The sequence below is a fragment of the Vanessa tameamea genome, chromosome 11, assembly GCF_037043105.1.
Source record: "Vanessa tameamea isolate UH-Manoa-2023 chromosome 11, ilVanTame1 primary haplotype, whole genome shotgun sequence".
NCBI classification, from domain to species: Eukaryota; Metazoa; Arthropoda; class Insecta; order Lepidoptera; family Nymphalidae; genus Vanessa; species Vanessa tameamea.
This window is the reverse complement of record NC_087319.1, coordinates 4,972,053-5,044,141: the sequence shown is the minus strand read 5'-3', so window position 1 is coordinate 5,044,141 and position 72,089 is coordinate 4,972,053. Positions and strand designations below refer to the sequence as shown.

Sequence of the window (72,089 nt, the reverse complement as noted above, 5' to 3'; positions counted from 1 at the left end):
ACTTTGTATAGTTGTGTTCCGGTTTGAAAGGAGAGTGAGCCAGAGCCACTACAGGCACAAGCAACGTCTTCGCATATTAGTGTTCAAGGTTGGTGGCACATTGGCGATGTAAGTAATTTTTAATGTTTCTTACAGTGCCAGTGTCTATTGGTAGCCAGTTTACTCTGTGTAAGCCAACTTAACAACAGGCAGAAGAGACATAACATTTCAGTTTCCAAGGTTGGCGCATTGGTTATATAAGAAGTGGTTAAAAAAACATACAGGTACAATGTCTCCGGGTACTCGTAATCGTTTATCATCAGGTGGCCTATTTGTTCGTCCGCATACCACTGCCAAAAAAAAGTTATAAAAGAAATAACGCTGTTACATTTTATTGTCTTATATCATATTCATTATATATATTTATATAATACAAGTGGTAGTCTCCCGCAAAACTTTGCGTTTATGCAAAATATTTATTTAATATCATTTACTTTTGGCGTCAAAATGACGAAACCTTTTTTAAATAAAAATTTTAATATCAAATAGTAGTGGCTGCGTTAGTTTAGTTTTCTGCTCTCTAAAAGTAATTCTTTTGTTAAATCATCACAATTCAATAAATTAAGAATACTCTTTAATTTTCTGCACATCTACGGCTGGAGCTTTTCAAAATGAGACCATAACCGATTTTTTTATATGCAGCTATATTCCCATAATCACTGGGACAAAAATCGGCTTACGCTATTAATATATAAAATTTAAATACTTTAATTCTAAACATTTAAAGGAATTACATAATTTTGATATCAGCTTTAAACGAAAGATAGAAATTGGATATTTAATTAGATACGGCGCACTTATATTAAGAGTATGCCTGTGGACGCGGGTGTGTAACCATTTCCTCTTGGTGATTACAATTTATTGCAACAACATTTTATTTAATACTAATAGTTTGTAATGTTGCTATTAGATGGCCCATAAACATGTAAATGGTTACCTATGTGCAATATCCAACAGATGCTATTGTCAATAACATGCCGCCTAAAATACTTCCAATATACAAACATTTAAATGAAATTGTTATAAACGACAACGATTGTTACAAACGTATCGCATATGTTACAACAACGTAATTAAGTCGCTTTGAAATATTGTACGCGATCGCTACATAAATAAAAGGAAAAAATGTACGTGAAAAAATGTGTCAATTGTTTTCAACAACAATGTCCCTGTTCATGGTGGTGACGTGCTCCGAATGAAACAAAGGATTTCGTGTAAAATGCATTACTGGGACGGCTGTTTATCTATTTGTAAATTATAAAGCTGCAGTCATATAATTGGTAAGTTTGTTGCAACTGCCTCGTTGGTCTAGTGGCTTGTTTCGTTGTGGGTTATGAGGTCCCTGGTGTTATCCTGGTATATTATGTAATACATAGAAATTGATAGTTATTGAAAAAATTGTAGTGTCATTTATGCAGCAGGATTCAAGATTTATCTACAGGGAATATGTTCCATTATTTATAGTATATTTATATACATGAAAATAATCCTTCAAATATGTTTTTAATTTTTATTAAATAAAAATATAGAAGACTTAAGTATAAATTTTGATACTCGACGGTGAGGCAAATCTGCACGTGTCAAACGAAATACTATCATTTGTATCCATAAATCCTTATTGGAGTTGTGTGGTAGAATACGCTCCAAACCGTCTCTTCGCGAGGAGAGGAGGCCTTCTTGCAGCTGCTGGATATTTTCAAGCTGTTGCTATTTTAAACTAGAGCTCTGATTACATTTATTATTCATTTGTTGATAATGAGATAGATAACCTCATGAGGATGATGCTACTAATTTTATTTAGTAGTAGGGCTTTGTGCAAAATCATCTGTGTTGACGACCGCTTATAATATATTCTAATACCAAGCAATAACACTTAGTAAGGTTGTGTTTCGGTTTGAAGATGAGTAAGACAGAGTAACTACAGGTCCAAGAGACATATTACTTCCCATAGTTGGTGGCACATTAGCGATGTAAGAAATGGTTAAAATTTTTACGGCGCCAATATCTATGGGCAATTGAGACCACTTACCATCTAGTCCAGGTAGCCCACTTGCAAGACGAAAGCCAAATATTAAAATAAAAAAAATCTTTTAATCCTGTATTATGACGTCATGATAGAGACGTGCCTTGTTTGGTTGGAGTCTTTTTAAAGTAATTTATATTTTCATTTTCATTTTGATATTATCCTTACAAATAAATTAACCGGTACTTTACCTAATAATAGCCTACTGGGTTTACTATATATGTGTATTTAGATATTGTACATAATATATACAAATTATAATTAATACCGACATCAGCCTTCTTAGATCATATTCCACTGCATTGTATTTACCAACCCTTCGACTGAAGCAAAATATGTTTATACAGGCAGAAAGTGGATTGCTTGCTCCTAATTACTAAATTACATATCAAGCTAAACAGGCATGTTCCTACTGAAACGGAACTATCTCCTAAATAAACATAGACAATATAAACAAGTCTCGATTCATTCAATTAACGTTGCCAAGCAACGGATCGACTCGCGAAGGTGTTCATTTACTTTAAACGTATGGGTTACATGGCAATTCATTAGCCGTTTGTAGAGAAAGTTGGCTGCGCGCTTTGGGCACAGTATTTAAGGTCTTTGTACAATGCTGTGGATACTTGCTAAACTACTGCTAATAAAATATACTTTGGTTCATTAGAGTCACTTTATATATTTATGAAAGTGTAAAAAAAAACAGCATGTGTATTCCAATACTTATAAGGATCTTTGAAAGATTTTTTATTCAAGTCCCTGTATTTATTACTATTATTTATACCAGTATTGGCTTCAATTCTAACGATAGTTGGGGTGGATACTATCAATGATTATATACTCTACAGTTGATTTTTTTTTTCTGTGGACCTTTTATTTTAAGGTTTATTGAGACAGTGCTACCAGCATTTCAAATATGCAATAAGTAATAAATGTTTAGTGTGTGCTATTTTCTATGGATAAAGCACCACCTAAAACAAAGTGGCCCATATTCTGGTCTGAAGTATTTGTCGATTTGCCCAAGCATTCATAAACAGCTTGATTTTCAAAATATTATGAAAAAAATGAAGTTTATGTTTGCTTACAAAAATAAATCGTCAACCAACATACGAACAAAAACGTTCTTAAATTCAATAATAATATGAACACGAAATCCAGACAAGCTAACATACAGATCTTGTTTTTTAATAAGGAAATTAAATATAAATTTAAAACTCTTTAGAATGAGTATTTTTCATAAATTATTATAACACATTTTATTCAGAATATAAGTGTTATATGTAACGAATAAACCACAAATAACCAGTTTAAACTAGTTAAAAGCGTATTTAGAACAATATCTACGGAATATTGTATCCTTTGCAATATTCCTCTTAATTATCAAAGCCTCAGTATTAGGTGCAGTATACATGACCAGTGCAATTAATGTGACAATCAAGTGGGCATTTAAATGCATGTGTGCTAGCCTTTGTAAATTTATTGCATTAACCGTCCAAAGTTAAATTTCATCATATACGTAATTAATTTCGAAAGTGAAACACCTTTCTATAAAGTCGCATATTAAATTAGACTATTTGAGACACGGTAGCTCAAAATTATATTTAAAAAATAGCTTATATTATGCTTCGTAAAAATAATAATATTTAGCTACCCATCCCGAAATCCAACCAGTTGAATTATTTCATCGCAGTATATTTTTTTGTTAATTTTGATGTAGGTAGTTGTTATCAAAATATTTTATGTAGTATATTAAATGAGAGTATCGACTGCAGCGATAAATTTACTAAATTTTCGTGTATTTTATGTTTATTTAAATTTTGTAGTATATGTATTTAAAATGACTGATCCAGTAACAAACTGTAAGCGTTATTAATTTCAATTTGTTGATTATTTATAAAATTTGAAATCATTCAACGTTGGTTATACAGTATAAGCTCTCCAGCGTTGATTTTATACAAATATATACTGTAGTTTATAAGTCGGTTTTAGTCTAATCGGATACTTGCACACGGTGCGGGCAAATCTAATTTCCGTACTCCCTCACGCGCATACTACAGGCGCTGATAATAATTGATCATGATGGAATGCAGCAGATATACATATTCTAGTGATCAATTTGTTTTATAAGATTAAAAAGCAAGCGAAAATTTGATTGGAATGAATCGTCCATTGAAACGGACACTGCAACTTGGTAAGGAAGAGGCTTTGCACAAACCTGTTTGGGTAAGTACAACCTATTCAACATATATTTCACTGCCTAGCAGCAATTAAAGAGCCGAGATGGTCGATTGGTTAGAACGCGTGCATCTTAACCGATGATTGCGGGTTCAAGCCCAGGCAAGCACCACTGAATTTTCATGTGCTTAATTTGTATTTATAATTCATCTCGTGCTCGGCGGCGAAATTCTGCCACATGTGAATCCACCAACGTGCATTGGAGCAGCGTGGTGGAATATCCAAACCTCCTCCCCAAAGGTAGAGGAGTTCTTAGCCCAGCAGTGGGAAATTTACAGGCTGGTAATGTATGTATGTTATTGTAGCAGCAAAACTTATTAGGTATTATTGTGCTCCGTTTAAAGGGTGAGTGAGTCTGTGTAACTACAGATACATATCATCTTAGTTAGCACGGGACGGGACGTGGCGCTTTGCCGATGTAAGGTAATTAACGATGATAATTTTTTTATACGGCACAAATATCAATGGCCAAATATGGTAACTAGTCATTAACATAACCCGTTTGTCTATCTATACTACATTTTTTATATTGTATTATCGCTGGCAGTATAATATATGTGGTATCTATCCATAAGGTAATTAACGCATTAATCGTAATATTTTAAGAACATGAATTTAAGTGCTAGATAAAATTCATTGTTATTTTGTAGATAAAGCTGTTGCGATAATTTGCTTACATTTCATGGCAATAAACAAACTATATTGTTCATAGCACGTTCTGAACCTAGAAAATTTCCCCACGGACAGTACTGGACAGTGAATATAAATTCTAATCCCAACAAATGAGCGGTACACACAATTTTAATTCTTATACCTAATGCAATTCAGATCATTATAAGTTGAAAATATTTTGAGTATAACATCTCTGAGCTTAGTTGTACAAATCTTGTTGACGTTGGTGCATTTTGTTATTTCGTTACTTTGTCTACATTTTTATTAAAATATATGTAGCAGTATTCGTTCGTATCAAAGAAAGATTCAATGCAATGTTTAAAAAAAGTTAATTAACAGCTATACCAACCAACAGCTATACCATAAACTCAGAGTTTCTTGCTAGGTCTCGTTGCGTTCGAAGTTTAAAAGATTCTTAACAGATAATCCCAAATACTTTTTATCGGCCTTATCTGGAATTCGAACCCAAGAGATCGGTGCTATCAGCTAGGCACTTTAATAATGAGGCAGTTTCATCAAATATTTTCGAAACAAAAGTTTCAATGATATTATGTGCGATTCTTTTATTCAGAAAATTTTACTCACGGGACATCTAACTTCATTTTCATATATAAATTTCTTGCTAACGAGTTCGCTTTCATAGCATTTTTAATATTTTCAAATAGAAACAAACATATTCAATCATCTTTTGTCAAAGCAAATGAAAATATGTACATAATAATCGAGACTGTATTTGATCAAAACACATTACCATAAGAGCTTGTCGGTTTCGGGAGTAATTTGCATGAAAAATTTTCAACGTATTCACAGAAGACAATGAACTGCGGAGCTATTCCGTAAGAATTGTTTTTGAATACGATCCTAAAACTGATATGCAATATTGACTACAATAAATATAATATTAAAAGTACATACGCATCAAAATAGCATATCAATGTCGGTCGGCTTATAACATTTTGTGATATGATCAGGAATCGAATGTTTGTTTCATACATAAGTATAATCAGTTTATAAATCAGCAACATTTGTTTCATCTGATACCTATTTATATTAATAATAATCAGGAGCTGAATCAGTGATAAAGTTTGTGTGTAATTATTTTGATTTAATTTACTTAGTGCTAGGGCACAAAGGAGCAAGCTCGTCTAGATACCAGCCACTCATCATATACTCTAAGTTTCGGTTTAAAGCGTGACTCACTCACGCTTTAAACTACCAGTGTAAATATTGACAAGAGTGATAACATCCTAATCCCCAACGTTGGCGGCGCATTGGTGTTGTAAAGATTTGTTAATATTTCTTGCGGTGCTAATGTCTATGGACTACGGTGAACACTTAACATCAGGTAAGCACCGTCCGTCTACTTATTTAAAAAAAGAAGACAAATGAAGTCTAAAATACAATATGACATAAATATCATAATAATTCCGTAATTTATCATTGTCTCCAAACCAAAAAAAAGTACTTTTTCATTATACAATTGAAAATATGAATCATAAAGTGTATAGTTGTAGTGACAATAAGACTATTGACTTATTTCAAAAGATCTAGTTCTTACTAATAATTGTAAAAGTGATTCATTTTACATTGAGAAAGTGTTTTGTTTGAAAGTTTTAGCAATTCTATAACCACGCTACTCGATGATAAGTGTAATGTCGTATACTTTCTGACAATTTTATTATGTAAGTGATTTACATAAACTTCGTGCAATTAAATAAATAAATATTAGACAACATCACATACATTACTCTGATCCCAATGTAAGTAGCTAAAGCATTTGTGTTATGGAAAATCAGAAGTAAGGACGGTACCACATACACCCAGACCCAAGACAACATAATAAACTCTTTCTACATCGACTCGACCGGGAATCGAACCTGGAACCTCAGGGTGGCGTACCCATGTAAACCGGTGTACACACTACTCGATCACGGAGGTCGTCGAATTAATTTCTTTCTCGCCTAATCGCTTTTAAATCGTAACAAAGCTTAGCGATTCAGTGTCTGTAGGCCTACATATATTTCTAAGTGCTTTGTTACCAGCATGTCTGTAACCACATTCCCCTTCAAAACTTTTAAATGCTTTGTCCCTTTAAAGGTGTGGTGTGATTATAGTTACAAATTACACAATATACAGGGTTATTGGTAATTCGACGTATTCCCGTTAGGAGGTGATAGGGGTGACTATTTGCGATTATTTTAACCCCCATATGCATGATGCAAAAGTGAAACATTTTTGAGTTATCGCGTTTTTTAGATTTTTTCAAAATAAGTCAAAAATGCAACTGATACTGATGATACACTAGTTACACTGGTCGTTGTGTTCGGATTTGATGAATGAGTCAATACTCATACTAAGTATTGCTTTTTGGAGAATTATGAGTGGTTGGCACCCAGACTTGCACAAAACCCTATCACCTAGTTTAAAACTTTCTACTAAAATTAAAAAAAAACAATTATAATTATAAAGTTTATGTTTTAATAATAAATTGTGAAATACGATACGTACTAAACTGAAATTGTACACGTCATGGCTCTCCTTTCTTGTAGGCATGATATTTTACGGTTCGATAAAAACACTGAGCACGTTTCCGCCTTTCATTAATATGTATGTAATTCAGACCGTATTGAACTTGACTTAGATGCTGGTAGTGAGAATTTTAAAGCAGACTCTTTTCATGTTGTGGTAATGAACTTTATTTCTAGAACTTTCGGTAATTCACAGATAGTAATGACATTAAACAGCCGAGATGGCCCAGTGGTTAGAACGCGTGCATCTTACCCGATGATTTCGGGTTCAAACCCAGGCAAGCACCACTGAATTTTCATGTGCTTAATTTGTGTTTATAATTCATCTCGTGCTCGGCGGTGAAGGAAAACATCGTGAGGAAACCTGCATGTCATGCATCTAATTTCAACGAAATTCTGCCACATGTGTATTCCACCAACCCGCTATGGAGCAGCGTGGTGGAATATACTCCAAACCTTCTCCTCAAAGGGAGAAGAGGCCTTAGCCCAACAGTGGGAAATTTGCAGGCTGTTTATGTTATGTTATGTAATGACATTAAAACAAACATAAAATTAGGCATAAACTCCTTAAAATGTTAAATTAAGATAATTTATACTCACAGTATTATTAATGTTACATGCGCACAACATACTTGGTAGTCGGGTTTTGTGCAAGTGCGTTTGGGTACCACTCACTCGTCAGATATTCTACCGCCATGAAGCAGTACCCGGTATTGTTGTGTTCCGTTTTTAAGGGTGAACGAGGCAGTGTAACTACAGGCACATGACATAACATCTTAGTTCCCAAGGTTGGTGGTGCATTGTGCACGAGTAGTTAATAAAGGGTTTTCCATTAAGGGCGCTTGATCTTTGAAATGCAAAAAAAAATACACGTAGGAGAGATATTTGCGAAATCTTTTTTTTATTTGGAAGGTCTATCGACCCCATTATGTATGGAATATGACATCATTCAAATGACCGCCACGGCTTCGGTTGGTGGCGCGCACACGAAAGGTCCAATTTTCGATGACTCTGGCGCACAAATCGGGCTGTATTTGATCGATGGCGTGGCGTATGTTGACTTTGAGGGCATCGGTGGTTTGCGGCTTGTTGGCATAGACCTGCGACTTAAGAAAACCCCACAAGAAAAAGTCCAGCGGGGTCAAATCGCACGATCTCGGTGGCCAGTTCACGTCGCCTCCGCGCGAGATGACCATGTCCAGAAATTGCTCGTGCAGAACTTCCATCGTAGCGTGTGCTGTGTGGCACGTAGCGCCGTCCTGTTGAAACCACATGTTGTCCAGATCCATATTCTCGATTTCAGGCCAAAAGAAGTTGGTTATCATCGACCGGTATCGCTCACCATTGACGGTGACGGCCACACCATTATCGTTTTCGAAAAAATACGGACCAATCACGCCTCCGGCCCAAAATCCGCACCAAACAGTCACTTTCTGCGGGTGCATTGCCACTTGGTGAACCTCGTGTGGATTGGTCTCGTCCCAAATACGGCAATTTTGCTTGTTGACATAGCCATTCATCCAAAAATGCGCCTCGTCGCTGAAGATGATTTTTTTGCCAAAATCGGCGTCAACTTCCAACTGCTCTAATGCCCAGTCAGCGAACACACGGCGCTGTCTATGGTCATTAACCTTGAGCTCTTGGGTCAGCTGGATCTTGTACGGGTGTAGGCTCAAGTCACAACGCAAAATTCGCCAAGTTGTCGTCTGCGAAAGGCCGAGTTCCTGTGCGCGACGCGGAATTGACTGCCGCGGGTTTTCGAGGACACTGTCGCGCACAGCGGCGATATTCTCGGCAGATCTCGCGTTACGTTGACGCACGGGAACCGGCTGATTGTTAACTGACTCGGTTGACTCGAATTTGTCCACCAATCGACGGATAGTCGACTCGGCAGGACGATCATCGCGACCGTAAAACGGGCGAAGTGCTCGGAACGTTGCTCGAACTGAAGACCCATTTTCATAAAACAATTTTATGATTTGCACGTGCTGCTTGACACTGTAACCTGCCATGGTGGTTTGGGAGGACGGAATGAATATAACACACTGCATTTGACAGCTGTCACTCAAACAACATGGCCGCAATCCTATTGGAAAACCCCTTATTTCTTGCAGCGCCATTTTCTTTGGGCCTTAGTGACCACGTACCATCAGGTGGCTTATTTGCTCATCAACAAAAAAAAAACACAAAGAAAAATCATATACATACTACATACCATACTAAAATAGTGAGGAGTACGTCAGAAAATTATCACATAAGACCAATTATAGATTCCATTTCAATGATTTTGAATTATACCGCATAATGAATAATATTAAGTACATAATTACCTTTGAATATTCGCTACATTAAACTACCATTATGTATTATTACATTTACTAGCCAATAAAACCATTCGCACCCAGCACTGAACATATAAACATTTAAAGAGTAACACTAGCAGTGAATAAAATTTTATACGAACGATTATCGTAGCGGATTCGGCGTCAGAATGAATAAAATAATCCCAGCCTCTGATCCAAGGTTACCAGATGATCCGAACATCCGGGATCGTCCCGACCCCTTTTGTCTTAGATTTAGAGTTCCCTGAAATTGTATTTTATTTTAAATCTCACTTTCGAAGAAGATTGTAACGTCAGCTATAAACACTAGCAAATCGAAGAGCATATCAACCAGTGAATGATACCAATCAGACAAGTAACATTTAAATACGGTAAGGTAAACCAATGGGAAGACAAATACTACGAGAAGACCTGCATATTGAACTTAGGTATTAATACCATTAAAATCTATGTATTTAATGAATCGCTAAAATTTAGTTACTCTGGCAGACAATGAACATCTTAAGTTGGCTGTATAAATTGCATAAAATATATAGTTTTTCCTTATAAGGTAGGTGAGAATTAAAAAAGGTTTTCTTCAAAAATTTGGAATAGTTCTTCACGTCTTCGAGTCATTATTATGGAAAGTTGTTTTTAGTTAAGTTGAACGAATATACGAGTATTTACTCTTATATGCGTTCTCTACGTCATACTATTACATATGAAAATATAAAATTCATAACTAATCTTTAAGTCTACCATAATGTGTATTTTTTTTAATACTTTATTGACCACCACAAATTAAATGAGCCAAAAGGCGGACTTAATGCCTGAAGGCATTCGCTGCCAGTCAACCTTTAGGTCAAACAGAAAACCTTGAAGGTGGTAATTAATAATTGACAAAATATAACAATATACATACTTATATAAAAAAAAATTACACACATAGTATTTACAAAATAAATATTGATCTATATTATCTATAGTAAAAACATTTAAATAAAAAATAATAAAAATAGTATTTGTTGTTTACATGGAATTAAATACTCGTCTTGACCAATCGGTAAAAAGAGGTCACAGTCAAGGTCAATTACATTATGTTACGCAAAAAATCTTAACAATTGAAAAAAGCGGATGGATTTTGAGTATTTGCCGAAAATCTCATTAGCATACCCCTAAATGCTTATATTATAAACAGTCATTTGTCCTTAAAAGACCTCACTAAATATGCAAACCCTATCCTCCTCTATTTACTTTATGCATTCCACACGAATGATTTTCGCTTCAAGTTAATTTACTGTCCATTATATTAATGCTGGGCTCGAATGGATTCCAACGGTTACTTTTGTTTTAAAATTAAATTTCTTTTATTGAATTTGTCAACTCCTACCCGAAAAATCTGTAAATTAATTTTAAATTTGGAAGGCGCTTAGAAGCTTTTCGTTCTGTATATTTCCTTTCTCTTAGTTCTAGGTTAATAGTTGGTTCCGGTTTAAAGAGAGAGTAAGCCAGTGTAACGACAGGCATTATAAGGAATGCTAAATACAATACATTTTTAGAGACTATAGGTGGTGGTTGGCGGAACATTTATCATCAGATAGAACATTGGGTCGTCCGCTTAAGTAACACATTAAAAAAATATTATTCATATTTAATACTCAGTTGTAAGAATGCTTTTACCTAACCAGTTAAAGATCTAACATATAGAAACAAAATTACTAGTACATTAAATAACGTTTATCATCTATTAAAGTAATGGTTATCCAATACTAACATAAAAATGTGTATGAAAAAATATCAAATCTGTCTGGTCTTTCATTGGCTTTAATATTCAAGAAATTTTAAACAACCTTTTTGATTAAAAAAAACATAACGATGACAAAGCATATGTACATATTAAAATGATGTCATACAAAGCCTTTTACGAACAGCGAAATAAAATAGGCCACAGAGATTTTTTATTTCAATAAAACGAAACCTAGAACTGTAATGTGGCTTCCAAATCCATACATAATTTATTAACTGCTTAACGGGACAGCGAGATAAAACAAACAAAAGATAATATCTGTATGTAAACGAGTTATTGTACTAGGATAATATGAAGTGGAAGAGCTAACAAAAACAAGAGATTGACACTCGAAACTACTAAAAAGCTCTCACACACAGCTTCTGTTATCCTATTACACGTAGCCCACAATAAACATCTAATTCTTTTCTGCGCACCTCTGCACCCGTTTCCGTCCTTTTCTTTCGTATATTTTCTTCCCTTTCTAATAGAGTTCGGATTCGGAGCACAGTGAGCTCCCTTCCCAGTTTTGTCCGTGAGCTCGTGACGAGTGGACGTGGGGCTTGCGCACGGTGTTACCGATAACACGTATCGGGCGTGTTTTTGCCGGGCACCTTAATGAAAAATTGATGAAAAAGCGGTCCTAACGATCCATCCTCGGTCCTGGGGTGTATGTAGACTGTGCTCTAATTAAACATTGTGAGAAGGATATTAGTAATGTTACCGTCTACGATATGACTGGTGAGTGTTACGTTACGGTGCCAATTACAGGTGGATGTTGTATTTTTATTCGGGATATCGTAAAACAGAGGCACTTTAAATTATTACAGCTTTACAATTATGTTCCATATTTAAATTTATAGCATGATTCTTTTTTATAACACTTGATTTATTTTAAAAATAAAAACATATATTTTTTTAAATGGATCTTATTTTTTTTTACTTACTACTTCAAATTGAAATTTAAGTATTGATATATATTTAGTATAAATAATAAGACTAACTTATTTAACCTGACGCTTTACTTGCGTTGAATTTGTCAGTATTCATTATCTAAGCTTAGACAGTGCATTGATGTTATTTGTCAATGTTAAAGCCAAACATTGTTCTAGAGGCGAAAATTTAGGACATAAGCCTCAAGTTTACGAGTAAATTTATTACAGTTGTTTAAAATTGTATAATATTTTCGGGTTACTGAAAATATCATTGAAACGATCATCATTGGTTTTTAATCAAAAAATTTAAACAGATATAAAATAACTATTTTGTAAGTTTTAATAATGTAAATAAGCTTCAAAACTTCTCCTCAAAAGGAAAAAGGGGAATTAAGCCCAGCGGTGGGACATTTAGAGGCTGTTAATCGTTACTTTTACTATAGTATATATTTATCTTTAAAATAAATTGTTATGCCGATATACCTTAATATACATCATGTCAAAATAAAGTTTGTTGAATTTAAAAATAAGTTATGTAACGATGAATTTAAATAAAAAAAAACCCACAACACTGGTCATGGAAACAGTGTATATATTATGTTTCAATATTTATAGGAAATAAGTGATTCATTTAGACACACCGTATGAGGATATTGTAATCATATTTTTTATCAAATTCCACTGTACATTGAACTACATAAGTACGAACTAATAATATCTACCGCATAATATGTATGTTAGTATTAATGTAATATTGAAGCTATACGTTTGAGGAAACTGAAAAAATGCATTCATTGTGTATATGAGATAGATCTAATTTAACATAACATTAGCTATTGTAAAATTATCGAATATGATTAGCAATCAAAGTTATATGGATATATTTAATTTATGACAATATCTAATGAAGCAATAATAAAAAAAACTTATGTACACAATGCAGGAATAGAATGAAAAGCATACATATATATATATATATATATATATATATATATATATATATATATATATATATATATATATATAAATATATTTAATCCGAGCTTGTTTTTTTACTAATTACTGACATTATTATTAATATTTTCATTGAAATATTGTCTATTTGTATTTAAACATGTACGTATACGATTTCTGTTTATTGTGAATTTATTTTATTTTATTCATATATTTTTATTATAGTGTATATATATATATATATATATATATATATATCATATCAAGGAAATGATCATAATATACCACCAAATATTGGGCCATGTGTTTCCTAGTTTTGTAAGCATCATAATAGTATAATGTTTAATATTGAGAGTGAGTGTATTTAATTTTGAATTATTATATTAGAAATTTTGTAATCTCTTACTTCATAAATTAACAAAAATCCTCATCTACATATAAAAATAAATCGTATACGTTACCATGTTTAAATACACAATCTTGAGTCAAAACAGTACTCAAAAATAGTAACATATTCTCAGAAATCGTAAACTACTTCCATACATTTTAAAATTGAAGTCACACATATTTTGTTTTTAAATTTATTAATTATATTAACATTATAAGTTGCGAGGAAACCTGCATTTATGAATAGAAATTTTAATGGTACATTAAGAACAATGTACTTTTATACGTAAATTTTGATCGCTCATAATCTAAACCCAAAAAATTATACAAGTAAATGAAACATGTGTATTCAAATGAAATAAGAAAAATGCTTATATATACTAAGATCACTATTAAAATGGGATTATATTGTATTATAAAAAGCGTGAGTTAGTATCTGTTTGATTTTCAATTCGGCTATTTCAATGTAATTGTATTTTATTACATTTTTCATATTATTTAATTACTGGCTATATTCAATACTGCTTCGTTGGTCTAGTGGTTAGTTTATAAGGCTGCAAATTCCGAATGCCTCGCGATCTTCTGTAGATAAATTCAAGTGAAGAAGTGATTACATTCCTTTGTTTTGGAGAGCACATAAAACCATTGTTACTACACCTAAAATATTTTCGGCTCAGTTACGGAATAGAAGTGCATCCGAGTTTGCACATACTTGTGCATTTTGATATGTAATTAGCTGTTCTCATTTGAGAATTATCACACTGACCGTAATCGATCAGGAAGATTTTTTATTCGTTAATTTAATTGGTGGAAAAGAGTAACGTATAACAACACACTATAAACTTCCCACTGTTGTGAAAAGACCTGCCTACCCTTTTGAGGAAAAGGTTTTGGCGCTTATTTCACCACACTCCAATGCATCTTAGCGGACGGGGCAGAATTTCATGCAACACATGTGGGTTTCCCCAAGATATTTTCCTTCACCGCTGAGCATGAATTCATTGCCGATGACGATAATGATAATAATACGTATAAAATAGGGAAGGAAACTAAGTGAAGCTAAGCGAAGCTAAATCTGGGCTCGATATGAAGCTGCTATCAAATAATACATTTTAAATAAAGACGCCGGGATAAGGCACTGGTTCCAAAACAAGACTGATTAAATAATAATTGTGAATACTAACATCATTGTAAACCTAGTTATTTAAAAGAGAAACTATGCGAATTTCTTGTCGTTTCTTCGCACTGGAGGCTGCTTCCCAAAACGGTGGTTCAGTTAAAAATTGAAGATTCATAAATGCTCTTTTGTAAACATTACTTTGATTTGAAAAGCTCCACGTGTTCTAGCCACTGAACCATCTCGGTAAAATAGCTATTAAAAATGCGTGTTCTTATTTACTAAGATAATAATATTGATAACACGATAACAGAAAAATAAAGAAAATTGCATCAATAAAACCCTTGGTTTAAAAATTACTTGGAGAAAAACATTTTCCATCTTTAGTTAAAAGAACGTCAAGAAAAAAATATAAATTTCTGTTACATTTAGATATATATATTTTAAATAACGTCATCGATATGGTGATTTATGTATCTTTGGCTCAAAGGATGTATAAAGAAATATCTCATTTATATCTTAATACGAATTCCCTTGTACAAATGGTTTTTACTTTGGTATCTATTTCCTGTTTTTTTTTCAAAGGACTTAAATCTTAAATTAGATTCGTAAAATGTATTAAAAAAGCTATCTCACTATTTTACAGATTAAAAGTCGCTAGTAAAAATAATTTGTCGGATTAAATTTCACACGTGTTTCCGCCAACCCATAAAGTAGGGCAGCTGATTAGGCTGGTAATCGTTAAGCTTAACAAGAATAGAGGATTTCATTAAACAGAAGAATAACTAGGATTGTTTATTATATTTTTTGCTTCAGATATACTACTTATTCTATGTAGGATAATTAAGGTTTATTAGTATATATAAGTAATGCCTATTTAAATCAAGTTCTTAAACTAAAATAATGATGCAGGTGAAGACGGTAATCACAGAACTTCCAGTCAAATTTGGAGTCTAACTTTTTTGCATTAGAAAGTCCGTTCATTAAAGATGGTATTAAGCAATACACTGTCAGATTAGCTGTTAACTGTTAAAGGTGTGACTATTTACGTAAGCATTTTGGTAGACTGTACTATGATTTGGTTAATGAGTAGTACTTAGTTATGTACTAATCATATTTATGAAAGGTATAATGCAAATTTAACACAGCGCACAGCAGGCTTATTCGTAATTTTCATATATCTATGGTATTTTGTGTTTAATAACATGATTATATTTTATTTTGGCTTACAAAAATACTTGTCAGTGCTTACGAAAACTGAAACGTATATTTTTTATCGATATTTATTATCCATTCGATAAACAAAATATTAATATTGAGAAAATAAACTTGTCATAATATTTATTATACACTTGAAGTTCTGAAAATGTCTTAAAAAAATAAATGAAACAAAACTATTCCATTTAATAATAAAATAGCTGAGTAAACCCAAGCAACTGGAGCATAAATTTCATCACCCCACCTGTCGTAGCCGCCGGTACCGTAGAATTTGTTCATTCTACGTCGATACGTCGTAGCTACGAGGTTAACGTTCGTTCACAGTGTGAAAAAAAAAGACGATGTTTTCTTTGTAGCATTTATTAGACTTTTTATACACTTTATACCTTCGCTTGTAACAATCAGTGACTAACAAAGTTCGAACGTATACAAATCTACAAAAGACTTTATCCTATTATCATATTATCTTATATGTATTAAATCGGATAACGAATAGTCATTCTGTACTGTTGGGCTGTTCTAATAAACTAACCAATGGGTGTTTCTCGTCGATATAAAAATAATTTGATATTATAATAACTTAAAATATAAATAAAAAAAATATTTACTCGAAGAAAAATTTCTCTTGCATTATAGATGAATGACTATGTAATGAATGACGGGAATATATATATGTATGTTTTAATATTTAGTTACGGTAAAGTAGTACAGTTTCTGTTGATAAGACTATCCTAAGAGCCCACTAGAAATTCCCGAAGTCCATTAATCTATTGAACATATAATATACACTAGCATATATATTTTGGAGGGGAACCCACCAACAAAAGGATTCCTAATGACAACTATCGTCAGGCAGGCTGCCGACCGTAAATAGCTGTCAAATCCTTTTTCATAAAGCTTATTAAGTTTGTCGTAGATATAATGAAGGTTATAAACTATAGTACTCATTTCCTATGTACACTTAAAACAATTTTAAATATATTGTAAATTTAATTAACAAAAAAAAAAATTACATTTTAGAAGATATGAACGCACCTCAATGTTCTTGTAACATAACTAATTCTATTGAAATTCTTTGCGTGCAATGTATTTATTTCAGTATGAGGCATTTATAAATTTTGCATATACATACATGGTATTTAAAAAGAGTATAATTTTCATATCAAATTATAGCAGATATTGGATATTAATAAATGTTAAAACACGACACCAATTCAGTAGTATATATTACCAATGCATGTTGTTTTTTTAACCCGTTTAAATTTTTAATTTAATTTGTGTTCCCGTGTTCCCCTTAAACTTAAGGGGAAGATCTATAAGACCATGGTCAGACCTGCTGTTCTATATGGATCAGAGTGTTGGGCTACAAAAGGGATGACTGAAAGACAATTGCATGTGGCGGAGATGAGAATGCTGAGAGGAATGTGTGGTGTTACGCGAATGGATAGAGTAAGGAATGAGTACATAAGAGGAAGTTTGAAAGTGGCACCGGTAACCGAGAAGCTATCTGGAAACCGGCTGTCTTGGTATGGGCATGTTATGCGGAGCAATGAGGACCATGTTGTGAGAAAGGTTTTGAGAATGGATGTGGATGGATATAGAGGTAGGGGACGACCCAAGAAACGATGGATGGATTGTGTGAAAGACGATATGGTTAGAAAGAATGCTACTAGTGAGATGACGAACGACAGAGAAGTATAGAAGAAGAAGACATGCTGCGCCGACCCCAAGTAAAATTGGGATAAGGGCAGGAGGATGATGAGGATGATGATGATGCATGTTGTTTTTTTAAATCCTGGTTTAATTAATTATTTACAGGTAATAGTGATATTTAGTGAGCACTTCTATGGTATTTTTGCTTAGTATATTTAATTGATATTGATATTTTAATATTTAGATGATAGTATACAGAATAAAATCGAATATAGAAAAAACCTAGTTATTTATTCGGCTATATATGCATGTGAGTTTTAAGCTCTACCAACTTTATGTCTTTAGGCATTGCATTGCATTGCGAATGCCTTGATAGAAAAATCCAATAACATTTTACTGACTCTATTCCGGGTCGAACTCTGAACCTTTGAATTCGCGGTCTTATACTACTAAATCGATAGGCATTCGAAAAGATAAATATATAGCTTTAATGAACGCTATGTATGTATGTATTAATATGATAATACGATGTATTTATTAATATGATCCATAAATACAAATAATTTGTAAAAAAACAAAATCATACAAAAATCATATACAAAAAACTTGGAGCTGATACTTGTTGTCTTCCAGACAAAATATGTAATTTTATTTAACTAAAATAACTTTGTACTTGAAAAAGAGTAACTACTGAGTTTCTTGCCGGTTCTTCATGGTAAAATCTACGTTAAGAATCGGTGGTATCTTCACTTAATATAGTTTGTAAAATGACGATTCAAAAGTGATGGTAAAAGCCTACTTGAACATAGTATATTTTAATTTAGATATATCTAGGTCAAATTAACTTCAAGTATTGCGTGGGCCACATTTACATAAGAGAGGCTAGACTAAGCAATAGTCAAAGTTCTAAACTAGATAACTCTAATTAGCAAGAACCCGGAGTTCGAACAACCGTTATACTAAACTAAAAAACATAGCGGTTTTAGCTGCCCGTCATTCATTATATAGACATCAACTATTTACCAATTGATAAGGTATACAGGTTCGACCTTATGTATGTATGTACTTGCTATGTCCTGCGGTTTTACCGGCTTTAAATTTGGTTTATACATGTCTATCTTAAGCAGTTTGCAAAATTGGTTTATGTTTATGGTTAACGCTAGACTCCTCACGCTACGACCCGTAGCGTGAAATGGTACAACCTTAAAACTATCTCAATAAACGGAAATATGTAACGCAAAAGAGGTATTAAAATCCGACTAGTATGTCCGGAGGCTAGCGTGTTCAACTATACAAAGTGTCCAGTTTTATTAAATTAAATATAAATTGGTAGACATGATACATTTGATAATTCCAATTTTAAAACTTTGAATAGTATCGAAAATCACAACAGGATAGCAATATCTTAGTGAAATACTATGAAAGAATTGCATACAATTCAATGCATGAAAATATCACATTAATCTCTTGGGGAACAAAGAGCGAACATTCCGCATCGCGTTTTTGTTCATAAAAATTTACGTCCTTTGAAATATTTTTTTCAATTGAGCGAAAAAATGTTTAAACGCGCCCACTTTCCATTAGCTTCTGCCATGTACAGTGATTTAAGGTTGCCAGCCGTTGAATTATTGTCATCATAATCTTTTTATTTCGCAACGCCATTCGAGAGGAACTTTATTGTTATTTTATTACGTGAAAACCCTAATCTGACTACTCAAAATATTATATAAATTAATGCTGGGTTCCTTATTATACGTCATTAACCGTTTTCGAGTTACAAGCAACGACCTGCGAAAGTCGTTTTTGTACGTCACATATATGCAAGTTCGAAACTTACGAAACGATTTATTTAAACAATTCGTAAACAAGATGAATCGTTGCTTGAATATAATAAACGGATATAAAAATGTGTTGTTCTATATGTTCTATATTTAAATTGGTAAGTAATAATATAAAAAACTGTAGAACTCTTTACCATTTGAAATAGTGATTGTAATAGCTGCAGTAATATTGAATTTAATGAATTACATGGTCTTTATTGCTCAACTGCTTCTATGCTAACTGTCTTTGTGTTACATAGTATTAAATATAAGTTTATACATGATGATCATTGCCGCTTCACTGACAGTTCAGCTTGCGGCGGGCCTGGACGTTTGAAACCTAGTTAAATCGTAACTCGGAGAAATTCGAATTTTAACAATTTACTACGGCGTGTAATACGAAACAAATCTTAATTGGCACATCTAATTAGGCGCTATCCGTCGAGATCCTAATAATTACAAATATTCTACGCCCATTTTGACTAACTTGGAATTTGCATCAGTTGGTTTCATCTTGCTTGTGAAGACAGGTGACTGAAATAATAAAACAACTACAGTGTAAACTCTATATAACAATACTCAAGGGACTGCATGTATTTGGACGTTATAGAGAGTTGTCGTTAAATTGAGAGAAGAAGAATCTGTATTAGAAATAGAAACAGTTTATTTCAGACTAGTGTTAATAATTAAATAAAACAATTCTTATTTGAACGCTTTTGAGTGTAGTCTGTTATTTTCGTCTGATGCCTTTTTCTGCACCATTAATTTTGTTGTATTTTTTTACTTATACATAACAGTGCGATATTGAGGCATCTTGGTGATAAAAAAGTACTTTCTTAATAATTTTGCTGCTTTCAGACCTGCTTTTTGTGTGCAAGCAATTACAATTTGTAAACTAAATAACGGATTTCTTAGAAAGTTCGGTATGTATGATGCCGACAGTTTATTACGGGCTAGGATAATAAAGCGTCAAAAGAACGTACACATCTGCGCAGTTTTAACTAGTCTTGGCAACTAAAAATGAACTTTTTATTATTTAATGTATCGTTATTAAGAGTGGGTATAACGTTACACAGAGCGTATCATTGTATTGAAGATGAACCAACCATCGAGTGATTTCGACGCTTAGAGATTACACTGTATTTACAAATCATCATTAACAAATTAACATCAGTCTCAGCAGAGGGTCTACTCAGTTTAATCACTCAGAGTAATCTGTCTATATATTAACAACCAACTCATAACAATTTATAAAAAAAAGGCCTAAATCAATTCCACACTCTACAATCCCTATATTTGCCGTAAAGTAAAACCAGTCAAATGTCTGTCCGTAATAATGTTCCTTGAACGGTTTCAGCTAAGTAGGTTATTTTCAACGGGTCCAAGCCAAAACTGTACAGACGCCATAGTACTGTAATTATTTGAACAGGTACAAGTGTGCTCAAAATTTTTTAACATGACAAAATCGGAAAAAAAAATTCAGGAACAAAGGTACCTTCCGAAGCACAAGAGTGCAACAGTTTTTTTGATATAAATATCTATCAGCCTTCTTATCAGCCTCGCCCATGGATTCGAATCCGATCTGAGTTTATAAATCTACGTGAGATTTACTTTTATAATTGTTTGTTAAAAGCAGCAAATTAGAATAAAGCCGTTTGAAGCACGTCCGAGAGGAAATTCTAAACTACATAGTTATTACGAGACTACTTCAAATACAGTCTCAGATTACAGATTATTTCGTAAATAAAGTGATTTCGAACTCTGTTCCTATTTTATACTGCGCATTTTTTAAAAACAATAACATTTACGATCACAAAAAAAATTTACGCAAATAATCATTTATTTTTAATGCAAAATATCTACAATAGAATTGAAGGCAGGTAAAATAACTACGAAAAAATACTGACGATAAAATACATTGTGTGTATAAATTGAAGTCAAAATAATGTGCAGCGTTACTCTAAATTCAACCTATTTTGCGCTAGGATTGTGTAAGATTGTATCATTAGGAAGAAATACCTAGGAACAAGCGACAAAAACTGGTAAAAAACTGTTCAATACCAAAGTAATTATAATGTTGTCATTAACGGAGTGTGAACGAGAATTGCTTGTAATATTGAGGTTATTGTTTTGATAATTCAATTGATTTTATTTTATAGATTATCATCTATTAAAAGATAATGCGTTAAATTGTATGCAGTATGTTACGATTTTTAATCTTGCAAAGATTAACACTCTCTCGAGATGTATTATAATTTAACGGTATTTACAATTTTACGATGAGATATATTTATAATGATGGGATAAATTTGCTTTCAAATGTTTAAAGTAATTCATACAGGGATAGAAAAAAATTATTACCCATAAAAGTTATTACATTTTATTTGAAGTAATGTACACTATAGACACAGACATTTTTTTGGTGGTAGGGCTTTGTGCAGGTACCACCCAGTCATCAGATATTCTACCATCAAACAGCAGTACTCAGTATTGTTGTGTTCCGGTTTGAAGGGTGAGTGAGCCAGTGTAACTACAGGCACATAACATAACATCTTAGTTTCCAAGGTTGGTGGTGCATTGGTGATGCAAGGAGTAGTTAATATTTCTTGCAGCGCCATTGTCTTAGGGCGGTGGTGACCACTTACCATCAGGTGGCCCATTTGCTCGTTCGCCTACCGATATTATAATAAAAGACAAAAAAATCGACCAAACATTACATTATTACTGTTTCAGTACTACTTAAGATGGTATTAACGACACTAAAAGATAAGGTGGTTGAACCTTAAAATAAAAATTCAAATAACGAATATAAGAGATGGGCTGAGAAAAAGTTCGCGTTTCGTTATAAACAAAGTACATTCGTATGTCTGTCACGCGCAAAACAAGCAATAAAGCGCTTTCAGCTGAAAATTGAAAGTGACTGAAGCTGTAAAACGTAGGCAAATAAAAAGACTGCATGAAGGCTCTAGACTTTGAAATTTGATAAGTAAATTAGATATTCTGTTGACGTTTCTTTTGAGGCTTAATTTTCTTTTCAAATCGTATCATCTTCTACGGTTTATGGGGCTTTAATTTAATAAAAAATAATATTACGATGTGACCTACGTTAGAATACAAAATAGGTTGACTAAACAAAATCTGTACACATTAAATTATCTTTAAAAATAACTGGTTTGCATTACCAAAAACATAATTTTAAATTGAAATAATTAGCAATGCAGAATGTATAGTATAATATGTGGTATAAATATTGCAGTTAAAGTATTGTATATTTTATTAATTTGTATAACTTCTGTAACAGAAGCAACAATTATTAATAGTACTTTACTTCCATAAATAAATAAAAAATACACTATATTAAAATATCGTTTGAATAACCTTAAATATTAGTCAAGTGAATAAATTTCAAAATCTTTAACATGGATAAGTTTAATCTTACAAAGCTTTTGTAGTTAATTATTAGTTTGCTAAGGTTGCATTTCAAACGCTTTGTACCTAGCTAGTCGTCAAATTATACCGATAAGGTATTAAACATCTCTACAAGTCTGGATCTCTAGGAGCTGTTTCTTACCGAGCTCTTAAATGAACGTCACTGCGGAAAAGATAAATTATAAATAATTTGCTTTAAAGATAAAAATAATACGATTACATTAAAAGCATTTATTTAAAGTATATTAAATACTTCTATGAAAGAGCATTAAAAATTAATTATTAATTTAAAGCTTATACATCCAATTACAGCTTGGGATTAAATTATACAATAAACAGTTTACACTGCGTGTACAAGTTTTAGTAATAACTTTTCTAATTAAATAATATATAAAACATATACAAAAATATAGTCGCTTAAGTGTACACTACATTTCACCAAAGCAGACAGCCACTGAACCAGGCAATGCTTTTAAGCATAACCATTCTGGTACTTTTCGATCCTTTAATGTAATATATTTAGATTTTTGAAAGATTTTTTTAATATTCCACTGCTCGTAAAATATTACTTTTGTTACTTAACAATACTTAAATACGACCGATGTTTTTAAAACCAATAGAAAGATGCGACCTCACGATTTTTTCCATCAACGCTTTGTACGAGAATAATAATTATATGCTATTGTTTATTTGGATAGGATCACGAAACTTTAATTTAAAATCCACTTATTCTGTCAAGTGTACTTGCAATAAAAACTTTTAAAATTATTACCGCAATCGTCATAACCAGAGCGACAACTACTATTATATAATTGGAATAACTTCGAGTCCTTAAAACTAGAATCACGAAGTGTTCTGGAGTGCTCTGACGATTCTAGATTTTCGCCTCTCGACGTTAGAATATTCGGGAAACGCCGAAGTAGGGTGTTCTTTAAAATGAACCAAGTTGGATGTTCGCTTCGTTTCTTGCGAAATAAGGAAACTAGATTATTAAACAAAGTTTATTTAAGAAGTTCTTTAAATTTCAGTACAGTCATTTTAACAAACAACACAATATGATTTCATTATTAAATTATACTTATAAAGTTATATTTGCATTTTAAGCGGTATATCGTTTAACGTTTCCAATCATAAAGACAAAAGACCTCTTATAGGACTTCCATGCTGTTTATCCGGCTATCAAGGTTATTATATTCACAATCGGTATGAGAATCTAGTTAAATTTAATATGGTAAACACAAGACTTCGAGTCTCATAGAATTGTACAAACTCTAGATCTCTCCCTTTCTCCATCATTGATTTGCAATTCGAGAGAAAAGTACAGCATTACTTAACTAATGACCCTTTAATCAAAATTTATACATAAAGCTGTTATTCTCTAAAACTTCTGATTAACTAACATCTTGTTGATTTAATGTTAGATCCAACGTGTAAGTCTATAACACAAGTAATGTATGTATGCAAAAACTGTTTGTTTATACTGCTGTTAACGTATTTATAAATTGCTACAATTCACTAGAACTTTATATCTGTCAATGTGTCTGTATGTTGCTCTTTCACGGCCAAATCACTGAACCTACCACTGAAGTGAAAAAATCAGAGCATGCTGTAACCCCAACGAAAGCCATAAGATACTTTTTTATGCCTAACGCTTAATAAGCAACCCTTAAAACGGGAGCGATATCTCGGTTTTTAAAGGTTGGTTGACATCTAGTTTTTAATATATAATATATGCTTGAACTGCGAAGATAGGCTGGCAGAAATTTATTATATGTGTTTAATAATATAGTTAAAGACACTAAACTATACTACAAGATATTATACTCGTATCTTGTTCTTGATAATCGGAACTTAAATTTTGTAAACCATAATTACCATTTATTGTTTGGTTATTATAATTAATAAGATCCCCATATTAAAGTTGCTGTAAATATTTTATAGAAATAACAGGTTAATTTTTAGATAATCAGGAGCGCGATTCGTTGATTTTCTTTATTTATTTCATGTATATTTCCTTTAGTCCTAATAAATTCTGACTAGTTAAAAAACGATACTTCCGTATCTACAAATTTATCGATTTTCTTAAAATATTTTATGTGCGTTTCGAAATTGCCTAAAGTCTAAAATGGTAGATTTGTAATATAAATGCTGCGCTAATTATAAGCCTTAACATCGTAGCAATAAGACCCCAAATCGAAAGAAAGTTTACTGTGTTAAAACCTTCATAACAACATATTGAAGCGATACTGACGTACAATGACCTACTTAATTCTATTTCTGAGCTTCACAAATATAGTGGAAAGGTTGCTTGTAATAAAGTTGAAGAGACATATTGGGCAAGACCTGTAACTTTGAAATGTAATAAACAAAAGTTATACGTAAATATTCACATAATAACTCATATTTTATAAAATATGCTCATCATTTAAGCTACAATAGCTCAACGCTGGCTTAGAAGCCACACGTGACACCTAAATACTGTGCCCAAGCTACTATCAAAATTCTGTAGAAATTAATACTTTTTCTCAACATAAGCCTTAATAAGAATAATAAATTGATCAGTTTAATAAAAAATATACATGTGCATCTCGGGCGCTTGACAGAAGGGATAACTTTAAAAAAAACGTCTGTTTGAAATAGGCTAGCGTTCTAGGTTAGAGTGAGAGAGAAGGAGCCTGCCTACCGCAGCCAGACAGATTGGCACCGTAACGCGTTACGTAACGAAGCCGTTTACCCTCCCTAAGAAGTTATTATTTCAAAAACAAAGTGAGATATCAAATAGGAATTATATTTAGTACAAGCGGAATGCTTGTTCGTTGCACTATCAATATCATTAGCCAAGCGTCAAGCTTGCGTTAAAATTTTGCGAAAATTATCAAATATGATTCAAGACAAGTCGTTTATATATAGTGTATTATATAGTCTATTTATAGACTTCAAAGCTTTTTAAAGTGGTTATAAAGTGGTATGGTTTGATTCTTGCGGTAAATATATCCTTTGGACAACTAGATTTATTTCAGTCTGCGTTTCTATTTAAAACTCACATATTTCTTGGGGAATACTTGACACTATTATTCATCTCTATCGACACAAAACAAGATTATTTTTTGATAAATTTAACAATCCAGATTAATATTGCATTAAGTTTTAATAAATTCAAGATGTCGCATAAATAAATTATCTTTGAAACGATTTTTCTATATTACAAAATATAACGTTATTTTATATTTTAATATTAAATATTGATTTATTCATAGGCCTTTTTCAATAGCAAACTCTCTTCCGATATTTTGCAATAGTTTATCTCTATACGTACGTAGTTAAAGTATTATGGAAATTTGTTTTTTCATTTCTTCGTGGTGAGAAAAAATTTTGGAATTATTTTTATACGTTCGGAAGTTTGAAGTTTAAAGTGCACTACTGAGGCAGTAGAAAAATAGCGGTGGAGAATGATTTCAATACAAAACTTTTCTGAATACATACGTCTTTTGCATGCAATGAATGAAACTAATATTTTCCTCTAAGACAATTTTTATTCAAATTACAAATTGCAATACGATTTTTCAAGTAAACATTGAATATTAATTTGTTTTGTAATATTACAAAATATAAATATATATTAATGGTGTATTATTCTGTGAATTTTATGTAATTCTTATTAAGAGTTTTAAAAGGAAGTTAATCTAACTGTGCGATATTATTCCACTAAAATATAAAATTCTCTATAACATTATCAGAATTACAAGCTATACACAAATTTCTGTGAATCGAGTGATTCAGAAATAGTATTTCTAAAAATATTTTTGTGTCAGTGTGTCATTACTGTATTGTCGATTTCTAACAAGGCTATTCGTTCCTAAATGATTCATTAGAAGAAAATAAAACGGTGATTGCGTATTTTAAATCGCGTATTTTTCTTATAGATACCGACGGTTACTTCTTATGGTAGTAGGCTAGGATGGAATTCATGAATATTCTACATTTCTGTGTTGCATTTTTTTATCGATTTATGTCTGTTGTCAAAGTTTAATGTCAATATGAGGCTCAAGGTATAACGGGAGAGATAATAAAACAGGCAGAGTAGAGTATTATAATTATTGAAATAGAAATATATCAGCCTATTTATAAAATAGCAAGATCAAAACAAATAGGTAAGTAAAAATGTACAACTATCAAGATTATTTTAATAAGGAGCGGTATGATTCGACTTGAATAACAAAAATGAAACATTTTAATTGCTAGCTAGTGTCTCTATTATTAAATTAATATCTATAATTAAAATTAATTTAGTAAGCCTTCATTCCTTAGGCAGTATAAAACGTCCCAATTATTATCAATATTGACTAGCAATCATAAGCGACGCGTAAAAGTATTCTAACCTCATAGCGTTACTTAGCGTTGAGCCGTTTGGAATAAGTCCTTTACCAAAATTATTATTTAAGGATACTATGTAAGCCTTTTAAATGAAATATACTCTTATAAAGATAATCTTAACTCCGTCTGCGTGGAAATGACTTGTTACTTTTTCCTCCAAGTAAGAAAACATATCTTTGTGTTTTTGTTTGAAGGCGAGTGAGCCAGTATAACTAAAAACAACTTACAATATAGTGCTTGATGGGTAAATACAGTGGAAATGATCGTGATATACTATTTGGTATTTAATTATTTAAAATAATTTTAATCGATCTGCAGATACAATACAATAGTATTAATAGACGTTTAGTTTTTGTAATCGTTTTCAAATTATCTATTGGGAATTATCGATAAAATAAATGTTAATTAGAATAAATTATGACGTCGTGCAACTCGCCGTGATTTATAGTCATCAAAAATAAATTACGTAACACTCAAATTCAACCTTAAAATATCAGAATCAAAGTCGAGAAACGTTTAATTACAAACATCATTATCTCAATACATGCGCACCTAATAAAATGGATAAATTGTATTCCATAGTATGTCGAAATTGTTAAAGCATCAATATGAAAAGACATTAGTCAGTTAAGAGAATTTCTAGACGGCTTATGTTTCGTCCAATAACAACACAATTTGGTAGGATTACTCAGATAGAAATCCTATTCTAGATAAGTCTTTCAAACGTAGTTCCGATTAAGAAGTGAAATTTGATCAGACAAATAAAATATTGATGAACTAATGTTTTTGTTATTATTATTCGATAACGTATTTATAAAACATTCTAGTAGAGTTTTATCAACTTAATCACCCGAAGTTATAACATTTCCAATATTTGTTCTTAGTTATGTCTGAATATATAGCGAATATTCAAACGTATATACAGTCGTCTTGACCTAATTTATAGTACATAGGTGTATGTGCCAATACACGTGCAACCTTGTACCGTGACTTTCATAATGGGATAGCAATACTAACAGGACTGGAACTAGTTAAGGTACAGGACCAACGGCTTTACCGTGGCACAGGAGTGTACACTTCCAACTTCTAGATTCCGGACTGAATTATTGAAAATTGTTAGACATAAAAAATAACTTTTTGCGACCGGACCTGGGGTTTGAAATTTTCAACATTAACGTTACACTTTTCTAAGAACATGTTATGCATCTTTTGCGCCATTATTTTACGCATACAACAACTCAGAATATTGTGATTTCTGTTAATGTTTTATGATAGGTTTAAAGTTTAATTACTTCGAGTGAATATAATATTTAAGGATAATAACTTTATACAATAATTTATATATTCTAACTTATTGTATGTAGTGTGTATTAAGATTATATACTTGTAATTTTATATGTATTGATAATATCTATAGTTTATTTATTGATATATATTTTGAATCCGAGGGTTGGGCCACAAAAGGGATTAATGAAAGACAACTGCATGTAGCGGATATGAGAATATTGAGAGAGTAAACAATGAATACCTAAGAGAAAGTTTGAAACTGACACCGATAGCCGAGAAGTTATGTGGAAGGCGGCTATCATGGTATGGGCATGTTATGCGGAGGAATGGAAAACATATTGTAATGAAGGTCTTGAGCATGAACGTGGATGAATATAGAGGAAGACCAATGAAAAGATTGATGGATTGTGTGAAAGATGATATGGCTGGAAATAATGTTACTAGATGACGTCAGATAGGGAAGTATGGAAGAAGAAGACATGCCGCGCCCCTAAGAAAAATTGGGATAAGGACAGGAGGATGATGGTATAATATGAGCTATCCTAACCTACACCGTTGGTTGCCTGGAATAGATCGCTATGTAGCGATAAGGTCACCAAAAGTGTACGCCTCTTTTATTTAGGCTGTATCCATGTTGTATTTATTTATTTTCTCTCTGTGTTGTACGATAAAGTATAAAATAAAGTAAAGTAGAGCAATACAATATCACTAGTGCCTATAATGTATTTTGTATGCTGACTGTACCTCACAAAGCGTATACGTTGCAAGCTTTGTTATAATATAATCTTTATAAAGGATCAAAGCATAGATTTTATTTATATATCCAGAGGGTCGTACTACATAAGAACTAAATGAGCCAACGTTACAATCTTGTATTGCGTGTCATCAACGCTTGACACTCTTCAAACGTCGTACTACTTTACTAATGTGCGTGTACTTTATTTATTTCGTTTTTACTTATTATATTTGCTTTGACAATCTATCTAGACATAAAAAATAGTCAGATAGATAGATAGATTTAATAACTATTCGTGTGTGCGATATAATAGTATGTGTATTCAGTACAATTAAATGATCGTTTACAATAAATTTTCACTTTGTATTCATATTTTACGTTTGAATGACATACCAGAATCGGTTTCAGAGCCCCCAGCAAAGGTGGTCGTTAAGCTTCAATGACAATGGGACATTTTCTAATACAAGAATAACGTTCTCATTACAATATAAACGAAAACCGACTCTAAATACGATGCCATAAAGTCTATTTCTCACGTAATTTTGAAAATCAACAGTTGTTTGTAGATGTGTAATTTATTCATAGGAAAACTCACAGTTGAATGAATTGCTCGACGCGTGGAGTATAGTGGAGCAGAACCTGAATTCTTTTCTTTTCAACTCGACTTGGTCTCGTTTTTTTATAGTTTCTTGTTGTTTTATAATTGTTGTGCGTTTATAAAAAAGGTACTCTCAATATCATTTCTTATACTATAATTATATTTTATGTAAAAGTTAATTGATTTATCGATATAAATGTACGGTTCCTATCGAGAGATCAATTATTGTTTAAGAGTATATCTAATATTCATTAATTAAATATACTCGTATACTTTGACCTAAATGTATATAATGGTACAATATGAGCGTAATATTCAAAAGATATATATTTAGGTCGATCGGTGCAAGCATTATTATTGATACAAATCTCTATATATCTTTGTTGGTTTGTTTGTTGGTCCCAGTTCAAATGACGAGATTTATTCATCAATTCAATTTTCGTATAGGAATCAGAAAGTTTTTTGAAGTTATAAATTTGATGAATATTGGCTTATAATATAATATACGTCACTCGTATACAGAACGTAGTAACGTATCCGATTTGCTTATATTTGCGGTTACACATATTTGGTCATACTAAATACTCATTTCTTTTTGTATATATAATTTAATTCAAATAAAAGCAATAAAATTACATGCCATCTATGCTTATATTTTGTATTTAAAGCATTAAAGTAGATCATATTCAAATTTCACTTATAATAGACAATTTCTAACATACTAAAAATTTTGGAAATAATATGTCCTTCATTTTGTTGTCTATGCCTATTCAAACTCACGCATTGACACAGATCATATACGTTAGTTATATTCGAATTGGTTAATTAGTATGGACGCCAATCATTTATAAATATGAAATACCATATAATAAAAAGTACTTTTTAGAAAATAGGCAAGTCAATCAATAACTCAAATCAAATTCTTGTCGGTACACGACAATGCTTTTACCGACAAATGATCGACGGCCCATAATGACCAGTAGTTTTATTAGTGTCGGATATTGTTTTTGTTACTTCAAAGGAAGACATAAATAGATTATATATAAAGATAAACGTATAGTATATATAATATTGTTAATGTTATAAATTCAAAAGTGAGACTGTTTATCTGTTTTGTTGGTACGCTTTCGTGTCTAAATTAGTTAAACGATCATCATGAAATTTCTCACAGACGTTACAGGCGTATAGAACTTAGAGTACCTAAGATCTACCCCCATTTATAAAAATAATATGTTTATCTCATAGAGTTGATTATCAAATGAAAGATATATTACTATATTACTGGTATTCTTTCTATTTTGAGATATGTGGGAAACGAGTCTCATCCGATGGAAAATTTCTTTTAAGATATGTGGGTGTCTCACCTGATGGAAAATTACGACCGCTATATAATGTGTAGGCTTTTTTCTTGAAGCTTCCCCAGATCATATCGGTTCGAAAAGACTGCCGATGATGCAGAAAATAGTTTAAAAATTGTGCTGTTGTAGATTTTCGAACATCGTGGTGTGATGGATGTGAGAAACCGCCCGCCACTTCGTCTGTTTGTGAGAGGTGAGGGGCGGATGGCAAATTAATGATAACCAGTTGAGTAGCTAAGATCTCAAAGCATAACAAACGAACAGACTCTCATTATTATTTTTAATATTCATTAGGATTATTCACAATAAAGTTATAACACGAAATTTCCTTAATAAAAATACATACATAGTTAAGTAAATATAAATTAGAAACATTAAATTATAGTATTACATTACAGAGTAATTTGAATTTATCTGAATCGCTTCATATTTGAGGGCTAAAGATCCTCGTTCTAATAGTGATAAGAAATACAACCCAAGAAAATAATGTTTCAAATTCACGTCCATCTATTACCAGAGGGATCAAAATATTGTCTTAAGAGACCTTCTGTATAGCGACCCTAAATAAAGTTTCCTTATCAAACACAATACGAGCTAAATCGAAATGTTGAATAAATAGATTCTACTTTGTTGCCGACACTTCTTAATATCTTACCAGCTTATCGACTTCGTTAATTAACATCTCAAAGACTGATGGAAATGTTAGGAAAATGTTTAAGATCGAAGCTCGTTGACACAACGAAAATTAAGGTAGGTAGATAGTTGTTCAATTTTATTAGAAAAATGCCTATTTGTCAAATATTGTGTAGCAATTGTACATGAAAAAAATATATCAATAATAATCAGTTTATTGATTCATAGGTGTTCCATTCACCTAGCCTAGATTCATTTTCAATCGAAACGAACACATTTAATACAAATTATTTTAGTAGAAATTCGTACACAAATACAAGAGCACTCTACAATTTTAAATACAAGAGCACTCTAAAGAGTAAAATTTTATTATGACGACTTAGACAAATGAAGAGGCTATGAGACTAGAGTGACATCAATCGCAGGGACGTAGTTATTACCGGGACACAAAATTCGAACACCTAAAGTCGTGTGACGACAACAACGACACGTCTAGTGTTGATAGGTCAATGTACTTTCATTACTTTTTTTTATTTTTTTTTTTATTTTACTTTCATGAATAATTTATTAATTACTATTACTACATATCGGGTAACTACTATCGGGAATTATCTTTTGTTGCTTTACTATAATGTTCCTTGCGAACTTCTGTCTTTAGTTTTATAATATAAGTTAACACCGCCAACTTCCTATATTCATTGACAGAAAAACCAACAACGGTCTGACTTGTCATTTTAATTCTTCGAGGACATCTTGAACAGCCGTACGAGCTAAACTCATGAGCCTTTTTATACTACAAGTACTACCCGATAAGTATCTTCATCTCATTTAAAAAATACTTTATTATTAAATAGTTATAATTAATAATAATAAATACTTATAAAGCAAATGTTTTTTTTTATCTAATTACTAAAAAAAAATATAGTTATTATATTTATATTATTATTTCAGTGAATAATTGAAGGAAAAGTTAAAGTTATTAATTATGATAAAATAGTACAATAGAGTACATGTTATGTGTATATGCAAATTTTCTGCTTAAAATGTTACTAAAACATTTAACCCAAACTTTGAATACGTTTTAAATGAAAAGTAAAGTGTTAGAATTAGTGTCTTGAATTATTTAAACTTCATTACACTCCGTAGATGAAATTCAGAAACTTCAAGTAACTTCAAGTAGCTATATTTATGAATAGAATACCAAAGTTTCTTAGTGAGCAGTGACTTACGTATTTCCCTCGGTTCGTGGTTTTAATGAAATCGTTGAATAATACGAACTGTTACCAGACGATACAGTTATAGAGCAGGAAATTTAAATCTGAACTTCATAGACAAGTTTTGAAATTATAATTAATACATAGGTTACAACAAGGATATTAAAATATTTTTTGTTAAATTTCTTTTTTGGATACATTTTTATTTCGTACCTTAGGTTAGTTAATCAATCTTGGAAGAAAACTTAGTAGTGGTTGATAGAAGACACGTCCAAAATTAACTATTCCAATAACATGGTTAAATTAAACATATGTAAACAAGTTTTTTGTCTAACTCAATCAAAGTAATCTGGTCGGATCAACGTAAAATGCTTATATTAAAGTTAATACTAATAATAAAAAAATGGTCAAAAACCTTCTCTGGTATAAACAGTTTCATCATGATCGGATAAGAATATTAGTAAGGTATAAATAAATAAAACAAACATATCATTTTATATAAACAGATGAATGATGATGTTACACATTTATATATTTATAATAGGTACATAAGAATTATTATATATTCATAATGATTGATTTAGATGCAATTATTAAATATAATAAACTTATAATATTTTTATTGACTAATAATAATATAGAGTATACAAATGTTAAATGTAATTAATTTTAACGTACAACTATTATATAAATTAAACTACTACAAACATATAAGTTGACAATGTTCGATATCAAAGCCGCCCCATCAATTCATTGTACCCCTGGGTTTGTCTACAAAACTCCATGCTCAATGCGTGGCTGAAAAACAATGGTCTAATCGAATAATCTGCCCGGAGGGGTTCAAATGCGGTTCAACAAAGCGAGTCATGCTTACAAGGGTTTAGGGAGTTAGGCTTTGTATGAAAAATGATGGGTAAAAATATTTTCTATGATAAATTTGAATTTGAAAAACTATTCATTTTTTTTTCCTATACTGTATCCATTTACATTTGAAAATATTAATATATGCAATAGCTACTAAAATTTAAGAAACATTTTACAACTAAATAACAGTTTTTTTTTACGATATAGGCAGAGGGACGGACGGGCAAATGGGCCGACTGATGGTAAGTGGTCACTACCGCCCATACACATTGGAATTCTAAGAAATATTAACCAATCCTTACTTCGCCAATGCGCCACCAATATACATCGTAGTCGAAGTTACGCTGGCTCATTCACCCAGAATATCAGAATAAATACTGATCCAAATCGATCTTTAAAGAAGATTAAATTGCAAGATTGTAAAATAAATATATATAAAATAAGAAGATATGATTGTTGAATGATTAAGGATGGACAATGTCTTTAATCATGATTACGATACGATTTGTAAAAGTCTTATAGTGTATGAACTCATGAAGGTGCGTCCCTCTACGTTAAATTATAGGCGTTCATTTGTATCGAGTGACCTTCGTGCTAATACAAACTACAATATACGATTACTTTTGTGTTACATACTATTAATACAAGAAATAAGAATAAACTTGTAACCCCTACTTTCCGTTTGCATACGGTACAGAGAACGTTTTTGGGCAATGGTATACGCATATATAATAAGATACCGGGAAATGTAACCAATTTACCATTTACGAAACTTGAAAAGTTTATTAAGACTAAATTAATAAATAAGTCGTATTATTCATTAAATGAGTACTTTTTAGAAAAAGGCCTGGATTTAGGTTCGGGTTCCATCACAGGACACTAATTATTGTAAAAAAACAGCATTGTAAATCTGTTTATTTTAAAAGAGCAACTATACGAGTTTCTTGCCGTTTCTTCTCGCTGGAGGCTGCTTTCCGAAACGGTGGTAGTATTTTAATATTGACGATTCAAAAGCGCTTCGTTGTGAAGTTTACTTGAATAAACTTGATTTGATTTGATTTGATTTACAGTTTAGCGTGACGCTTAACCCGCTTGTGTGAATAGATCGATACTTCAAGATGCTCTTACTTCTGTTGAGGAGATGGAGTTAGACCTTTTACCAAGACTCCTTTAATGCAAAGTTAAAGTCAATATCAAAATTCTTTAACTATACTTATGGACTATCAAAACATCTCAGTCAGATTTGAAAAGAAATACTAGAAAACCGAGAAGTCGTAATATCTTCATCGGGATTAAATTAAATGTTATTTTCTTACAATTGAAACGTGCACGTTTAAAAACAAGGTTTGCTTCTGGCTTTTTAAACTAAAAAAGGATACTCGTGTAGCCTATTAATATTCTGTCAATTTAACTCCAATTATTCCTATGCAAAATTAAAAGTTCAATTCAAATGTAGGCCGAGACCGCTGTAATTAATCCTATAATGCTTTGCTGACGTAAAAAAATTCACCCGTCGCGAATACAGTGGAAAGCTTTTAAAATATTTGTTATTCTTAACGTCAATCGAGTTTTAATTACCTCGGGAAGACAATAAAACGTTGCAACTAAATGTCTCTTCCGCGCAAATTGTAAAGTTAAAAAACATTTTCAATGCGACGGCTTTAATTGGTGTTTTTTTTTTTACAATTGCTATAAAGTAATTCGTGTCGCTTTCTCTCTTTGAAATGTATTGAAATTCGATTTTTAAATCGGTTCTAGCTTTTCAAAATATATTTGTATTCACTTTGAATTCAACGATATTTGAAAAGTTTTTGAGATATTAATAAGCTTATATATGCAATAAATATTATTATATTTATATTATGAGTCGAGATGGCCCAGTGGTTAGAACGCGTGCATCTTAACCGATGATTTCGGGTTCAAACCCAGGCAGGCACCACTGAATTTTCATGTGCTTAATTTGTGTTTATAATTCATCTCGTGCTCGGCGGTGAAGGAAAACATCGTGAGGAAACCTGCATGTGTCTAATTTCAACGAAATTCAGCCACATGTGTATTCCGCCAACCCGCATTGGAGCAGCGTGGTGGAATATGCTCCAAAAACCTTCTCCTCAAAGGGAGAGGAGGCCTTTCGCCCAGCAGTGGGAAATTTACAGGCTGCTAATGCTAAAAAAAAAATTTTATTTAACTGTGTAAGTTAACAATAAAACACTATTTTTATGACTACAATCTTTTTTTTGACAAATGAGCCACCTGAAGGTCACCACTGCCCATAGACATTGGCAGCGAAAGAAATTTTAATCATTCCTTATATCTCCAATGCGTAAATATACTTTGTACTTAGGTAGGTACTTAAGTCGGTACCACCCAGTTATGTGTCAATCATTTCTAGAAGTTCTTTGCGATTATTTCTGTAATGTATTGCTAGGTCAGCGTATTACTATTCTAGGAGTCATGAAATCCCTTAGGAACAGAAGAATTTACTGTAACCTATAAATAAAAATTGAGTTTTATGACAAGCGTAAAAATAATATTAACAATAAAAAATATTTGTTTCCTCTTTCGTTTGATTTGATCTTTAATAGCATTTTATTCAAACCGATATCAAAAAAAAAATTATAATGATTAACTTCATGGAATAAATCATTGCTGTCACTGTAAAAAATATGCGAATTTTTATTATTTATTACAATAATTATTATATGTATGTGGTTTTATAAATAATACGAATGTAACACACGCACACACACATTAAACTTTCACACGTAGTGTATTACTGAGATAGCACATTACTGAGACCCCCCTTAACATATCTTTCTTATACTTGAATACAAAAATAAATGATATACAGCAAAATTGACCTGCGTCAGCTGTCATTTTTCCCATCGGGTATTGTAGAGACCGAACGTGACCGGCGTTAGAAATATTCGTAATAAAAACAATGGAATGATACCTGAAGGTGATTCCCAGCGACACTCATCTCATTAAAAAATATTATTTGTCCTTCTATGGAAAATAAACCTACAATAGAATATTGATGTCCATTTGTATTCATTAACGAATCAAAATATAATTTTATAATTTAAATTTTTATTAAAGACGATTTTTAGTTTTATATAGCTTTGCCAATTAAATTTCTTTACATAAAAACATGAATATACAATATTTAGTAAATTATAATTTAATGAGTACTGAAAAATCTGCCGGTCAAGAATAATATTTGTCTAGCTGTTTATATTGAATTTTTCCGCAAAATTTTGTTGTAGAAACCATTTCAAATCAAAATCTTAAAATCCAATGTTCAAGTAGGCCCATAACAGCTCTTTTGAATATTCATCTTACAGGTTTAAATTAATTGTAAAGCCATCACCGATTCCGAAAGTAGATTCTACCGAGAAGAACCGACAAGAAATTCAGTAGTTACTCAATCCTACAAAATACATTACAGGGTAAGTAACTTCAGTGCCACCCCGTACCATTACGAGCGTACGCAATCGATTGCAAAATCGATTATAAATAATTAATTCTTACAGCGGTAATGACTGTGGGCGAAATCGATCGCTTAACTACCATTTTTATAGTATAGGTAGGTATACGGTCATGCGAGCCACCTGATGGTAAGCTGTTAACACAGTCCATGGACAAATTCCTTACATTGCCAATGCGCCACTAACCTTGGAAATTAGTTTTTTTGCCTTGTGCCAAGTAACACAGGTTCACTCACCATTCAAACCGAAATACAGTACCTAATAATAAGTTTTGCTGTTTGGGGGTAGACTATAAAATATAATGATTGGGTACCCTGACGGGCCTACCAAGTACCAAGTAAATAATACGGTTTTACTATATTTAATTTATGATAAAACCATCAAATATAATATGTTTGATTCATAATTATTTATGCATTTATTGTTGGCGGTTGCGTGAATGTTTCTAGTCTACCAATGTAGATTAGTTAACAGATAAGTCATATAAGATAATTGCTTAATAGAGGCAGCACAACGCAAGCCTGGAATTAGCTAGTAATTATATTATTGTTCTTCGTTATAAGCCTTATAAGACGAACTTGATGCCTCTCATGTTATCCACTTATCATCTACATCTCGTATTTATTTCTTATGAAGTATTTATGATGTTATTAAGTATTTTGTAGGTATTACCTGTAGTTATATAGGTCTATTCCTATATATTAAAAGATTTTTATTTATAGTCTCCGTTTATATTACTTCTTACACTTTAGGTAGACGGGCAAATGAGCTACCTGATGTGTATGTGTAAGTGTAAGTGGTCACCACCACACCACCAAAATATACATTAGCGCTCTAAGAAATATTCAACATTTTTTATATCACCAATGCACCGACAATCGTGGGAGCTAAGATCTTATGTCCTTTATGGTTCTAGTTAAACTGGCTCACTCACCCTTGAAACCGGAACACAACAATTGCTACTGTATCTTCAATCAACAAACAATAAACACTATCTATTACTCTTTGACGGTAGAATACGTGATTAGTGATTGATACCTATACCCAGGTGGGCTTGCACAAAGCCCTACTACCAAGTAAAGAATTATATTATATATATTATTGTGTATAATTAAATGTATATTATTTATTTTTTTAATAAATATTGGACAACATCACATACATTACTCTGATCCCAATGTAAGTAGCTAAAGCACTTATTAGGGAAAATCAGTAGTAACGACGGTACTACAACACCGGCAACACTCAGACCCAAAATAACATAGAAAACTAATGAACTTTTTCTATATCGACTCGGCCAGGAATCGACCCCAGGACCTCGAAGTGGCGTACCCATGAAAACCGGTGAACACACTACTCGACCACGGAGGTCATAACTCACTTTACTCAAAATGAATGACATTAATATAGTAACAAGGAAAATTTGATTAATAATGTTACGCGTGATAGCTCTGTACGAGCATTCGTGTCACGATCGCTCTCGTTCCTGGCCCTTGAGTAATTGAATTGTTCCCGCGTAAAACGTATTGAGTAGCGATTGCCTATATACGCGCATACTCAGGATTTAGGGGAAATTGAAACGACACAAGGTGATATGGGTCATATTTTAACTTTTCATTCAAGCTGTTCTGTGAAAATAAACTCGAACTTCACCGCAGATCATTGACGTGAAATGTCAGAAAGTAATTTGAAACATTTCCTATAATAATTATAACATTTAATGGATTCTCACATTAAAATAGCTTATCAACGTAAGGCATCTATAGTTAGTGTTCTATTCTCGAATTCGAAACAGATTCCATTTTTGAAATTTTAACAAATTTCCCATTTTCGTTAGTTACTACTACTACTAGTTTTCTTTTTTTTTTATAATAGCTAATCTGTGAAGCTACTATGTTCATCAACGGTTTGTTTTTCATAAAGTGAATATTCTCCAAACATAATATTGAATCCAATATAATTTCATCCAACTCCATTTGGATGATGAATGTCTGACCATATGTTAATGAAATAACACCAGTTCGTATTTTCATTGTAATAAAATTGTTTTAAGAGTAGATAAATATTTTCTCTTAGACATATTGGACATATAAATCATATGCCAAATATGTCTAAGAAAAAACCACTAAACGCCTCAAATATTCGTTTCTAATTCCAAATTATATCTCTTGTGCAATTCGCAGTTGTAACACTTAATCTTGTATTAGTTGTAGAGTGAAACAAAATCTAAAAGATGTAACACTTCATCTTATTGCCTCCACTGGTGACGTCGGCTAGTTCATATTTCCAAGAAAATTGCGATTCAACGGAGAAATGATGTTAATATTCTTGTTACCATTCATCGTTAGTTTGAAAATGTATCCTGTTATTGGTTTTTATTTCTTTTAGTGTATAGATAGGCAGATTGTAAAATAGGCCAACATATGGGAACTGGTCATCACCGCCCAAAGTCTAACATAACATAAACCATTAATTACATCGCCAATATTAAGACACCATTAATTACATCGCCAATGCGCCACCAACCTTTTGATTTAAGATGTTAATATTATATCCCTTGTGCTTGTAGTTACACTGGTCTACTTAAACTTCAAACTCGAATACAACAATACGCCAACATGCACAAAGCCGTACTACCAAGTCTTATAGACAATAAGAAAACTCACAGACGGATAAGTACTGCTAGACTAGTTTATTTTAGTAATTTTCACAGTCTTATGCCATATGGAATGTTGTTATGGGGTAATGCAGCAGATATTGAAATAGTATTTATTCTGCAGAAAAGAGCTATCCGAACTATTTACAAAATTAGCTCTAGGACATCATTACGCGAAAAATTTAAAGAAATAGGTGTATTCATGGCTGCTTCACAATATATTTATGATAATATAATGTTTATACAGAAGAATATACAAAAGTATTCCATAAAAGCTGATATACATACTATTAATACAAGAAATAAGAATAAACTTGTAACCCCTACTTTCCGTTTGCATACGGTACAGAGAACGTTTTTGGGCAATGGTATACGCATATATAATAAGATACCGGGAAATGTAACCAATTTACCATTTACGAAATTTAAAAAGTTTATTAAGACTAAATTGATAAATAAGTCTTATTATTCATTAAATGAGTACTTTTTAGAAAAAAAGGCCTGGATTTAGGCTCGGGTTCCATCACAGGACACTAATTATTGTAAAAAATGGTAAATCTGTTTATTTGAAAAGAGCAACTATGCGAGTTTCTTGCCGTTTCTTCTCGCTGGAGGCTGCTTTCCGAAACGGTGGTAGTATTTTAATATTGACGATTCAAAAACGCTTCGTTGTGAAGTTTACTTGAATAAAATTGATTTGATTTGAAGTTAAAATCTTTGATGTAAATAGTTGGTGACAATACATATAAACATTAAACTGGCGTATAGTATAGTCAAGCCAAAATTTTTACTCAACATAGAATATTACTACGAATCGTGAAAGAAATACTAGAGTTTTGAACGTCAAATATTTAACTCCATTATCTTGGTAGGATTGAAAATACGATATATGTTAAACTTACTTTCTTTTTAATTATATTATAAAGCTCATTCAAAATATGGTAAAACTCGTTGCTCCGAGCAAAGCTGCATGGAGCTAGATTTTTACATTTTTTTAATATGCATGTTCACTTACGTATATGAGTTAATATGCACTTTATATCAAAGATCAGTTGCTTCCTTCGTCTAGTTGCTTGATTATAAGGCTGCAGCCTCCGAGGTCAAGCTTTGCATCCCGGATCATCCCAATAAAACGATGATTTTTCAGGCATAGGCTTGGAAAAGCATCTTTAGACTTTCATGTGTTGTCCCTGAACTCTCTCTAGTTATATTATTATATTTAAATATAATAAAATTGGAGTGTCTGTTTGTAATATTAAAATAACCGCTTTTTACTAAATGCATATGTATGTATACATGGTACATATACCAAATTAACTTATTTTTTCAATTTTGTCTGCCTGTCTGTCTGTTCCGGCTAATCTCTGGAACGGCTAGACCGATTTTGACGGGACTTTCACGGGCAGATAGCTGATTTAATAAGGAGTAACTTAGACTACATAATAACTTTTTTGTTAAATTCAAACGCTAACGAAGTCGCGGGTACAGCTAGTAAGTAATAAACTTAAAGGAGTGCGTCTGTGTTTGCATCCTTAGACTTGTGCGCTTTAAAGTCTTTTAGACAGTTTGAGGTTAGCAAGGCCACCGTGGCCAAAGTCGCCAAAAGAAGATAATCATTATCATAATAACGTTTAATTATAAATTTTTACCCATAATAATAAAAATATTTGAACTCTCACCACACTACCCGGATTATTAATTAATAATTAATTACTGCGTGTTTAAGCGACCGCATTATACACGAAATTAATGGTTAATTTACTAAAATCAACTTTATAAATTAAATTTTACTATATCATATAACACTGTTTTTTTTTTTATCAGGATATTAACAAGAAGTTATACCCGATAAATACTAATATTATAAACGCGAAAGTAACTCTGTATGTCTGTCTGTCCGTTTGTTGTTTTTTCACGGGCAAACTACAAGAATATAGCAAGCTTTAACTCCAAGGAAGGATTTAAGTCATTGCATGCATTAATATAAGATGAATTGAGAATATTGTTTAAGTTAAATACACATCATACTTGTCAAGGGCAGACTTTTGACGGCAGATTATAATGATATTATTTCCTCAGTTTGGATGATTTATGATCTTAAAGATGTGAATTTTATTTTATTATCAAGTTTGCGATATTATTTGTTTGATATTAAAATTTACTGAATAGTTAATAATATATGCGTCAATCACACTCAAGGGAGTTTAAAGAACGCCGACGGAGATAAGGCATGACGGTATCAGAGAACGTCATGACGTTTGCCGTAACGGCATAAGACTGAATGGTTTTACCCCCGAGGCACGAAATAGTTGTTTCAAATAAAAAAAAAACCCAAAAATAAATAGTCTATATTTTATGGTAGACTAATATTATTTATATTGAAAATGCTTAAGAATTCGTTCTATAAAATATCGTCGATGAAGACGAAATAAAAACTCCGTGACAAATTACAAGAGACGTAGGCTAAGTCATGGGGAAAAGCTAGTATTGCACATTGTTTTTCAAATTAAAATCGTTGAATATCTCGACTGTCAAACTATGTGATTATTTATAAGTTTATTAATTTGTTAAAATGTTGAACACGTGTTTAGGTGAAAATTGTTTTTGTGAAATTGTTACTTAACACGATACTTCGGAAGAAATATAAAGGACTAAAGTATTTCAGGCTATTCACTGTAACATGCAAGTTGGTGTTTTAAATAGTTGTACGTGTTTACTTATAAGTTTCTTATAAGATTTGTTATGATGTTAGGGAATTAATAATTTATTAAAGTCTTTAAAATTTTTCCAAAATTTTACGACTGTGATGCCATATATGTACTAGAGCATATATAACCTCTGCAGGTATCCTCACGTTGATATTTATATTCCACCGTATGTGATTATTTAGAAACTCATAAAATATATTTTATTTGTTATAAAGTATTAACTCTTTGAAATTAGTTATGATATATTCACCGAAATACTCTCTTGTAATAAAAATATGACAAACAATAAAATTACAACTTTTAATTTGATATTTGAAGACGGCGATTATAAAACAAAATTCAGGTCCACCTAAAAATTGATGATCGCACAGAACATTATAGCGACTACAAAGTCAAAAGCAAATGCAAATTCCTGTCAGTGTTTGTGTGCGTGGTAATTTTAACGCATTTACAAAAAGATACGTCGTTTCGCTCGTGTACGAACATATTACAATTCAATTAAAAAATATGCTCACGAAAATAAGTTATGTAGCGCGGAAAAATCTAAAAGTGATGATAATGTTGAAGTACTGGTATAAAGAGCCGAGACGGCCCAGTGGTTAGAACGCGTGCATCTTAACCGACCATTTCGGGTTCAAACTCAGGCAAGCATCACTGAATTTTCATGTGCTTAATTGGTGTTTATAATTCATCTCGTGCTCGGCGGTGAAAGAAAACATCGTGAGATCCTGCATGTGTCTTATTTCAACGAAATTCTGCCACATGTGTATTCCACCAACCTGCATTGGAGCAGCGTGGTGGAATATGCTCCAAAACCTTCTCCTCAAAGGGAGACGAGGCCTTAGCCCAGCAGTGGGAAATTACAGGCTGTTAATGTAAATGTAAACTGATATAAATATAATCTTTGGATTTTGGTTACACAGATTATCTTATATTATTTTATTAATAAAAAAATGTCATCAGTAAATCATACTTTTTATGGACTTTATATTAGTGCTGTAACACAATGAGATCTGGTAGTAGGTATTGATGTAGTTGAGGGCAGTCAGATTATAATGCTCAGGAAACAGACGCCGGAAGGCAATGCTACACTTTGTGCTTATGTGCTTAAGAAGAAGAAAGAGACGAATGAATATTCGCAAGTTGCGTTTTTCTTCATGGGTTGTCGATGACATGGGGGCAACCAATTGTTCGTAGGTAAAGACTGTCACGCTACTCTGTGTTGTTGCTCCGAACTATAAACTACATTGATACTGGTATAGTACTTTACAAAGTAACATATATTTAATAAATAAAATACATTTAATCATTTAATAGTAATTAATGAAAAATTTCAATCGAATCGATTGATCTGCCAAAATTAACCCCATTTAATAACAAAATATTTTAAGTAAATCAAGTATTTTGTGGAGTGGAATATTATTTACATAAAAACGACAATCTGTCCATCGGCCTTTCAGGGACAGGCACGAGTACGGACCGGATAATTTATGACGCATTCCAGTTTCCTAAGGGTCGCAGTTTATACTTATAAAGTAGTAACAGTGTGTCTGGCAAGCGATTAATTAGGGCAAGTTTGTGCTACGACTTCGTTCGTGCATCTTGATATGTAGAAAAGATTATTTTTTATACACACAAAATACACCTTACCCATGTAGAGATGAAAGTTTGTTCAATCTGTAATTTAAATATTCATTTCGTTAAACGTCAAAAAAGGGAAGAGGTTATAGTATGATAAATAATTTCGATCATTAAAACTGTGCAATAATTATAGTGATTTCGGAAAATATATATTATATACATTTTTATTGTACGTACGTACATGTACAGATGTATGTATGTATGCACAGATTTCTTAATAACCCGATTTATATTTGCTCACAAGTGACATTACATTTATACTAACAAAAAACGATCAACGCCACTACCGGCAGAAAACCAAAACAACTCACACGTTTATGAAGGCAGTCCGCAACAAAACGTTTACAAAGACACCTATGAACTACTTTATATATTTATATTTTATCCAACACTTTATCAGCTGTATAGTATTGCAGCGTACATTGACCTTTACTTTCTGATGCTCGACCAACAACAGAAACAATAATATATTCGTTTTTTGACCAATTACAAATAGTGTTTACTATTTTCAATTTGTGCTAGCGCCTGTACGCAATGTGTTCGCCATATCATTTAGATAAAAAACAAGTTGATAAGATCGCTTGTTTGGTTAACGTTGATTGTATTATTGTAAATATATTTCAATTATATTTTTATTACTAAAATACATATATTCATATGAAATCAAATATACAAGTCATATTTTTAGTGACCTATATACTAAAATAATAGGTCAACTTAAATTGCTATTATAATACATTATTTTCATTGTATTACTGGAAAAACGAATTCGCCTCCTTTAGTTCAATAGCAAATGTAACTTATTATTTTATTCAAGTAGGCTCATAAATGGTATTGAAATGATCATTGAACAATATTACAAAAGGTTTAGATAGTAGATTCTACCGAGAAGGACCGGCCAAACACTTGATAGTTACCCTTTTATCAAACATATACATATAATCATCATAAATAATATTTAAATGATGTATTCTCCGTGGAAATCTACGAATGTATTCCGTTTTCACTTTTATCTATTTAATCTTGTATAGTGTAATATGACATATCTATAAGTACCCTTTTAACGTGAGCTTTAAATGTATTTATTGGTAAATGTGAATTAACTCGTAACATTCGGCACTTTATAGCTCGCGGCTACACAATGAGGGTTTGTTTTGAGAAGTTTTAAGTTCCGATTATTTCCAACTTCGACCTACTTGATAAGGAACTTAGTAGGAAATATATTTTAGTATTGTTATTTTGTTTTATTTTTAATTGCTTCTTCCACTTGGTGATAGGGCCATACAACAATACTTAGTATTGTTGTGTTCCCGTTTTAAGGGTGAGTAAGCCAGTGTAACTACAGGCATAAGGAGCAAAACATCTTAGTTTCAGAAGTTTGTGGCACATTGGTGATATCAAAAATGGTTAATTTTTCTTACGGTATCAATTACTATTGGCAGATGTGAACTCTTACGATCAGGTGAACCATTTTCCCTGAGTGAGCCAGTGTAACAACAGGTACCAATGTCTATGGGCAGTAGTGACTAAGTACACATCTATACCTAGCTAAATATACTATACACAGGTATGGCGTTTCGGTATTAATTTATTTACATTTACATACGAGCTGTGGCGATATGAAAAACATAAATTTATACCTACATTAAATTCTTAATATATTTACAATCACTACCCGTTCATTCATTCATTAACATTCATACATTCAATTGCATTGAAAAATAATTTGTTTGACTTATAGACCAATTCAAATATCACAATATTTAAAAATATTTGTTATGAAAATGATGAGTTTTTGTGGTGAAATATACCAATAAAATCTCGCTATTATTTAATATGAAAAGTATATTTACGTTATATCAAAACAAAATATATAATTATTATTTTAAATTCATTTTTTGTTTATAAAAACATAATGATCAAGAAATAACTGCTTTTTTGCTTTATATTATGTTCTGATTTTCAACACTACTTACATTATGGTTTGTACTTATTAATAATATAGTGTCACGTCTACGTTAGACCCGATCGAAACCTTATAGATCTTCTAAAAAATAATGATGTTTTGGTCGACAACATACTGTATACATACATAATATATCCGCAAAATTAATATAATCGATATATAAGATCAATTGGCGGCCATGTTTGAAGTTTACGGGTGCATTAAGAAAGTTTGTTCCTAATAATAATTTCGTGCAGTTATTAAATATATAATAACTCAAACTCAAACCCAAACCTAGTTAGTCCGAGCGAAGCCGGGTTTTCATCCAGTATCATATAAACGAGAGCAATCCAAAATAGACATATTCGTTTCATTAAATCCTAAATGACATTACATTTGACTTTGTTAAAAAAATTATTTCTAATCTGTTAATTATTAATGACTTAGACAAGACCAATATTTAAAATGTGCTCAACAGTGTCCGTATTTCCTCCTTCAAAAAATCTTTATAGTTAAGATGTCAAATAAGCATATATGTATATCCATAAATAGTATTGGTAAATATATTGTATCGGAGTATATTGAATAGATAACAATATATTAAATATTCTTCGAAACAAAAACATAACATGATTGTGTAACTGTTTTATTTCGAGAGTTCTGAAGAAGCTCATTTACATAAATAAAATCGCCGCTTTAAGACCGATATCAATATAGAACGATTCCCAATTAAAATGTCTTATTCTGAAACCTTATTGAAATGTAAGACGTTTAATTTTAACTTCCGACAGAGAGATATACTTCACCGACTTGGATGAGCTTCAGCTGACACTGTTGATTCAAACGATTTTGCACCTCAAAGGGACTAAATTAGACAAGGATCGTTGACCCCATGAACGTCATAGAATGTTTGACTTACGGCCTCATTCGCAGCTTTCAATACGATCATATTTTAATAGTAAATAGTTACGCTATTTTTATTTAATTACAAATATCGTTTCATTTCATTTGGCGCTGAAGTGAAGGCGTTTTTCTTTTGAAGATTGAATAAAATTACTACACCACGCTAGATTAAAATGATATGATTTCTATGAATACTAAAATAGTTTTTTTATTGTTTCAGATTAAAAGCCGAGCGTGTGTAATAGCACTATGACTGTGGATACCTAGTGTTGGACAGTGTAGTGTTTATCGATTATCGACATAATGGCTTGGTTGGTGTTGATGTTGCTTCCGCTTGTCGCGGCAGCTCTGCCGGCGACTGACACGGATTCATGCAACCCTGACAAAATGACCGTTTATCGGATGGTTTTACATACTTACTGGACGAGAGAAAAATTTCCGAAACATTATCCCGACTGGAGGCCGCCAGCTCAGTGGTCGAGAATTTATGGTAAGGAAATATATTCAATTAAAAAATAAATTACACTCGTATTTTATATACACCATGATTCTAAGCTACTTTGAATGTCATTAAATATTCATATAATATAAAAAACTGTATGGATTATCCATACAGTTTTTTAATTAGAAAATATAACGTCTTATTGCTTTTTTATATTATTTATAAGTACACACTGTATTTAAGAGAGCGTTGATCGTATACGTTCAGAAAATATCCGTATTCGTTTGTGCGTCTCGTCACAGGAGATGCTAAAAATACCACGTCTAGTGGCAGTCTTCGACTTCCATAGATATTTATGATTGGTGTATTTTAAATAAGAGGAAATCCTATTTGTTTTCTTTATAATATATTCATATAAACTTTAGAAATTTATTTTAGTCTTATGTTAATACAATTAGCACTTTATCTAAATTAACTAGTACACCGATTATTATTGTTAGAGTCTTTACCAAATATTATTTCCTCGAACACTTAATTCTAAGCTTTGTTGTTCATAACAACTAATGTAGATTCTACCTAGAAAAACCGGCAAGAAACTCAGTAGTTACTCTTTTACAACTTCAAATATTGGAAGTTGGTAGTAGTGGTTTTACGTTTAATATAGTTCTTTAAAATTACGATTCAAAAGTACTTAAATAAAGTATATTTTGATTTGTTTAGATTTGAATGAAATCACGAGCTGTGTTCCTTTTTTATTTAAATTTAAATATTCACGATAAGATGTTGTTGTTCGTGTTTTTAAATTTATAGAGCGAATTTCTGAATACTTTTTTGCTAGTACTATTGCAAATACAAATTACAATCGAAATTCTAAAACGACTTACTTTTTTTTAAATAGAATGGAGAACAGACTTGTGCCTGTAGTTACACTGGCTTACCCTTCAAACCGGAACACAACAATATTAAGTATTGCTGTTTGGTGGAAAAATAGATGATGAGGGGGTGGTATACATCCAGATGGGTTAGCACAAAGCTCTATCACCAAGTGTAGTCCACTTGGTTAGTCCTTAAACACATAAACTGTTTGATAGGTTTTGAGCCCGTGATGTTCGTTAAGAATGCCCGTATTATCCAATAGGCCAATTAGGTTCTGTCATGAATTATCAGTCTGATTTGTATTGTTATTTTGACATTAGATGGCTTGGTTTTTAAGTTAATTGTTTAATCAACTTTCTTGTACGTACGTAAGGAGTGGAGCAGTAATCATTGACGTCAAGCATGTCTTATTCAAGTTGCGCCAGGAAAAAATCAAGTTCAATTCAAAAGAATCACACCTATCAAATACTTTCGCAATGTTTTAAATATCGCCACTCGTCGACGTAAAAATTTATATTTACTTTCGGAGCACTTTACACAAACATTAAATAAAATACTTAACATTTATTACAGTACTTGAAATATCTGAAACCATTGGCGTATATTTTTAATGATACGTTTTTTTACTAAAATCTGATCTACATTTACAACGCGACCTAAAAACTCAAATGCAAAGTAAACGATAAAAATACAGTCGGCAATATTTCGTGATAGTAAAATTACAAGCGTTTGAGATCTGACGAACTTTAAACACTAAAAATAAGTTTTAAGTGTCTTCTTCAAATAAATATACGTTCATAAAAATGTTTTTTTTTTGGTTTGTTTGGTATAATTTCTCTAGCAATATATTTTTAATATTGAATGATCTAAAACGTTCGTTGTGTTAGATATTATTGTGATATATATGAATATAAACTATATTTAATATTTATATCAATCAGGATTCAATATTTTCATCTCAACGTTACTAGATCAAGCCGAATAATAACTGGATAGTTTTCATATTAACAAAGTCTGGCACAGCGCCAGTATTGAGTGTGGAAATAGACAGTCATCGATAGAAACAGGAAACTGGTCTGTCACAACACTATTGTTTGAGAAGTTTATTCGGAAACATTTCTTTGATCACTATATTAATGATACGTCTACAATTTTCGTTTTAAACATAATTATGTAATTAAAATAATTATAAAATATGATTATGCATAGAGGTTTTTGAATAGTCGCATTTTATTAATGACAATATATTCAAACATATTTTTCTCCGTGGTCGAGTAGTGTGTACATCAGCTTTCATGGGTACGCCACTCCGAGGTTCCGGGTTCGATTCCCGGCCGAGTCGATGTAGAAAAAGTACATTAGTTTTCTATGTTGTCTTAGGTATGTTGTCGTGGGTGTATGTGGTACCGTCGTTACTTCTGATTTTCCATAACACAAGTGCTTTAGCTACTTACATTGGGATCAGAGTAATGTATATGTTGCTGTCCAATATTTATATTTTTTATAAACAAGAGAAATAAATATCAAGTTATAACACTAAGTTCTCGACTCTGCAAACTCAATACAACTTTCCCGGGGCAAGGTGTTTGCTTCTGTAGTATAGTAATACGTTTTTAATTCTCTTATTTAAACTATTATTGGAGTGCAATGAACTTGTAACTATTCTTAAGCTACAGATTAAATTATAAATAGTTGAAATACTATCGTGTCAGTTGTCATTCAGCACAGAAATAAGAATGCAAATGAGGGTTCTATTTTTGAAATTGAGTAAAAAAAACTGTACGCTTATAGATCGCGTTATAAAATGATTTATATATCAATTTTTTTACCGTCGTATTAGTTTTAAAGATATATGTGCGAATAAAACATTTCCAAACTACATTCAGTTATAATTGATTGTAATAGTAATAATTAAACTATGTTTTATTCCAACAAATCTTAAATAATAAGTCAGTCATTCATAGTTACAGCCGTAATATATAAATCTTTGCAATATGTATTTTATAATTCAAAGCTCACCGCCTTTTTCTCAGTCACCATTTTAATTTTTTTTTATAGTATTGTAGACTAACAAATTTCACCTTATAGTAATTGGTCACCAATGCCCATAGACATTAGTACCGTAAAACAAATTAACCAATCCTTACATAGCCAATGCGCCGCCAACGTTGGCAACTGAGATGTTATGCCCGTGTCTGTAGTTGCATTGACTAACTCATACTGGAACATACAATACTAAATATCGATGCGTGATAGTAGAATATATGTTGAATGGGTCTACCCAGACCGGATTGTACAAAGCTTACATACAAGAAAGACATTCATATGACATTTATAGCAATATATACATAATAAGGATATACTACAGTGATGTTGAATGAAAACGTATTGCTGTATTCATTTCATTAGAATTAATTTAGGATTAGGATTATCGAGATGTACATTGATGTAGACAACACAATACGGACGCGTTTCGCGTTTATAATACGCAATGGATATATTTACTATTATTATATAAAAATACTTAAAGCCGAGATAGCCGAGTGGATAGAACTCGTGCATCTTAACCGATGATTGCAGGTTCAAGGGTAGCACCACTTAATATTCATGTGTATAACATCGTGAGGAAACCTGCATGTCTCTTATTTCTAAGAAATCCTGCCACATTTGTATCCAGCAACCGACACTGGAGTAGGGTGGTGGAATAAGCTCCAAACCTCCTCTTCTCTTCAAAAGGCAGAGGATCCCAGTAGTGGGACACATAACACAGCACTTAACATAACACTTTGGTTATTAAAAAAATCGCAATTCGCTACAATAATAGTATCAGAAAATCGACAAAGTGAATTTACGGAGAAATGATCTCATAGACTTCTGGTATTTTGTTTTAGTTTTAAATTAAAATAAATTTTAAAAAGTTCTACAATCATCTGTTTAGTAAAAGCGCATAATTTTTTTTTTTCACTAAGAAAACATCCTCGGGCGTAGTCTTTTGTATATTATATTAGGCATTTCTTAATTTATCCCGGTTTCAAAAATCAGGCTTTTCATAAATAGAACATAAAAATAACCTTTTTCTTTTTGTTTTCGTGACTCTAATTTTGAATGAATGAATATTTACTTTTCTTATCTGTGACAGATTTCTATTTTATCTTCATAATCAATGTTCTGGAATAGCTTATCTTGTTAAAAAAAAAGATATTACGAAATTTGTTTATTTATTATCTTAAAACTCTAATAAAATTATTATTAAAGATAAGCGAAAATATCTTCATTGAAAATACCATGAACGGTTAAAAGCTTTGAAGTTTACGAAATATTTTTAATTACTGTCAGAAATTCGTCTAACATCGCCTTTTGAAGTAATCTTAATATTTTATTAAACCGCTTAACAATTTAGAAGGGAAAGTTTATATATATATATACATACAGGGGTATTGGTAATTCGACGTATTCCCGTTAGGAGGTGATAGGGGTGACTATTTGCGATAATTTTAACTCCCATATGCATGATGCAAAAGTGAACCATTTTTGAGTTATCACGTTTTTTAGATTTTTTCAAAATAAGTCAAAATTGAAACATCAAAAATTAATTTAAAAAAAAGTTTCGATTAAAATTTACTTTTTTCTTCTGTTTTATAAAAACGATTAAACACTGGATATTTTTCAATATTTAAACAATAATTATCGGTCCAAATTTAAAAATGCGAGACGGAAAACGATATTACTTCAAAAACAAAAAAATCATTATGAAACTTGTCCTGCAGATTATTTTAAAAACATAATCGTTTAATTAGCTTTCCGTAAATGTATAAAAACTAGGAATTTATTTCAAAGCAACCGAAATAAAATGATCAGAAAGGACGCTGGTGAAAATTCTTATTCGAACATGACCGAATTCGTACTAAATTCGCTCTTTAAAATTCCCACAAAATTGATTTAAAATAATAACCAATGTAAAAAAACTTACTTATTTACTTAACTTCCTTACTTAATACAAATTTAAAATTAAATTTAGATACATAAACAATTCAGTAGCTAAGTTACAATTAAGATATTTTGTATTATCATTTTAAATTGAAAATATTATGTAAGTTAAAATAGAATTCATTAAATACAGAAATAAATAAATCCATTTCATATTAGAAACAAAATAAAAATAAATAATTATTTGATTAATTTGAAAAGAATAATCCTTATAGAAATGAATTATAAAAATAATATATAATAAATAAAGTCACGGTGGTATATCCGTATTATGTATATTGTGATATACATTATATATATCGCTACTAATAGTATAAATACGAATATAACTCTGTCTGTTGCCTCTTCACGCTTAAACCGATTTAGATGAAGTTTGGCATGAAAATAGTTTGAGTCTCAGGACATAGGTTAAGAACTATCACGTTGTGAAAAGTGGGGTGGAAGTTTGTCTGGATAATCAATCAATGTATGCATAGATGTAAAACGGGGGTGAAGGTTTGTTTTCTATAAAGGTTTCATAATTTTTCGGCTAGAATATAATTACTATGATTGGCGATCGAAATAGAGGCCATAAACTTTGAGTAATTATATTATCGGATTTATATATAGATTTAGTTATAAGTATTGTAAAGAAAACACAAAAAAATTGTATCTGAGGATATATATGTTTTTTCTAAATATATATCGAACTTTATTATAATACTATATAATTAGTTAAATTTCGATGCTGACTGGTAAAAATATGCAAGTACAAAAAAAATCAAGATAGATATACCAAAGGAGCGCACAACATGCCTGTGGAGATTCTGATTTAACAATAAAAAAAAGTATGTAATTAATATAAACTCGTCCTTAACGAAGTTCTCTATATTTAATTTACACCTGTCCAGTTCATTTTTCGTCATAAGCGCCACTACGTTGGTTTAAAATTAGCAAAATATTCTACTATGACTTAGTCATATATTATTCATATAAAAACTTGGCACGGCCTCAACTCTGACTAGTTGAATCTCGTATCCCATTTGTAACGATCTCTTAGCGACCACAAAAAAATACACTTTTTTATCGTATAAGTGTTTACCATTTTGACAACTGGTTAAGTTGTTTATTTAGCTGTTTATTAAAAATGTATTCAGTCGTTGATAGATCAGCTGATAAGTAAAAGGACATTAATTATTGTGTATTTCAGTTGGAATTGATAATTGCAATGCATCCGTTTCTAAATTATCAAATAAACACTAAAAGGGCTATGTCACATTTTGACATTATTGTAAAACATTTGAAATTTTTTTTTTTATGATATGGGTAGGCGGACTGGTAAGTGGACCACCTCATGTTAAGGGATCACCATCGCCTATAGACATAAGCGCTGCAAAAAATATTACATTACATCACCAGTGTGCCACTAACCTAGAGAAGTAAGGTTAGGTTAGGTTAGGTTAGAATATACTAAGTATTATTACTGGGTGGTAGAATATACATAGAATATACGATAATAAATATCATCTTTTTATAAATCACTTTCTGCCAACTAGCTTGTAAAACATAAAATTCGAAAACATTGTATATTTATAGTAATTAAAATAAATAAATTAAATGATTTGCGAAAATATAAATATAATATAATTTTCACGTTACTGTTCAATAAAAAATACGTGCAAGTAAAAAATTCTTATCTTTCTTCACCAGACTGTCTTGCATTAAAAGTTTTAACGCTTTTAGAAATATCTTACGAACCTTCGTCACAAGATTTTAATACCTGGATGTGATTTATTACACTCTTATCAATTACATTGTATTATTCATATAATTTGACTGTCTTTAATTCAAATTAAATATATTTAAGGTACGAATTAAAAAAAAACAATAATTACAATTCTGACGTTAAATGATATTTGCGATCGAAGAATCACATATTCACAGGGTAACCTACTCATCATACAAATTAAGAGCACCAAAATTTACAATATAAACTAAATATATTCATACTAGGCCTTTTCCGATTGGAATTTTCATTGTTAAAGTTGTTCTAAGTCTTTCGACATAAATATGTTAAAGAATTGTTTAATCTTCGATTGAATTTCACGGGCCAATCAGCTGTTTTAAAAAATCATTTATTGGTACTTAACTACGTTTTCTCAGAAAAAAGTAAAAGCTTCTAGACTTGTCCTAGACAAGCTGTGAGCGGCCTATCAATCAGTCAACGTTGGATTGTGCCTAGATAGATTTATCATGCTTAGCCTGAATATTTGTCACCTTTAAAGTAAGATTGTTTTCTATTTCTTGATCGCCGTAAAAAAAAAACAATAATTTCTTTAGAAAACTACGTAAACTTATACCATTGTAATATAAATAATATAGCTATTTGTTTTTTATTAAAAATTGTTGAATGAAATAAAATATACTTCTACGTCTAAAAAGCCACCTCTCAATTACATAACTATCTGACGAAAACAACAAAAGTATTTGAAATAAAACGCCCCAGTGTTCAGATAAGAGGAGGCCAAATTAATGACCTTGCTAGATTGTGGTATTTTTCTTAGGAAAGAGGAAATTAAGGAGACGCCACTTTGAGAAAACAACACCATTACTTTAAGGTGTGCCTGTTCTTAATTGCGATCGTTAGCGCAAGATACGGACGAATAGTGTCCTTAAGTGACTCGAAAGTAGTTACTAGTTGTTGCCTAACTATATAAACGTGTATTCACGATGTTAATACAACAGCAGCTCTACTGTTCAATGCTCTGCTGTGTGGAATGTGAAACTCCATCTTGAAAACAAGTAACAAGTACAATTTCAGAAGGTGACACTATTTTTTTTTTTACTTCTTCTAAGTCGGCTCAGTAGCGTATAATATAATACTATAATGGTTATATTACAACCGATATTCAATTGTTTTATACCCATTCTAATCAATGATAATTATAATATAACCAGAAAGATTTCTGTAAAAGTGTATGATATTAAACCTTATACGCAAACATAAATATCATGTATTTGTACCAAATGTGTTTTGCGCAAGAGTAAAATCACTTTCATCACTTCAATCACACATGAGGTAACCTGCATGTGTCTAATTTCAACGAAATTTGTGTGGTGGAATATGCCCAAACCTTCTCCTCAAAAGGAGAAGAGGCCTTAGCCCAGGAGTGGGAAATTGCAGGCTGTTAATGTCAAAATGATAGAATATATGATGAGTGAGTACCTACTTACCCAGACGAGCTTGCACAATACCCCACCACCAAGTAAACATTAACCAAGCAATATAAAAGTTTTATATGGATGAAAAGCGTTCCCTTTTGGTATAGTAATATATTTCAAATTTATTTCCTTTTATGCGGTATGTATATATTTAACTGTAGAATATAACATTAATTTAAGTTGTCGTTTGAAAAACATTTACTAATAAGTTACTTACCCGTTCTTTTTGGTAGGTTAACATTTAATTAAATATTCAGAAATGATGGTTATGAATTCAGATCCTATTTATATAAAGTATTTTATGTGAAATCTGTTGATGCACCTTGGGAGTAAAACGGACTCGTGTGTCTTGTTTGGCGGTAGAAGAAAATATCTGCATGACCTCACCGACTACTTTCTGAGCCAAGGTGCGACCTCATTGGAAACACCCTCAGGAAGAACGTCACTCGCGAGCCCGAAAGGGCTCAAACTTCAAGACTGAGTCTAGTACTCGCCCCAACGCCTGGTGTCGCTGTAAAGGCCAGTAGAGCCAACAGCACGACTACAAACAAACACCATGTGTTGGATGAAATTCTGCCAACCGTTTATACCCCAAATTGAAGCCAACCATTGAAGGAACGTGACTGGAAACTCCAAGCTTTCTGCTCAAGATGCAAGGAACTATTTATAAGCCGTAATTTTCTATCAACTCTTAAACTCTCAATACTCTTCAACGATTCGAGAAAGAGATATTAATACGAAACATTGTGGACAATTCAGTTTGCGTGAGTAAAACAATTATTTATCCGTGCATTTATTCTCGTTCTGTATCTCGGCCAATTGGCAGCGCTGGAGTTCAACAGTCTCGTATCGGATGAGTCACGCTTATGTAAACACTGACTCTTCTTAGGTCAGATGAATTTACTTGAATTATATTTATGACAACTAGGCCCGTGACTTTGAATGGATAAATATTTTTAGATTGCCTACGAATGCTTTCCGGGTTCAAATTCATTAACTTCGTGTGTCGAATACGGAAAACATCATAGTTGCTATAAAGTTGGTATGATTGATAAAATACCTAATTTAATCTTTTTTTCAAAAATTATTGCAAGTTACCTTTAAAGATCACGTTAGTAATTTTTATTTTCTATAGGAATAAATATAATGATGAACTTTTTCGGTTGTGTTAAAATAAATATTTGTGTTAAGTATTTACAAACGACCTCTTTTAATAAATAAAATGAAGCTTATCTATTCTAATATTATACAGAGGTATAATTTTTATTCTAATAATAAAAATCTAAAAAAGAAAATTGTTATTTCACTTGGACGAAGTTTAGCCAGGCAACTAGTTAATATACAATTGATTTTAACAAAGTTTTACTTGTCATTGAATAATTTCTTATCGTGTCAATTGTTACATAAAAACTTTTAATTTTATATTAATGAAAGTTTTGATTTAAAAATAAGATTTTCAATTTATTATTTAGATTTAAAATAAATAATAAAAATTTCATGCACAGATAATCTAAACTCATTATACAGTGAACACATTTACACGTCACGTACAAAATAACCTGTATGCTTATGTAGTTATCTACCAAAAGAATATTGTTTATGGAACAAAAAGAATTAAATTACCCAATCGATAAAATCGATTGATTAAACTACTAAGTGAATTTCAAGGTTCATCGTTTTCTTGGGGTCGGCTACTGAGCCGATGTTTTTTCTTCCATTCATCTTTATCTTTACCCATATCCTCAGTCCCTTTACATGTCATCCTTCACGGAGTCCATCTATCTTTTTTTGGGTCTTCCTTTTGCCGATCTACTCCCTTACACTAAACAATACCCTTGTAATATGACCAATAATGATGTTTCATTACATGAACCTATAAATTATACGTAAATAAATAAATAAATATCTATTTATTATATAGATAACCAATAAATAATAAACGATTGAATTATTATCATCTCTTTGTAAACCGATTATCGTTGTGTTTGTATCGCCTTCGAATTTTAAATAATTATTATGATCGTATTTTGACCAATGGGTGAAATCTTGTATAAATAAAATTCATGTTATTCGTCACGTATTACGTAAATCAGTGTACCGTGAAGGAATTTACGCGTGAGTAACATCTTTTACGGGTGAGATTATAAATACATTTTACAGAATACATATTTCAGGCTATCGCGTCGTAAAAGTTCAATACTCTCATACTCTCATATGTAAACAAACGTCTCGGTAATCCCAGATTATGATTCAACTAAATCACGTGAAATCTTTAAACAAATTGCTTTACGACGTTTGAGTAATTATTTATTTATTTTATATTCTAAATCGCTTGAAAAGTCGCTCAAAAAGTCTTGTGTAAATAATGTGACATTAATATGACTATAAAATTATTGTCAATGACAAATTTAAGTGTAAGCTCTAATACGTATATAAAACTAAAATAACACACAAAATTATTTATCGAGAAAGTTATTCAGGCGAAGTTGCCTTTATTAATAAAGTGATTTTATAATATTTAATAATCATATTAAATTAAACTGTTAAAAAAGTTCAATAATCTTGGAACTTTACTTAGATAAGAATTCTAATTGACTAAATTATCTACATATAAACTGACTATCTTTGTATAGTACTATAATAGATATATTGAATGTAGATATACCATCTCATTTTTACCTAAACCTAGAACATTATTTTAAAATTTTGAACCAAAACGTCTCCATTGGCAAAAATTACATATTACTAATATGAAAACATTCAGCGCTGACTTATAAAATAGTGTTCGCTTTATAATCTTCCGTAACACAAGCTGCGTAGTTATATGATTATATTTTTATAACAGTTAAACAAAACCAAAATAATCTACCAGGATAATCTCTTAGAAAATACGTTTATAAAAAGTGTCTGCCATAATTTGCAAACCGGAATCTTTACATAGTATTTAAAAACAAAGTCACTTACCGCTGTCTGTCCCTTTTTATTAGATCTTTAAAATTACACAACAGATTTTGATGCGGTTTTTGAAATGTAAACTTAGCTAAACTATAGCCACGTTGGTTACTTTTATTTTAGATTGATTTAAGAGGAAGGTTTATGTGTATAATACATGCTCAATATAGTAGAGAAACCCTGATAATTGTAGAGGTTTCTAAGGTGATGTCGTAAATAAACACATTTTTGCGCTTACATTGCAAACGCTGGCTGAACCCTACGAGATAGATCAATATAATGTACTACAGTATAATGTACTACATATATAATGTACTACAGTAACCTTTAAAAGGTCTTCAAAAAAATCTGCGATGGTATATGTCTATCTCTTAGAGATAACCCACAATAATCATTTTTTATCCTTTACTTTTTACGAGAAATAATGGCTTATTTTCGAAGCGATTTTAAGCAATACATCATTAATCATTATCCAATAAAGTACCTTAAATACATTGTGCATTTAATATAGATCAATATGGCCCTTTCCAGCATGTAATTTAAATCAATATTTTCGAAGATAATACATATTTAAAACGGTTTGTATTGTCTAACGACTGAAAACTTTGAACGTTGTCAGATATCCTGTAGTATATTTAGTATCAGCAATGCACCCGTGCGAAGCCAGGGCCTTCATTTGTATTTCTGTATGAAAAATCAAGATACAAGAACACTCATAGATATATTAGTGGAATTAATTGTTTTATTTCGATGTCATTGGGTTGACTTTTCCCGGCGTTATGCGTCATTCAATTTTGGATTGTCATCAAAATTTGTAAATAATTATTTAGCGGGAAAATGGAGCAATACACAATTAGATCGGGGTTGATCAGTATTATGCGCATTAAATAAAGTTGTTTTGTTCTACACATAAAACATTTAATGATTATAACTAAATGTAAATTCCAGTGACTTATTAAATTAAGCCGCATCCGCTTATTACATTAAAATATTTAGCTGAGATTATGAATTGATTTAGTCCAAAAAGTCCCACTTGCGAATTATTTTCTATCAATGATAAAAAAATTTAAATTATGTCATTTAGATTCGTAGAAAATTAATGTCATTGCATAATACACACCGTCGATATATTTTTTCAATATCAAAAATATTATGAAACTAATTTATGAAATTATGAAACTAATCATTCATCAATTACCAAATTGATAAGTATTAATAATTAACTGTTCATTCGTTCATTTGTCATTTATTAAATATAAGAAATGGTCTTTGATTCCTATTCGCTTTACACCTAGCACTGACTACTATTTAACGCCATAAGATACAATTTTATTTTGCTTTTAATATATTAACCATAAAGAAAAATAATAGTCACGTGTGGAAGTTCAAATGATGAAGAACTGATTTACTAAAGAAACGAATTAGAATAAACTTGTAAGAACAACAGGAACTCCAGAATCTAATACAATAGTACAAATACATATACATATAATTATATTAATATAAATTCAAGTCTTTCACTAACTTAATCGTACTAATTAATACGCCATACGTACAATTCTATAGAGAAAGATTTTAATAAAATTATAGAACTTGTTACACAATCAATTTCAGAATTAAGCAAATACTTACAGGGCGGATTGCTTGCGACGAACGTCTTAATAAATTGTATATTTTTTTCTTGAATTTGTTTACAAAAGTAATTTGCTATCCTTTTTCTCGTCTCGCGGTTCATCTAAGATTTAATAAACCTTCATTAAAGAAACACCCGCAGAGGATTTTCATTTTCCTCCTATTATAAATCAACAGTGAAAAGTTATTTGAAAATTTTGTAATACAAGATGTTATGTACGATTTAAGTAATAATCGTAAAGCGTAAATATTATTGGTGTGTTCTTTATATATTTTGATGCTACTTTAAATGGAGATCGAAATCGAAATACAAACTTTCTTTGCAAAGATAGTAAACTAAAATGTTTTAAAAGTTCAACGGGTGAAGAATATTCTTAAAACAGTACATTTTTAAATCGATCAATTAATTGGGATATGTTGAGAAAAATAAATTATAATAAGAAGACTAGAACTGATGAGTGCGACCGAATGAATTAACTCTGTTACATATCGTACTGATTTAACAGGCAATATATTAAAATTGGTTAGTTTTATAATGAAGTCCAACAGAGATTTTATTCAACTTAAATCTATGCTTACGGTGTTTCTTGTCAAGACTAAATAAATGTATGTATGTATAAAAATAAATTAGGAACATACACAATTATAGAGAAAAAAATAAGATGCTTCAAAAATTACGCGTGGTTTACATTCCTACGTGGATATAATCCTTCATTCATTTATTTTTGAGAGAAGATATTATATCCGCCAACAATATATTACACGTAGAGAGGTATCTTTACGAATGGTGCAGCAGTTGTCCCCATTTTTAAAGTAAAAATTATAATAGCTGGCGAAAAATAAAACTTATCTCACACAGTATTGAGATATGTGTATAAGTGATCGAGTTACGCTTGAATAGGGAAATTGATATCACGAAAACCCAGTACGGTTTTTATCCAGAAGCATGACCGAAGCAATTTTCTCACTTCGACAACTAGACGAAAAGTACTTGTGTTTACATTATAGTACCTTATTGGTAAGCGTGAAATAACTAGATGCAGCAGGAATCAAGTCTGTTTAATTGAGTATCTATTACAACACTGAATAATAAAATTATGTGACATAGTATTTATAGTAGGCAAGGTACATCCCCCTTTAATTTAAATAATTGTATACACAATACAATTTAAAATTATTTTATGACAAAAGAAATTAATAATATTTATCACACTAAAAAATTAGTCAGATATAAGTTTACATTAATGTACCTTATTGGTAAGCGTGAAATAACTAGACGCAGCAGGAATCAAGTCTGTTTAATTGAGTATCTATTACAACACCGAATAATAAAATTATGTGACATAGTATTTATAGTAGGCACATACTCACGTACCAGCATATTATTTTTATGTAAGGTCAAAAAGAACGAATGAATTATGACCGAATCCAGCGAGGTATTGTTTGGTATAGGTGTGAACTTATCCCCTAAAAGAGGAAATGCCAAATTAATTCGGTTGATAATATTGAAAAGGATAAATTAAAAGACGAGAAAATATAACACGTAATGAGAAGATAAAAGAAAAAAAAACATGTAATCATCATCATCATCATCATTCAAAAAAGGGGATTCCCGTGTAAGAATTAATGTCATATTACAATTACAGGAAGATTCATTATTAAATAAATTAAAATTAATTGGAGTAAAAGTGCAAAACCTTCATTAAAAGTATAACACCTCGCCTTATTCCCTCCGCTGGTGACAGGGCTGGTTAATTTTATGTCCATTTTTTTTTTATATTAAATCTTTTTTGTACTTAATTATCAAACAAGTAAATTTTAATTAAAATATAATTTATGTTGTATTTAAAAAAAATGCTTACATGCAAAGGTAGGCATGTGTTTACGATGCTCGGAGTTGTTTGATAAATGAAAAGTCCTTAGGGGTTTGAAGTTTAAATGTGTGTGTACCTTTGAGTTCCCTTTAATGTATATTTTGATTCCATTCGTGACATACGCTTAAGGGAATGTCGAAAAAATACATCAATAGAAACACGATATATTGACGCCAACATATAAAAGACGCAATGCCATGCTGTGTTTTTGATCAAAGCGACTCAAAAATGTTTTTCCATAGTTTCCCATATATTTTTGTAGCAACATATAGCCTTCGTATTTACAAACACGATGAAAGAACCGAAAGTACATGTGTACATCTATATATATAATAAAATTGGAGCGTCTGTTTGTAATATTAAAATAAACGCTTTTTACTAAATGCATGTTTTATTTTTATTTATACACGGTACATATAACAAAATAATAATTTTAAAATGTTTTGTTTGTCTGTCTGACTATCTGTTTGTTCCGGCTAATCTCTAAAACAGCTGGACCGATTCTGACAGGACTTTCTCTGACGGATAGCTTATGTAATAAGGAGTAACTAAGGATGCCTTTATTTTAGAATTAGAAAATAATAATAAAGTCAAGCTGCGATGTGCAAATACTGTCCAGTATTATCTCGTAATATAAAATTGTTTATATTTGGTAAAAGTGTATTGCTACACTTAAATATACAATAATTATAAACCAAATGAATATAATACTATATGTGTTTTATTTTTGTTCACAGGAGTGTCCCATAGTCGGTCATATGTTTTGTTTCGCTTGGGTCGGCGAGTGTCGGCCCCCGTTCGACAATTCGCCGAATCAGGACGATCTGATAGCCTCGGTTCGAGTCCAGGAACCCTTGACGTGTTTGGCGCGCCCGCGATCAGTCAAGGCGCTGGAAGAACTGAAGCGGAATTCTTCGTAGACGGGAATCATTCTCGGGTACGTATTTCTCGTATTATCGTACCATAACTTACTATCATAGTCCAAAAAATGTTTATGTAAACATAATTTTCTTTAACGATTAGCTTTATATCGATTTCCTTGTTTCTAACTTAAAAAATGACTGATTTCCATACAAATTTTCTCATCCCCAAACTCAGGATTATAAGGAGCGATTCTTCAAAAACAATATAACCATGATTTCGATTTCAAGCATTGAAGTTTCCTTTTTGAAGTTTCATTGAAATTCAATCCCTAAAACTTTCATCCCAAATTCCTCACTCTCATAGGTGATGAGTTTTCAACAACGCTATAAAACCTGTGTTTAACTCATAAGTAAAAAGCACACAAGCACAGTCTGAATACAAAATTCTGTATTACTAATTCTCAAAAATGACAATTATAATATATATATATTTCAAAAATGCTTTAAAAACTGTCTTTGTCTCAGTACCAAAACCTTAAATATCGATTTTCATATTTCTAATATCTGAGATGACGAAAAGGATATGATTTTTTAATTCTCCTCGTATAGTGTTTCTTAATATAAGGAATCCCTGTACAAAATTTCATCCTATTACATCCACCGTTTTAGTCTATGCATTGTATGTGAGCCAGCAATTTCAAAATGTTATTAAATAGCATAATACTATATTATTGTTAAGGAAAATTGTGTATGTTAATGAATAAGTATAAATCTGTACAAATTATATTTATTTCTATTCCTTTTGTCCTACTCTTTTTTTTTTTAGTTTAGTAATCTCTTTTTTAAAAGAGATTTTCTATCAGTCAAAATGCGTTACGCGTTGGATGGATATTTGGATTCGAATAAACTTTTTACTGTAGCCAAATGCGTATATTTTTCGCCTTTCATTTTCAACTTTTATTCATATTTTATTTTTAAATTTTTGCAGATACAAATTGATGAAAAGTTTTTTTTACTAACATATTTGTTTATTAGTAAATAATTGTCTGAAAATGACCCATCGCTGGACGAAGACATCTAAATCTTCTTCTTAAGAGGTTATTCATTCACGATGTTTTTCATAAGCGCCGAGTACGTGATGAATTATGAACACAAATTTAGCATATTATATATTCACCAGGAACCAACCCCTACCAAACTTACGAGGATTTTAATCAATCTTCGGTTCATCGATCTTCCTACTGAGTTACCTCGGCTTTTTGATGATTGTATTATTTAAATGTTTAGCACAAATACAGTTACTGAAGCAAACCTATTTAGCTGACTAAACTTAAGACGTTAGACTTTACCTAAGATATTTCGTGCTATATTAAAAGGTGTGTAAGAAATCGTATAATAATTGTACAATAAACTTTAAACAGTGTATTTAACAATGTCAATATTGAAAGTGAAACGTCACGCTTCCAGATAATTAACACACAATTATAAAAATCACAAGTTTATACGATAGCGAATTTCCGCGAAACGATTGCAATAAACAGACAACAATGAGAGAGCACCGACAATTTCACAATCAAATTGGCGATACGTAAAGCAAGCGTTTCGGTCCCCTCGAAAATATCGTATTTCAACACTAATTAATGCCCGAGAGCAAACAACAATTACGATACGTCAGACACGAACAAATAAAAAACCGTAGACAATTCAAATCGAGCTGTAATAAAAGGGGAATTAATCGTAGCTGCTACAGCGGCCATTTTATTGTCAGTTGAGACTAATTTCGGTTGTTTACCGCTTTACAGCGGAGTTTTTATGTGGGTTCATTTATCAGACGCACTATTAGGAGGTCAAGAGGTCGAACGAAAGGTCAACACTTGAAGTCTTGTATAGAATATATCGTTTGAAGTACGCACGATTAAATTGTTTAATCCTCGATTTATGTTTCATTGTCATTTAAGCTTTATGTTTCAATTGAAATGTTTTATTTTAAATAGGTTCTCGTTTAATACTTCTAGTATGAACAAAAAATATGTGGCCAATAAATTAGATCTATAGAATATCATATATTTTATTAAACTTATGTTTTTCAATTGTTCATAGAATACGATGCTATGAACAATAAACAATAATTCCCTTGGGAATTATAAATCAGTTTATTTTATACAAACTACATAAATACAATTCATACACATTATTTTTTATTTAATACGTATACGGAATTGACTTTTACGATAATACGAGTTTTATAAATATATGTATTATGTTTTTGGTGTTGTTTTCTTTATTTAAATTGATTGTCACCTCTTTATAAGTTATTTGCTGGCAAATATTAGTACTTTGAATTAATGAAAGGCGTGAACCATAGTATATACAGGCACAAGAGACAGCACATTAGTTCCGTTGGATGGTGAGCCTACATACATATAGGCGACCTTGTGGTATGGTATTATTGTTAGGTATAAAAGCGAAAACAAAAATATGATTTACTCAAATTATTTTAAATGTGATTACATAACAAGAAACAAAATATTTTAAATACTGTCAGCAATATACTTTATTATAATTTAGAGCGCGAGAGAATTTTATATTATTTCCAGGTACAATGTTATATTAAACAAATGAAAAGAAAAAATATCATTATTTTTATAGTAGAAACGTGGCTAAAAAAATCTTGTTCATATTTCAAATCAAAATATCACAGTCAATTTGAATGTTTATAATTTTATTATTGGAATAACAATAAATATATTCGAACCACCATTCCTCGCGGTTATGAATTCCACAGAAGTTATTTTTAATTTATATTTATGTATAACTAATAATTGCTTTAGTGCAAATAATTCTTATATAAATAAAATAAATTCACTAATATTATTTAGTTTTAATTTTCCATTATACAGGACTAAATGATTTCGTTTTCCATACCCATAGGTATCAGTAATGGCCCGAATGGTTCCGTCTCCGGATTGGTTCATTGGAGTAGACAGCTTTGATCTCTGCGTCGACGGGAACTGGATAGACAGCATCACTATAGAGGTAATTATATATGGTTACTTGAGTGAAACTTATATCGATAATGTCAAGTTTGTTTTGAGCTAGGATTATATTAGCCGTGCTTCTGTTTTACGGATACATATAGAATATGGAATAATAATAAATGTCAAATCTAAAAATAGTAATGAAAGCAAAACAACCTTTTTTCTAAAACGGCAGTAAATAGAATTTCATAAACTTTAATTGTAATCTTTTTTTAGTACAGCTGATTGAGATTTAAAAAGATTAAACGGTACCTAACATTAAAACTTACCGTTCTAAATCTTATTATATAAAAAAACATTTTTAAGATTATCCCCAAGTTTCATTTATTATTCAACATATATTTACTTGGTGGTAGGATTTTATTCGAGCTCGTCTGGGTAGGTACAGACTCATACATTTGACCGCCAAACAATAATACCAAATATTGTTGTGTTCCGGTTTTAAGGATGAGTGCGCCAACGTAACCAACACAAGGGTCACAACATCGCGCATTAAGGATGTAAGGAATGATTAATATTTCTTTCATCCTATTATACATATGTTACATATATACAGACATTGGTCTATAGGCGGTAGTGATAGATAAAAATTAAAAAAAGGTTCGTTTGATTTCGATAACTTGAAAATAGTCATATGAACTTCTAAAAGGTCGTAATGTTGATATCACAATCAGACACAATATCATTTATTTGTATAAATTTCATTTCAAACTTATCGCTACATAATATTGCTTAAATATAAGACAAGTTACCAAATTAATTAATTAATGTTTTTCTTTAAAACAAATGCTTTTGATTTTGTAAGCTTGTACATTAATAAGACTAAACATTTGAAATCATTTCATAAAGAACTTGTTGCTTCGTTATTTTGTCGTATTTTACTCTGATTAATGACATCAAATGTAATTTACAAAATTCAAAAGTAACTACGTAATAAAAATTAGTACAATATGCAATCATAAATACCATTTTAATATATATATCTTGACATCATAACTTGACAGAGAAAAACATTTAATTCTATGTTAGCAGAAATACGAATGTATCATATTACTTTGAAAGCTAAATGTAAGTCAATTTTCTAGGTGGATCCATTAGATGCTGGCACCGATAATGGTTTTACATTCACGGCACCCAACTGGCCGACTGCACCACAGGGGGTAGCGTATCGCATCACGTCAAAATACCCCTCACATCCCGCTGGTTCATTCTTCTACCCACATCTCAGAAGACTGCCTCCGATCGCCACATTTCAATTCATAAAGGTATTATGGCGCTTTTTATTCTTATATTTATAAGTTAATAATTGCCACGGTAATATTAAATCATATAAATAACATAACGAATATGATAATAGAACCAATAAAATATTTTAACATCAATTCTTTATAAATTAAGGTGTTAATATGTATATTATAATCGGACATATTAAAGTACACATATGTTAAGAATTGTAATATTTTTAATTATTATATTAAATATATATAACTGTCAAACTTCCATCTAGCTCCGGGAATACGAACTCTCGGAAGTATTTCACCGAGACAGCGACGATCGACGATACGATGTGCTCCAGCTCGACAAACTCAGCCACAATAACATTGACGTGCTCGACGGGAACAGGGCTCTCTCCATCGCCGAGGAAGTAGAACGAGCTGAGGCACCCAGGATTTACTCAGAAGGATCTCTCACCACACCAGATAACGCTTATTCATACTATTCAATGTGAGCAACTAGTAATCCTAGACTTATTTTTATTAATTTTTCTTTAACTCTTCTTTCATTTTAAATTTATTATCTATCATACTTGATTAATATGAATATTTGATGGCAGTTTTATACTTTTGAACAAAATAACTCGTTGTACGTTTATTTATTCGTTTTTTATATGTTTATTTTAATAATTTCTGATCATTCAATCAGTACAAACAACACAGCGAGTACAACCGAAGAGCCTCGATCAGCGAACGAATTGCCGACGTCAGGACCGACAGCCAGCGAGCGGTCAGCTCTAAGGAGTCTCGCGCGACGTTACCGCGCGAGGAGACGCCGCAAGCTGCGCGCAGACAATACGGATCCAGCCGAGCGTAGAAAGCGGAAAAGAGCGAGTAAGTTTCTTTGGAATTTTAAATACTATAAATATTTTAAAAGTAGAATGTTAAAGATTTATATTATATTAGAAACAGGATAAGGTGTAATCACCTCATAACGTCGATTATATAGATGTCAATGTAAAATAACAATTTCACCGTACTTATGTTTAGGACTAAGATACAACAGATGATTCTGAATCAGTATTCGTTTTTTTTTTGTCTAAAAATAGCTTAATTGTGAAATTTAATACAAACATAAATTTATATAATATCCATCAACGAATGGTTAAAATTCAAACTTTATTTGTAATTTTTTTTTAATAGATTATAACAAAGCAGATTAAAAGGAATTGAATGCATAATTTATTATAAAGAAAATAACTGACAGTTTGCACGCATTTACTTAAACATATCGGTAATATATTAAGGTAAAGAGATTTTTTTTCATCCAATAGAGCTTCTAGACTGCCGCGTATCGGATTGGGGTGAATGGAGTCCCTGCAGAAATGACGGCGGTTGTGTTGGATCGGCATTACGAACACGGAGGATCTTACGTCGCCAACGACCTGGTGGCAAACCCTGCCCCCCTACAGCACAATCTCGGTGGTGTGCAACAAACTGCACGACGCCAGTACCCCAGGACGACTGGCGAAATAACCTAACGTAATGCACATTTGAATCCAAATTATTCCATTTTTGAAATTATCTTTGTCTCATTTTAACGACCAGTATTTTGAACACTATTTACGTCTTTAATTTCCTTTCGTTGGCATCTGTCCGTCCGTCCAATAAAATTGATTTTGATTCCAATCGTATCTGACATTGATATCTTTTTAATGTAAATTCGTGGTGTGTAAAAATATTGGATAAAATTTCTGTATAAAATAATTTATTAAGAGACGACTGTCGATGTTCGGTGATGGTAGGCTTTGATTGTTTGCCGCTGTACCTAATAACTGCTTTTTCTGTTTTATTTCTCTATTGGTTTGTCCATTATCATTAGGGATAAATTTAAGTACTGAGATGGGATGTAGAAGTGTTCTGATTTCAATTTAAGTTACCCGATGTCTTTCAGATTTGTGTCTTATTTACATTATTTAAATAAATGAAATGTTCATTTGATTGCGACTCTTAAACATATTTCTGAAATAATATCAACCATGCACTAAGCTAAATAATACTGACTAATACTGACCGCACTCGGCAATCGCTAGCGATTGTCTTGGAAATACATTCAAATTTTAAATAATTTTGTTAGATGATTATTTCTTTTTTACTAGGTACTAAGTATATGATAGCTACGTAGATATACGAAGACTTTAAAGCCACCTCATCTGCCTTCTCCATGTAAATTGTCGCGTTCCCTCAGCGACTTAGAAATGTTGTAACAGTATCAATAGTCCGCGTGTGGTTAGTCAATTAGTAGTGTACTCGTCTCATCACTAAAATATACATATCGCTTAAGTATTCAAGTTTGTGACAGTAATTCAATAAATAATAGAATTGTTTTAGGAAATAAAAACTCCAAAGATGCAGCTTTTATTTTTAATACTTGTAAGTGTAAAAAAAATTTAATGAATAAGTCTGTACTTAGAAAATAAGGTTGAATTAACGTTCGATAATTTTTTTGTTACAATTATTACTTTTTATTTATTTTATTATAAAACAAAAACTTAAAAATATTGTATTTTCAGGATTAGTATGCATGGTTTCATTACGTATTGATTATATTTAAATATAGAATTATGATATAATTGTTTAGACATTCTTTAACTTAATTAAAAAAATAATAAATGGTAAATGGTTTAATAGCTTTATAATATAACAAAATAATGTTTTTGCTTCGATATGCCAAAGAATGACTAGGCTTAATTTCGAAACCCGGACATACTCAATTCAATTGGAAAAAATCTGATATTTAAATAAATTAAAAATAAATGTTGTAGTTATTTGTGTGCTTATGATTCGTACGGCTCTGATTATAAATATTTATTTATATTATGTTCGGTGAAAATTAATAGAAAGGAACAATAATCTTTAGTAATATATTATCACTTAGCTACCAAAGACCGCACCCATATTGGTTTTACAATAAATACATATACTTGAACATGTAAAATATTTTTTCCCACGTTGACCAGTTTGCTTAATATAACGAAAAATATTTTGTCACCATAATGACGTATAAGCAGTTTGAGAAATGCCGGTCCTAGTCAAATTACATAATTATGCTTCAATCTGAATTTTCATTGGTTATTGGTAGCTTAAGTTACAAGAGGCAACCAATAAGCGTTCACATTAAAGGCAAAATAGATGATCTGACTAATGATTCATACACTGGAGGTAACTGATCGAAGAAATTCTCAAATTATTTTCTAAAAGTCATGGCAAACTTAGTCAATGTTTTTCAACAAATTGTCGTCAAATTTCTGAGAATCTTTAACGTTTGGAAAAATAGTATAATTTAAGTTGCAACAAGAGATCGAGATATACAAATTTTATCCCAAAATATTAATAAAGTTAAAAAAAAACTGGCATTGTAAAATAGATACAAAAATTGTTAACCTTAGTGTAATGATTACTGAGTATGTGTATTTTTTACAATGTAAATTATTCTGATTTCAATAATAAAACATAATAACGACATTGGCGTTTTATTTATTATTTTAATTCAACGACTACAAAGATTTGGGTGTTCCTTTGATCACGAAATTTACTTGCTTGCTTACCACCAAACCTTCACATACAAACTTATTTGAAGGGCGAGTGAGTGAGCAACTTGACTCAAGAAAAATCTGCCGCGGTATGGGATCCTAAAGTCAGTTTTTGTTCTATAATTTAAACCTTAAACCTTAACTGGTGTGATATGCTACTTAAACTAAATATAACCTCTACGCTATACAAATAAAAGAGATTTGAAAATTTTTTATTTTTATTTCTTACACATGAGGTAGTTTTATAAAAACACTCGCAACTACCCACTGTGTTGCATAGCATCATTAACCACTTTCATTAGCAGCACGAGGTTCCACCGTGCCTCTAAAGCCCACTTCAAGTTCTTAATTCGCTATTCAAAACGTAACACAATTTTGACGCTGTGTTACAGTTGGAAAGTGCGTCTAGAATCCTACATTTATTTAACATCGTGACCTATTACGAATTGGGTCGGGTTACATTTAAGTGACACAGCTTTTTGTGTGAACTGGATTACTGTGTAATATGATTATAGAGGTGTTTTTTATACTGTAAAACAAGGTCATATTATGTATTCATATGTGTGAAATTACTTGTGTGTAATGTTGCACGCATACATACATACATAATATGACATTGTTTTACAGATCAATAACACCCCATTAGAATTATAAAGTGGTTTCCTTTTTTTTTTTACTAAATTGATATAGAAACAAAGTAAAATTTCCACAAGGTTTTAAGGCTGAGTCGAATTATTAATAGTTAATTTTTTAGTCCATAATTCTTAGTAGGAAATAATATAAAATATATTGGTAGTATTAGTAAATAGCTTCAAAAAGAAAAATTAAAAAAAAAAAACGGCGCTAATATTTGGCCTTGTCCGATTACTATGAGAGTGAGAACATAGTGTTAGCGTAC

General features: G+C 31.4%; 1 protein-coding gene across 2 annotated transcripts; it reads left to right on the top strand.

Annotated features, from left to right (window-relative positions):
- The first annotated feature begins 12,137 nt into the window (after positions 1 to 12,137).
- Positions 12,138 to 71,121, top strand: LOC113400865 (spondin-2). Of its 2 annotated transcripts, none has more exons than XM_026640539.2 (8): positions 12,138 to 12,342; positions 47,740 to 48,009; positions 63,221 to 63,420; positions 66,278 to 66,382; positions 67,470 to 67,649; positions 67,892 to 68,109; positions 68,308 to 68,492; positions 68,933 to 71,121. In XM_026640539.2, the coding sequence occupies exons 2-8, from the start codon at positions 47,823 to 47,825 to the stop codon at positions 69,142 to 69,144; spliced, it is 1,287 nt and encodes a 428-aa protein (XP_026496324.1). In that variant the 5' UTR covers positions 12,138 to 12,342; positions 47,740 to 47,822; the 3' UTR covers positions 69,145 to 71,121. The 2 variants fall into 2 exon arrangements, with proteins under 2 accessions (XP_026496324.1, XP_064072315.1); XM_064216245.1 differs by having other exon boundaries at positions 12,138 to 12,348; positions 47,748 to 48,009.
- Positions 71,122 to 72,089: the final 968 nt, after the last annotated feature.

Coding starts and splice junctions, on each gene's coding strand:
- LOC113400865 (XM_026640539.2), top strand. CDS start 47,823: ATGGCTTGGTTGGTGTTGATGTTGCTTCCGCTTGTCGCGGCAGCTCTG. Junction 67,650..67,891: donor CCACATTTCAATTCATAAAG/GTATTATGGCGC, acceptor ACTTCCATCTAG/CTCCGGGAATACGAACTCTC. Junction 68,110..68,307: donor GCTTATTCATACTATTCAAT/GTGAGCAACTAG, acceptor TCATTCAATCAG/TACAAACAACACAGCGAGTA.